Genomic DNA, 72,089 nt, shown 5'->3' on the forward strand with positions numbered 1-72,089 from the left:
GACACATTGGTAGGTGAAGGGGGAGGAATGCTAAGAGTCCTCTGTTTTTTTTCTGTTTTTTTCTGTTTTTTTGGGGGGCTTTGCCTGGTTGGGGGAGGTCTTGGTGGGCTCATACGGCGTGGCGTGGTGGCGGGTGACCTGTCAGGGTCCGGCTGCACTGTGTCAGAGTCCATAGTGCTCGTAGATCATGCAGCCATCCCAGAGTCCATAGTGCTCGTAGAGCGTGCAGCCATGCCAGAGTCCATAGTGCTCGTAGAGCGTGCAGCCATGCCAGAGTCCATAGCGCTTGTAGAGCGGAAGGCCATGCCAGGGTCCTGCTGCATCGTGGAGGTGGCGGTACGAAAGGCCATGCCAGGGTCCTGCTGCATCGTGGAGGTGGCGGTACAGAAGGCCATGCCAGGGTCCTGCTGCATCGTGGTGTCAGTGGAGGAGGTCCAAGCAGGAGCAGTGGATGTCATGGTGGTGGCGGTGGGATGTCCAACTGCACTCGACATGGTGGTGCTGCTGTAGTGGTGTCCGGCTGTGGAAGGAATTGAGGTGGCCGTGCAGTGGGATGCAGCAGAGGTCGGCATTGAGGACAATCGTGACAGTAAAGGCACAGGTGGATATGCCCCCACTGTCTGCTGGAAATACCGACTCTGCTGCATAGCCTGCATGTAAGCAGCATTGCAGGCTTGCATGACACTCAGCTGGAGATCAGGAGTAAGGTGTTCCGACATGCCTTGCTCAATTTGGTTAAAAAAATGATGAGCTGGCCTCTGGAGGTCAGCTTTCACTTGATCAAGGCTTTTGGTGACCTCCTGGATACGTGCATTCAAGAGGTTATGTGAAACATCCATTCGGTCACCTAAAGCCTTGATTGCTTCATGTAAAACCGAGCTCAAGTGCAAAAACTTGGGCATGAGTGACCTGTCCGAAGCCCTCTGCCGCTGCCGGGATGAGCCCCCAAAAAAGGGGGCAGTGGAAGAGGACTGCGAAAGGGGAAGACCTGATGGACCAGCTCCCTGGTCTCCAGTTAGTATGGAAGGCCCACTTGCTGCTGTGCTGCTGGATGGCTGGGACGGGTCCGTGGCTGTCGGATGAAGGACCGCTCCAGAACCTGGGCCGAGAGTCGTGCTGTATGTGCTGTGAAAAAAGGAAACAGAAAATTAATACCAAAAATTAACCAGACGCAAAATCCTGTGGAATTTAAAAATACAGATTATGTCAATACAATACAACCTAAAGCATGTGATAAATACTTACGTTCTCTGGGCAAGGACCGGTCTTAAAAATGACACAACGCAATGATATTTGTAGCGTCTGATCCTTGCTCCTGAACCACTGGGAACACGGCTTTCTTGACGCAGGTCCTTGTTGAAGCTGTCCTTCATCGAACGCCAACGTGTTTTGACTTTGCCCACTGGTAAAAAAAAAAACATTATGGTCAGAAAATGGACTTTTTGCCGTGCTCACACAACTGTGTGTGATGAGAGAAACTCCTGAGAGTTTATTTAATCACACACAGTCGAGTGAGCACGGCCAAGGTCTCTGCTGCTTCACACTGCAGTGCAATACTTACCAAATGCAGTTCGGACCCGTGTCGGGGCATTGTCCCAGCCATCCCACATCGCTTGGGCCACCTCATTCCATAACCGCCGGATCATGACGTTGTTCGAGTGCAGTTGATCCCGGATGTCCCACAATGGGACTCGCTCCTGGACCAGGGTGATAAGGAGGTCATTCTCTATCAGATCATCGTCCTGTTGTGAAACCTAAAAATTAAAGAAAGTCATTAAAGTTTGCTCAATTACATAAGGAAAAGAAAGAAAAAAGATGCCGAGAAATGGCATGAATAGGAAAGTCAACATACAAAAGGATTCCAGAACAAAAAAAGTTAAGAAATATGAGTGGAAAGAAAGGAAGATTCAAGAATATTACACTGAGGACAGTCAGCCTTGTATACGTACCCGCTGCCGTCTTCCCACCGGACCTTGACTCCGCTGCTCCTGCCCTGTCTCTGCCGCAGTAGAAGAGCTCTAAAAAAAAGGAAAAATCAAATTGTCACATGTGTCGATGTGACAGTGAATACTTACCAATCTGACGAGGCAAGGATTCACCTCACTGACATGCTCCACTTCCGACTGTCCTGGCCGAAACTCCTCACCAGACGAAGAATCCGAAGATGACATTCTGATGCATGTAGAAAGAAACAAATGGCAGAAATTAGGACATGTAGAGACAGAAAATAGAAAATAAAGGCATTGGCGAGGATATACTCACATTGTTCAGGGTCTTGTCCTCCAAGATGTGGCCTGTCCGTGTCTCTTCGGCTTCAGAGTCTTGTGAGAAGTCACCTGCAATTGTCCACACCCTCCCTTTTATCACCTTGATGGTGGGGGGTGGCTTATCAGTGTTAAATATTAATTATTCTTATTTTTATTCTGTACTGAGCACATGGTTTCTTGCTGACACTATCAAAAGCTATTTCTGCGTATGTAGCTCAGAGTATAAGTTAACTCCATATACAGAAGACATGTGATCAGTGTTGAACATATATAAACGTCTCTTAGGAGGGTGTGGGGGCTTTTTGTCACGTGGGACGGTCACCTCCCTTCCTTCACCATCATTCTCCATGGACATGGGACAAGACACGAGGAACAACAGCTGTTAGCTACTCCATGCCATGATGACCTTCAAACTCCACACAGACAGATGACTTTACCATTCAGGACTTTGGGAAAGATGAGTAACAAGAAAAGCGCTGATATCTACACATGGACACTCTGTTCGTAACTGTTTAATCTATTTTTATGTTTTCTGCAATTTGGTTTTTCTGTGGACTAGTCAATAAACCACTATACTTTCTTCAGAAAATCATGACATTTTTCTTTTAAGAATAACGCACCTGGTTAAGTCTTGATTAGATATTTTTGCGCAATAACGATTTTTAACATTTGGCCAAGCCAGCCAGTTTTGATTTTTTGTGCTATTTTTGCGTGAATTTCCTTCTTCTTGCACACGGGGGAAGACAGACGAGTTCCGCTAGATTGTGCAAGTATTCAGGAATTCCACTTCAAAACTTCAAGTCACAAAGAACTCATACAAGAACCTACGAATTACAGAGACTTTAACAGGTGTCAGACAGATTGACAGCAAGCACTGGTAGTGCTGAAGATAGATGTGCTGAAAATAGCCGTGCTGAAGTCCGGAGCCCAGCGTTGTAAAAGCAAAGGGATTACAAGCTGAGATTTCAAGGTAAGACAAATGGATTTGATTAATTCATATGCTAAATCAAGTCAGATAGAATTTGTTAGTTTGTACGGATCTAGCTTAGAAATATTTTGGTCTAATTTATTTGCAGAATGCAGAATAGCGAATTCAAATTTGAAATTAGATTCTAAGCTAGTGTCTAAGAAAAAAGAAAAAGAGCAACTGAAAAATATCTTACATATGGTTTATGTATTTAACGAGTTTGTGACAGAGAAGTCCAAAAAAGACAGTGTAGAAAGAATTTCTAAGGAAACTAATGATGTTCCCAAGATTGACTGTAATGGGAAGAGTGAGAAAGATGTGACACACGTATCTGTAATGACGATGACCACCCAAAGTGACATTGACTTTGTGACACAAGATGAAAAACAAGATGGAGGAAGTGTAGGAGTCATGACAATTGACAAAGATGATCTACGAGGGACAGATGTACAAGGGCCACTAAAAATAGAAGATGACTCAGAGTCCCAAAAACTCCAAACTAAATCTAGAAAAATCTTGCTAAAATTATGCAAAATCATTCCTGCATATGATGACAAAATCCATGTGTGCAGAAATTCAGAGATATTTGAGAGTTTTGCTGATAAGTTTGATTTGACTAATGTGCAGAGAAATAATTTGTTTAAAATTTGGCTTCCGGTAATCTTCTCCAGAAGACTCTCACTAAAAATGCAGACTGATGAGTTCCACGAAAAGATGACTGATGTAGAAAGATTAAGAATTTTGATTTTCTGTGGATTGAAAGAAAATTATCCAGATCTTGATATTCTTCTAAAATTGAAGATTGTCCGGGAAGAATGTACGTTTACTTTTATGGCCATTTTTGAAAGGATTTATAAATTGGTCTGTACGAATTTGAATCAACAATCCATGATAAATTGTTTTGTAAACAAGTTTAAATTCTTAAATCCTGTATCTCGTGTTATGGCGTCACAGAAAGACTCATTATACGAATGCGCAAAATCCCTTGATTTTTCTAGAAAACACGAGAATCTTGAAAGGAAAACAAATTTTACTAAGTTTTTGAAACCAGGCAGAATTCAATCTTATCAAAAGCCAAAATCAAAATCTTCAAACCTGATCCAAAATCAAATTTATGAAGTACGAAGAAAATTACATATTTGCTAGAAACCCTATGAAACGATTGAGGAATCTATCAAAGAAATTCCTTTGAAAGGGTTAAAATCTGAAGGCTCAGATCTGTCGGAAATTGACAGATGGAAGCAGGTGTGCAACAGCATAGGGAGCAAGCTGAACACTCCGTTTTCACAGCTCATAAGACTAAAGATGGCAGTTTTAGGTTTTCAACAAATTATCAACAGAGAGGTAAATTTTGGGATAGGGATTGGCTAAAAATGTAATTACTGGTATATTATATGATGAGTTATACAATGTATTATTTATTAATGTAATTATTCTATTTCAATATAATTCTGCAGTTACATATATTAATATAATATACAGTAAATACTGTAGCATATTTGTATAAGTAGAGATTATATTAACTGCATTTTTATATATATAGTGAAATAATTAAAATTTACTCCAGTAAAAAATATTTAGAATTACAATTAAATACATTTATTAAATATATACATATGTATAAGATATCTAAATTATTTTGTTTTTAAATAAATATGAAATTAACCTTTATCTTTCATTTTCCCTTAGAATTTTACTTTCAAAGCGAGGATTGAACAAAAAATACCTGTTTCATGAATTTATGTCTTATTCACACAGGAAGTTATATTAACTGCATGATTTTTATATATTTAACACTTAAAAATAAATAATATATCTAACAACCTAAAAATGTGTGTACTACATGTAAATTTTCTTTCTGTAATAATCTAAAACGTGTTTTTTTTTTCTCCCACTGCATGGTGTGACATATGTGAGTTAAAGATATCATATAGCCTTGTTTTTTAGTTTTAGGAATTTTCCTCAGCTTTACTTGCAAATGGATTCCTGTACCGAAATAGCGTTGGAACATTCAACTCGGGTTTCATGTAAATGGAGGAGTCCTTTCTATAGGTTAAAACATAGTGTTAGATAATATTTGGGGAATATTCAAAGGAATATTAGAATACTAAATTTAATAGATTACAATGCGCATTGATTGATAATTAGGATACAATATTTTGGGTTAATATACATGTTTTTTATTCTTTGTATGTGAAATGTATTGTGAACGTCTATGTGTGTCACAGTTTGAGTGACAGGTAACAGATGACAGAAGTGTATGGGCAGCTGCTAAGGGTGAATCCAATGTAAGAGTGAACAGAGCGTGGTATGTGGAATGTGTATGCACAGTTTGACTGAGGCCTCATGATTTATGGTATGTTTGAAAGAAAAAAAAAAAAAACACCTTGTGTTTAAAAAAATAATAATAGGATTCAGTTAAATTATTAGAATATTAAGATATATTTAAATATTATTATTCATCATATATTTCTTTAGTGATTATTAGTGAATAAGTACAATAACATTTTCCAAATTATAATTTTTTCATATTCAGTGTTTTTTTATGGTTACATAGATTAGTACACATCTTCAAACAAATATATGGCACAAGTTGATATGACAGTTATAAAAATAATGATTTTTCACTTGGGTTTTTACAAATTAATTTTTATAAAATAATATTTTTTGATATTAAGGGGGAAATGTGTTTTCGATCTTGATTACATCATCACATTTCATCAATACCTCTTCTTCACACATTTTAATAAAGAAGAAATATTAATAAGGTATTATTGGATATAATAACAATAAATATTATAAAAGTCATTTTTTTTTCTCTTATGAAGGGTATTATATGCAAAGTTGCATAATTTCAATATTTTGGTAATCCAAGGTTATGACAACATTTAGATGATGAAAATATTAAGGGAATGTGTTACTGAGACATAACCTCAGCATTTGTCATCAACATATAAAGGCCTTATTCTTATTTTTATTTTTTATTCTCATTTTTATTTTTCATTTTTCATCAACAAGTGAAGGCCTTATTTTAATTTTTCATTTTTAATTTTTTCTTCATTTTTATTTTTCATTTTTATTTTTCATCAAGGAAAAATCAATATTTAATAGAGTAATGTCTACAAGCATATTGCTTTATCAAATATAGTGATCATATGGTTTCATTATATAAGAAAACTTCAATTCTGAGTTAAAAACAACAATTCATTCTTTCACTCATTCATTCATTCATATATATATACTTATTTTGGTTCATGGCTATACATACTTACATATTATTGGTCTACTGAACATAAATTAATAAAGTTTTAATACTAAATATCAGCACTTGTTACATAAAAGACACACTGACATCTATGGGTTCAAAAAGAAATTACACCTATGACATAAAAATGTCCTATCACATGAAGAATATGGTTAATAATATACTATCATTTATTATTATTATTATTTTATTTTTCCAAATATAAACTCCATTTTAATATCATTTAATGATTATATGGATATTATTGATTGCCATGGTACGCTGTGATATTATAAGTTAGGGAAATTACCAGATTTGGTATAGAATAGGGAATGAAGACTTCAATCAAGATACTAAAGACGTTAATAAAGATTTTACATTTTTCTAAATTCAATTGATTCTTAAAAGTTACAAGAAGAAAAGCCGTTATCCAGAAGTTCCACAAGGTAACAATGCTCTGATTTCTGAGTAATAATAGACTGTGTCAAATACAATTCATGTCACCATTCACAACTACAGCATCCATCACTGACTATGAGTACAGTATCAAAGATGAACTGTGTTATTACGTTCTATCACGTTCCAGTGGTTTCCTGTCACCTATAAGACTTCCATGAAAGCTGGTGAACACTCAGGTAATTGTCAGGACGCTACAACCCTGACATGTGTCCTGTGCACTAAAGACTGGTTATGGTGCTATATTTGGCAAGGAAGAGTCAATGTAACCCTTGCTGTGCTGACCAAAGACGTCACACCTGTCCTAAGACCAGCGCGGATGATATGAGGATTCCAGATGATTTCCAAGGCGAGCCAATGTAAGTCCAGGTTTCTAAAGGTGACACTGCACAGATATTAAAGCGACATTTCATCTATGAACTTTGTTTTCTTATCAACATTTGAATTTATGGACTTTGATTAACACATGACACACAGTCTCTACATATCTACATGTTATCATCTATTTCAAAAGACTTTAGGGTACCGTCACACAGTGCAATTTTGATCGCTACGACGGCACGATTCGTGACGTTCGAGCGATATAGTTACGAGATCGCAATGTCTGACACGTTCCTGCGATCAGGGACCCCGCTGAGAATCGTACGTCGTAGCAGATCGTTTTAAACTTTCTTTCGTCGTCTAGTGTCCCGCTGTGGCGGCATGATTGCATGGTGTAACATATATCGTATACGATGTGCGCATAGTAACCAACGGCTTCTACATCGCACATACGTCATGAAATTATCGCTCCAGTGTCGTAGATTGCAAAGTGTGACAGCAGTCTACGACGCTGGAGCGATATTGTTACGACGCTGGAGCGTCACGGATCGTACCGTCGTAGCGATGAAAATTGCACTGTGTGACGGTACCCTTATATTAAAGATTGTTTAAAAGAACCAAGAAGACATCAATATGAAGACCAAGATGACATCAGACCTGAGATGCTTCAAGTAGATATAGGGAAGTATAATTATATTTTATATGAATATTAGTCACGGCTTACCATAACATGAATTTACATATCATTATATTATTGAGAACATATAACAATATTATTATTGATATTATTTATTACATTATTTTGCCAAAGAAGAAAGTAGATTTTATTAATATTTTAATTTGAGGGTTCCAATCAATGTCTGTCACCCTCAAAAGGGGGAATTGTTAAATATTAATTATTCTTATTTTTATTCTGTACTGAGCACATGGTTTCTTGCTGACACTATCAAAAGCTATTTCTGTGTATGTAGCTCAGAGTATAAGTTAACTCCATATACAGAAGACACGTGATCAGTGTTGAACATATATAAACGTCTCTTAGGAGGGTGTGGGGGCTTTTTGTCACGTGGGACGGTCACCTCCCTTCCTTCACCATCATTCTCCATGGACATGGGACAAGACACGAGGAACAACAGCTGTTAGCTACTCCATGCCATGATGACCTTCAAACTCCACACAGACAGATGACTTTACCATTCAGGACTTTGGGAAAGATGAGTAACAAGAAAAGCGCTGATATCTACACATGGACACTCTGTTCGTAACTGTTTAATCTATTTTTATGTTTTCTGCAATTTGGTTTTTCTGTGGACTAGTCAATAAACCACTATACTTTCTTCAGAAAATCATGACATTTTTCTTTTAAGAATAACGCACCTGGTTAAGTCTTGATTAGATATTTTTGCGCAATAACGATTTTTAACAATCAGTGTCTAGACATGGTTTTCTCAATTGAAACGCATGCGTTCAAAAACGCAACCAAACGCATGTGCTTTAAAACGCATGCGTTTACATAGACAGCAATGCGGTTTTTTTACGCAAACCTTGCGCAATCGAACGCATGTGTTTCCTGGCGGCAAATAAGACGCCTCTAGAAATTACTACATGTTGCATTTCCTCGCCAAGCCGCAAGCAATGAAACGACGCATGCGTCGTCAAACACGGCAAAACGCAAACAAAAAAAACGCATGCGTTTTTAATGTTAAATATAGGAAAACACGACGCATGCGTTTATATGCGGTACAAACGCTGCAGCAAAAAACGCAAATATGAAACCAGCCTAAGCGAGTGTCCCCCAATACACTCAGTAAGAGCAATCTTACACCTGCATTTATTAAAAAATATCATCAACATAGCTATTGTTAGCACAAACAGCACAATACGATATAATGGAAAATACCAAGAATTTCTGGCCATAAGGAGACAGGGTCCTCTCCCCTCTGTAGCAGTCTGTCATTGTAAATTTGGTTAATGTAAGGGACATCTATAACCCTGTATGTAACCCCTTTCTCTTGTCCAGCACCATGGAATTAATGGTGCTAGATAAATAAATGATATTAATGTTAACCCCTTCCCGACCCATGACGCCACGTAGGCGTCATGAAAGTCGGTGCCAATCCGACCCATGACGCCTATGTGGTGTCATAGAAAGATCGCGTCCCTGCAGATCGGGTGAAAGGGTTAACTCCCATTTCACCTGATCTGCAGGGACAGGGGGAGTGGTAGTTTAGCCCAGGGGGGGGGGTGGCTTCACCCCCCCCCGTGGCTACGATCGCTCTGATTGGCTGTTGAAAGTGAAACTGCCAATCAGAGCGATTTGTAATATTTCACCTATTAAAACTGGTGAAATATTACAATCCAGCCATGGCCGATGCTGCAATATCATCGGCCATGGCTGGAAACACTAATGTGCCCCCACCCCACCGATCGCCCCCCCCTGCCCTCCGATCTGTCCGGTACACGGCTCCGGCTCCCCTCCATCCTGTGCTCCGCTCCCCCCGTGCTCTTGTCCGCTCCCCCCATGCTCCAATCACCCCCCCGTGCTCCAATCACCCCCCCTGCACTCCGATCCACCCCCCCGTGCTCCATTCCACCCCCCCGTGCTCCGTTCCACCCCCCCGTGCTCCGTTCCACCCCCGTGCTCCGTTCCAACCCCCCCGCACTCCGATCCACCCCCCCATGCTCCGATCCCCCCCCCCCGTGCTCCCTCCCACCCCATCATACTTACCGATCCTGCCGGGGTCCGTCCGTCTTCTCCCTGGGCGCCGCCATCTTCCAAAATGGTGGGCGCATGCTCAGTGCGCCCGCCGAATCTGCCGGCCGGCAGATTCGTTCCAAAGTGCATTTTGTTCACTGAGATATAATCTATCACAGTGATCAAAATAAAAAAAATAATAAATGACCCCCCCTTTGTCACTCCCAAAGGTAGGGACAATAAAAAAATAAAGAATTTTTTTTTCCACTAATGTTAGAATAGGGTTAGGGTTAGGGCTAGGGTTAGGGTTAGGGCTAGGGTTAGGGTTAGGGCTAGGGTTAGGGCTAGGGTTAGGGTTAGGGCTAGGGTTAGGGTTTCGGTATGTGCACACGTATTCTGGTCCTCTGCGGATTTTTTCGCTGCGGATTTGATAAATCCGCAGTGCTAAACCGCTGCGGATTTACCGCTTTTTTCTGCGCATTTCACTGCGGTTTTACAACTGCGATTTTCTATTGGAGCAGTTGTAAAACCGCTGCGGAATCCGCACAAAGAAGTGACATGCTGCGGAATGTAAACCGCTGCGTTTCCGTGCAGTTTTTCTGCAGCATGTGTACAGCGATTTTTGTTTCCCATAGGTTTACATTGAACTGTAAACTCATGGGAAACTGCTGCGGATCCGCAGCGTTTTCCGCAGCGTGTGCACATACCTTTAGAATTAGGCTATGTGCACACGGTGCGGATTTGGCTGCAGATCCGCAGCAGATTGGCCGCTGCGGATTCGCAGCAGTGTTCCATCAGGTTTACAGTACCATGTAAACCTATGGAAAACCAAATTCGCTGTGTCCATGGTGCGGAAAATACCGCGCGGAAACGCTGCGTTGTATTTTCCGCAGCATGTCAATTCTTTGTGCGGATTCCGCAGTGTTTTACACCTGTTCCTCAATAGGATTCCGCAGGTGAAATCCGCACAAAAAACACTGGAAATCCGCGGAAAATCCACAGGTAAAACGCAGTGCCTTTTACCCATGGATTTTTCAAAAATGATGCTGAAAAATCTCACACGAATCCGCAACGTGGGCACATAGCCTTAGGGTTAGGGTTGGAATTAGGGTTGTGGTTAGGGTTGTGATTAGGGTTATGGCTACAGTTGGGATTAGGGTTAGGGGTGTGGGGGGGTTAGTGTTGGAGGTAGAATTGAGGGGTTACCACTGTTTAGGCACATCAGGGGTCTCCAAACGCAACATGGCGCCACCATTGATTCCAGCCAATCTTGTATTCAAAAAGTCAAATGGTGCTCCCTCAATTCCGAGCCCCGACGTGTGCCCAAACAGTAGTTTACCCCCACATATGGGGTATCACCGTACTCAGGAGAAACTGGACAACAAATATTGGGGTCAAATTTCTCCTGTTACCCTTGGGAAAATTAAAAAATTCTGGGCTAAATAATTATTTTTGAGGAAAGAAAACGTATTTATTATTTTCACGGCTCTGCATTATAAACTTCTGTGAAGCACTTGGGGGTTCAAAGTGCTCACCACACATCTAGATAAGTTCCTTTCGGGGTCTAGTTTCCAAAATGGGGTCACTTGTGGGGGGTTTCTACTGCTTAGCCACATCAGGGGCTCTGCAAACGCAACGTGACGCCCGCAGAGCATTCCATCAAAGTCTGCATTTCAAAACGTCACTACTTCACTTCCGAGCCCCAGCATGTGCCCAAACAGTGGTTTACCCCCACATATGGGGTATCAGCGTACTCAGGAGAAACTGTACAACAACTTTTGGGGTCAAATTTCTCCTGTTACCCTTGGGAAAATAAAAAATTGCAGGCTAAAAGATTATTTTTGAGAAAATAATTTTTTTTTTTTATTTTCATGGCTCTGCGTCATAAACTTCTGTGAAGCACTTGGGGGTTCAAAGTCCTCACCACACATCTAGATTAGTTCCTTTGGGGGTCTAGTTTCCAAAATGGGGTCACTTGTGGGGGATCTCCAATGTTTAGGCACACAGGGGCTCTCCAAACGTGACATGGTGTCCGCTAATGATTGGAGCTAATTTTCCATTTAAAAAGCCAAATGGCGTGCCTTCCCTTCCGAGCCCTGCCGTGCGCCCAAACAGTGGTTTACCCCCACATATGGGGTATCAGCATACTCAGGACAAACTGGACAACAACATTTGGGGTCCAATTTCTCCTATTACCCTTGGCAAAATAGGAAATTCCAGGCTAAAAATCATTTTTGAGGAAAGAAAAATTATTTTTTATTTTCATGGCTCTGCGTTATAAACTTCTGTGAAGCACCTGGGGGTTTAAAGTGCTCAATATGCATCTAGATAAGTTCCTTGGGGGGTCTAGTTTCCAAAATGGGGTCACTTGTGGGGGAGTTCTAATGTTTAGGCACACAGGGGCTCTACAAACGCGACATGGTGTCCGCTAACAATTGGAGCTAATTTTCCATTCAAAAAGTCAAATGGCACGCCTTCCCTTCCGAGCCCTGCCGTGTGCCCAAACCGTGGTTTACCCCCACATGTGAGGTATCGGCGTACTCGGGAGAAATTGCCCAACAAATTTTAGGATCCATTTTATCCTGTTGCCCATGTGAAAATGAAAAAATTGAGGCTAAAAGAATTTTTTTGTGAAAAAAAGTACTTTTTCATTTTTACGGATCAATTTGTGAAGCACCTGGGGGTTCAAAGTGCTCACTATGCATCTAGATAAGTTCCTTGGGGCATCTAGTTTCCAAAATGGGGTCACTTGTGGGGGAGCTCCAATTTTTAGGCACACGGGGGCTCTCCAAACGTGACATGGTGTCCGCTAAAGAGTGGAGCCAATTTTTCATTCAAAAAGTCAAATGGCGCTCCTTCCCTTCCAAGCCCTGCCGTGTGCCCAAACAGTGGTTTACCCCCACATATGAGGTATCAGCGTACTCAGGACAAATTGGACAACAACTTTCGTGGTTCAGTTTCTCCTTTTACCATTGGGAAAATAAAAAAATAGTTGCTAAAAGATAATTTTTGTGACTAAAAAGTTAAATGTTCATTTTTTCCTTCCATGTTGCTTCTGCTGCTGTGAAGTACCTGAAGGGTTAATAAACTTCTTCAATGTGGTTTTGAGTACTTTGAGGGGTGCATTTTTTAGAATGGTGTCACTTTTGGGTATTTTCAGCCATATAGACCCCTCAAACTGACTTCAAATGTGAGGTGGTCCCTAAAAAAAATGGTTTTGTAAATTTCGTTGTAAAAATGAGAAATCGCTGGTCAAATTTTAACCCTTGTAACTTCCTAGCAAAAAAAAATTTTGTTTCCAAAATTGTGCTGATGTAAAGTATACATGTGGGAAATGTTATTTATTAACTATTTTGTGTCACATAACTCTCTGGTTTAACAGAATAAAAATTCAAAATGTGAAAATTGCTAAATTTTCAAAATTTTCGCCAAATTTCCATTTTTATCACAAATAAACGCAGAATTTATTGACCTAAATTTACCACTAACATGAAGCCCAATATGTCACGAAAAAACAATCTCAGAAACGCTAGGATCCGTTGAAGCTTTCCTGAGTTATTACCTCATAAAGGGACACTGGTCAGAATTGCAAAAAACGGCAAGGTCTTTAAGGTCAAAATAGGCTGGGTCATGAAGGGGTTAATGAAAGTATCATAAGGCCCAAATTCATGTAGGTAATGCAGTGTGCAATATTAATTCATAGAGAAACATGAGTGTACTTACTTATCTGCCTCTGGCCCTCACGTGGCCGCTGCTCATATTCTGGGACAAGGATCCCACAGATGCTCCTCCATGTCACCTCTTTTCTGGCATCTGTCTGATCCCAGATTTCTGTCCTCTCTTGCACCAGGACCAGCAGCATTTTGACATTAATAACATTAGACATGATGCAGGAGACTCCGTGGAGGCGTGCGGCAGACTTCCGGGATGTCTCTCTGGCTTGTTCAGCTAATTAGCATGTCTGAGCTTCCTGATTGAGGGCTTGGCACATTTCCTGTCACCTGCTGAACTCTTGCGTATTTTGGTTGGTCCATGTGTAATCCATATTTTTTGCGCACCCATTGACGGATTTTTTTGCACAATACGCTGACAAACGCAGCATGCTGCGACGTTCTACAGCCGTAAAATACGGATGCATAATATACGCCAAATAGGAGCTGCCCCATAGAGATTCATTGGTCTGTGTGCGTTGTTTTTGCGCCTCGCATACATCCGTAAAACTCTCTACTGTGACGCCGGCCTAAATGTGAGGCGGTCCCTAAAAAAATGGTTTTGTAAATTTGTGGGTAAAAATAAGAAGTCGCTAGTCAACTACCGTATTTTTCTGACTATAAGATGCACTTATTTCCTCCAAATTTGGGAGGAAAGTGTGGGTGCGTCTTATGGTACGAATGTAGCATGTGGGGAGGGGGGCAGCAGTGAGTGGGATCGCACTGTTATCCCACTTCAGGATGTCCCCACTGCCAGATTCAGTGCTGTGGGAACCATGTGGTCCCGATGATTAAGTGCAGTGAATATTCATTAGCCACTCCCCGCCCACCTATCAGCTGAGGCGGGAGAGGCAAATGAATACTGCACTTAAGGAGGGACACACATGGCTTCCTCAGCGCTGATTCCTGCAGCAGCTAGGGAGATCCGTGTGTCCAAGGGAGAGGAGGCAGCAGCAGCAGGGTCCGGGGGAGAGGAGATCGCTGTACCTTCCTGGGCTGGAGCTGAGTGCTGTGCAGTGTGCACAAGGAGGACCTGTGATGATGTCAGAAGTGGGCGGGCTGGAGCATCACATGGCAGCACAGAGCCCTCCCTCTTCTTGACATCATCACAGGTCCTTCAGACTCCAACACTAGAATCTGCTGGCTTCCATTACCTGTGCTGTGGAAAGGCAACAAGAGGGAGGGCTCTGTGTGCAGTCATGGGAGGCTTTTACCTCACCACAGTGTGGCTGGTTGGTTGCCACAATTAAGAGGTTAGTCTTTCCAAAACACAATAAAGCACTCTGCCACTTCTTTAGTGAACTATAACTCCCAGCATGTCATAGGATCTGCAGGACATGCTGGGAGTTATAGTTCTCCCATTGGATTTTAAAGCAGCACTCCAGTGTTATTTTGCAGTGCTGGAGTGGTGCTTTAAATATAAGCCCTGTGCCCCCATTCTTATACTCACCCTCCAGCATCTTCATATAGTACTGTACAGACACCACACTGGTCCCGCAGCTTCCAACATAATAACATACTATTATATGTGGTGTTATTATATATAATAGTATGTTATTAAATATTTTACCACATTTTTTTGCTTCAAATATTTTTTTCCCTATCTTCCACCTCTAAAACCTGGGTGCGCCTTATAGTCCGGTGCGTCTTATAGTCCGAAAAATGCGGGTCTATGGTCATTATAACTTCCGAACAAAAAAAATCTGTTTAAAAAATTGTGCTGATGTAAAGTAGACATGTGGGAAATGTTACTTATTAACTATTTTGTGTGATATATCTCTGTGATTTAAGGGCATAAAAGTGAAAAATTTAATAATTTCAACATTTTCAAAATTTTCATCAAATTTTTTTTTACAAATAAACACAAGTCATATCAAAGAAATGTTACCACTGTAATGAAGAAGAATATGTCATGAGAAATATGTCAGCACACAGTAGTATTCGTCCAGTTACCTTTGTGAAAATAAAAACAAACTGGGGCTAATAATTCCCTCATGTGTGGAGGCGATAGCACAATCATATGCCGCCATATACTAGACATCCGGTAACCGGTAATAATTCCCTCATGTGTGGGGTCCATTTGTCTCCAGAGAAATCACACGTTACATTCCACACATAACATTGTGTAGAAAAGGCGGCGCGAGGTAATTGTGCCAGTAGTGAGGGCGAATAATGGCGGAAATGTCACTGACTGAGGAGAAGTCTCCATGTAGCGTCTTCACTGCGGATCGCGTGACCCCTGACTCCTCCCCCTGTGACCTCATCACAGGTCCTGTGCGCACAAAGCAGCCATATATGTGGAGTGCGGCTCTGCAGGTGGTGGTATGTGGAGATTCCCCATTACTGAGCGCGGGGACATTAACCCCTTCTGCACTGAGACTCTTTTGGGGTTGTTGTTGCCACTTTATAAGAATCATAACGTTGTTGTTCTGTTTCCTGTAATAGATACATACGAGCCAACTATGGAGGACAGGAAGTGAGGGAGCGGATTGTTCTCCTACTACAGGGCCCCTTTCTTGGCCCCCACACAGTGTAATGCTCCTTATGTAGTATGTATGATGCCCCCCACACAGTATAATGTTCCTACAGTACCTTCATCCCCCCACATAGTATAATGTTTCCACAATACCATCATCCCCCACACAGTATAATGTTCCTACAGTACCTCCATCCCCCCACACAGTATAATGTTCCCACAGTACCGCCATCCCTCCACAGTATAATGTTCCCACAGTACCGCCATCCCTCCACAGTATAATGTTCCCACAGTACCGCCATCCCCCCACACAGTGTAATGTTCCTACACTACCGCCATCCCCCACACTGTAATGTTTCCACAGTACCGCCATCCCCCCACAGTATAATGTTCCCACAGTACCGCCATCTCCCCAGAGTAATGGTCCCACAGTACCGCCGTCCCCCCACAGTGTATTGTTCCCACAGTACCGCCATCCACCCAGTGTAATGGTCCCACAGTACCGCCGTCCCCCCACAGTGTATTGTTTCCACAGTACCACCTTCCCACACACAGTATAATGTTCCCACAGTACCGCCATCCTCCCCACACAGTATAATGTTCCCACAGTACCGCCATCCCCCCACACAGTGTAATATTCCCACAGTACCACCATCCCCCCACAGTGTATTGTTCCCACAGTACTGCCCTCCCCCTACACACAGTGTAATGTTCCCACAGTGCCACAATCCTCCACACAGTCTAATGTTCCCACAGTACTGCCATCCCCCTCACAGTGTAATGCCCCCATTATGTCCCTGTATTGAGTGACCAGATACAACACACAAACACAAGGCAGAAGTAACCAATATCATTATTTATTTCCCTGATAATGGTGGAATTGTGATAACTATAGCAACAGTGAATAATATAAAACATGGTGATTACGAGGTGAAATATACAATATCATAAATACACTGTTCAAAAAATAAAGGGAACACTAAAATCCTACATCTTAGATATCTATGAATGAAATATTCCAGTTGTAAATCTTTATTCATTACATAGTGGAATGAGTTGAGAACAAAAAACCCCTAAAAATTATCAACATCAAAACTAATATCCCACGAAGGTCTCGAGTTGGAATGATGCTCAAAACCAAAGTGGAAAATGAAGTTGCAGGCAGATCCAACTTCAGTGGAAATGCCTCAAGACAAGTAAATGATGCTCAGTAATGTGTGTGGCCTCCACGTGCCTGTATGATCTCCTTACAACGCCTGGGCATGTTCCTGATGATGCTGCGGATGGTCTCCTGAGGGATCTCTTCCTAGACCTGGACTAAAGCATCCGCCAACTCCTGGACAGTATGTGGTGCAACGTTTCATTGGTGGATGGTGCGAGACTTGATGTCCCAGATATATATCGGATTCAGGTCGGCAGAACTGGCGGTCCAGTCCATAGCTTCAATGCCCTCATCTTGCAGGAACTGCTGACACACGAGGCCTGGCATTGTCCTGCATTAGGAGGAACCCTGGGCCAACTGCACCAGCATATGGTCTCACAAGGGATCTGAGGATCTAATCTCGGTACCTAATGGCAGTCAGGCTACCTCTGGCGAGCACATAGAGGTCTGTGCGGACCACTAAAGAAATGCCACCCCACACCATTACTGTCCCACTGCCAAACCGGTCATGCTGAAAGATGTTGCAGGCAGCAGATCGCTCTCCACGGCATCTCCAGACTCTGTCATGTCTGTCACATGTGCTCAGTGTGAACCTGCTTTCAACTGTGAAGAGCATAGATCACCATTGGTGAATTTGCCAATCCTGGTATTCTGTGGCAAATGCCAAGCGTCCTGCACAGTGTTGGGCTGTGAGCACAACCCCCATCTGTGGACGTCGGGTACTCAGACCATCCTCATGGAGTCAGTTTCTAACCATTTGTGCTGACACATGCACATTTGTGGCCTGCTGGAGGTCATTTTGCAGGGCTATGGCAGTGCTCCTCCTGTTCCTCCTTGCACAAAGCCTGAGGTAGTGGTCCTGCTGCTGGCTTGTTGCTCTCCTATGGCCCCCTCCACGTCTCCTGATGTACTGGCCTGTCTCATGGTAGCGCCTCCAGCCTCTGGACACTATGCTGACAGACGCAGCAATCCTTCTTGCCACAGCTCGCATTGATGTGCCATCCTGGATGAGCTGCACTACCTGAGCCACTTGTGTGGGTTGTAGAGTTAGTCTCATGCTACCACGAGTGTGAAAGCACAACCAACATTCAAAAGTGACCAAAACATCAGCAAGAAAGCATTGGTACTGAGATGTGGTCTCTGGTCCTCACCTGCAGAACCACTCCTTTATTGAGGGGGTCTTCAGGAATGCCAATAATTTCCATCTGTTGTCTATTCCATTTGCACAACATCATGTGAAATTGATTGTCAAACAGTGTTGCTTCCTAAGTGGACAGTTTGGTTTCCCAGAAGTTTTATTTACTTGGAGATAGATTCTGTTGTTTAAGTGTTCCCTTTATTTTTTCGAACAGTGTATAGATAGATAGATAGATACAAGAAATAGAAAAATAGAGCAGCACATGCAGCATGGAAAGAATCTGTGTGCAAAAGAGCTTCCACAGGGGCAGCACGGTGGTGCAGTGGTTAGTACAGCAGCCTTGCAGCGCTGGAGTCCTGGGTTCAAATCCCACCAAGGACAAGATCTGCAAAGAGTTTGTATGTTCTCCCCGTGTTTGCGTGGGTTTCCTCCGCGTACTCCGGTTTCCTCCCACATTTCAAAGACATACTGATAATGAATTTAGATTGTGAGCCCCAACGGGGACAGCGATGATAATGTGTGCAAAATGTAAAGCGCTATGGAATATTTTAGCGCTATATAAAAAAAAAAAGATTATTATTATTATAATATACCAAACTTTGCATGTAGTAGTCCAAACAAGGAAGAGCACATTACTGTCTGTGAATAAGGGGCTATTTTATTTAGCCCATGATGGTGACATTTCAGTTCAGTGTAGCTTGAAAAATGTTAGCTTTAAACATGCCAAGGTCAAAACCAAGAGATAACAAGGTAACCTAGGGGTAAGGTGGAGGGATAGTACAGCACGGTGGCTCAGTGGATAGCACTGCAGCCTTGCAGCTCTGGAGTCCTGGGTTCTAATCCCACCTTGGACACCTTCTGCAAGGAGTTTGTATGTTCTCACGTGTTTGCGTGGGTTTCCTCCGGGCACTCCAGTTTCCTCCCACATTCCAAAGACATACTGATAGGGAATTTAGATTGTGAGCCCCATCGGGGGGACAGTGATAATATGTGCAAAAACTGTAAAGCGCTGTGGAATATGTTAGCGCTATATAAAAATAAAGATTATTATTATTATTATAGTGAGAAAGGGAGCCAAAGGTCAGAAAGCCAACAGAACAAACAAGTAGAGTAAAACAAGCAAATGCGAACCGAGCACACACTCAAGGGGTCAGACACACAAGCTAAACAAAAGTATAGCTGACAGGGAATCCTAGTCTGGAGTGTGCATAAATACCCTTCCAGATCCAAAGAGAGGCCAGCAATATTAACCCTGAGAGAGCAGGACATGAACCGCGTCCTGTACCATGACACGTAGTAGAAGAGGAAGATGTCGCCCTCATCATGAAGTAGTTATTTCTCATGTCGCGTGTAATGAATATCTCCTGCAGTATTGCTAATGCCGATTCCAGGGTCGGTAAATGAGACGAGAATTAGCGTTATGGAAGATGAGTCTATGAGGAACATATTCAGCTGCCGACTCCGAGGAAGAAACTACTTGTTGTCTGTGGCCTAAATATATAGGATTTATTAGTAGATGTAAAGAAAGAAACTAAATACTGTAAAATAATAAATCTCCTCATATGTTTCCCTTATTATCTCCAGTAATTGTATTATTACAGGATTCTTATGTTGTTACATCGGCTCATCTTCTCATTCAGGTCTCTACAATATTGGATCCTCTCAGTGAAGATCTTCTACAAAAGAGAATTTTCCCGATTTACCCATCAAAGATGGATATGGACAGAGACAAGATGGCGGAGAGGATATTACACCTCACCCTAGAGATCCTCTTCCGGCTTACGAGAGGTGAGAGATTCTGATGACGTCACATTACATCATTCTTATCTATGGGAATAACAGATGGACAGAACTGGAGAGGTGAGGACTCTGGAAATGTCTGTAGTGAGATTTATTAATGTGTCTCTCCATTACCAGGATTACACAGTGGTGAAGAAGACCTCTAGTGATCGCTGTCAGGACCCTGTGTCTGAGGGATGGGGAAGACCCCTGAGCCCAATCACGGGGCCTCCACCTCACCCCCTGATCCATGAGGACATCAATGACCAGAAGATCCTAGAACTCATCTACAAGATGATTGAGCTACTGACTGGAGAGGTGACACTGCTGGGAATGCTGGGACATTATACAGTAACACTATGAAGGGATCGGGGGATGACTGTATCATTGTATGTGTCAGGTTCCTATAAGGTGTCAGGATGTCGCTGTCTATTTCTCCATGGAGTAGTGGGAGTATTTAGAAGGACACAGAGATCTGTACAAGAACGTCATAATGGAGGTTCCCCAGCCCCTCACATCTCCAGGTAATAGACAGGACTAAATACACACGGCCTATAATTATCTGTATGTAAAGAATGAATTCACTCCCTGTATGTGTTTCCTCCAGATCTATCCAGTAAGAGGACAACACCAGAGAGATGTCCCCGTCCTCTTCTTCCACAGGACTGTAACCAAGAAGATCCCAATGATCCTCAGGATCATCAGGTAGATGGAGAGGAGGTATGAGGAGATCTCCCCTATGATGTGTAGACGCCGGTGAAGGTCTTGTGCTCAGTCTTGTTTTATCCACCAGTATTATATGTTTTATACTTGTGTAATGAGAATGGTGGAGATGGCAGGATTAGAGCTGATCATAGATGGGACTTCTCCATCTGTCGGTGACTTTTACAATATTTGTTTCAGGGTGAAGATCTGACCCATATTAATACTACAGAGACATATGTGAGGGGGGATGAGCGGTGTGAAGAGGAGATTCCCACATATGACTACCCAGGTGAGTAGTGACCACTAAATGCAGAGAGGTCACAGATTCTTCTCATCACCGGCTGTGGCTGCTTTATCGGTGGTGTAGTCCGGCCGTATTCCCATGATCACCATTTTGCCTCTAGACCACAACATTCTCCTCCACCCAAAACTGTTCAAATAACTTTGGGCATTGAAAGCCCTTTTCTATAGAGCTTACAACCTGGTAGATCCACCAACCCCCTGGGTTTAGGAGACGCTGTTACCTGCCCAGATCTGTAAACTATAAAGCCAAATGACAGCGTACGTAGAATGTGCTGACAAGATAGAAAATCACTTGAAGAAAAATTTTCTGATGGTCCTGTAACAGAAAGTGGAGGGTAATGATGCGGTTGGCTTCCTAGAACCCTAAGATCTTATCAGAGGAATCTCCCTTCTCTCCCTTCTGTGCTGCTGAATGTGATCATATGGTCCCTACAAGACCAGGTCCAGTCTTTCTGGCCAAACTTCACTTTTATAAGCGACAACATTAAATGTGCAGTGAGGCCAAGTGTGAATTTCTGCACAATAACAGAGTTTCCCTTTATCCGGACTTTACAATTTGTATTAAAACTGACTAACTTCCAGGAGGATTGTGATAATCTAATAAACACATCACACCGGTGCCATGATATATCTCTGAGCTGTGCGTGGCTGATGGCTGTAATATACATTTATTCCCGCCTGCAGGAGATGTGTTGGCTCCAGCCCTGGTTTCATGGATTCACTCCACCTCATAAATTACATTGTTTTTGATCCTAAGAAATTCAGATTACTGCACAATCTCTCCTGAAATGGGGAGCAATATTATTTCCTCTAATCTTCTGGTCAGGATTCATAGTAGCTCCAATGGTCCACCATAAATGAATGCAACTCTGGTTTACTGTTGGAGTTCTCCCGTCATAGATACGTTGTTGTTGGGGATGTAATACAGAATAAAAAAATGTCTTTTTTCACCTGTTCATTCTGTATGATAGTTTGATTGTGGTGGGATCGGCCTGCCTCACTTATGAGTCTGTAACTCCCTGATAGTCTTAAAAAAAACCTCTCCATCTCCTCTTCCAAATGCCTAAAGGTACCGTCACACTGAACGATATCGCTAGCGATCCGTGACGTTGCAGAATCCTGGCTAGCGATATCGTTCAGTTTGACAGGCAGCAGCGATCAGGATCCTGCTGTGATGTCGTTGGTTGGAGCAGAAAGTCCAGAACTTTATTTCGTCGCTGGACTTCCTGCAGACATCGCTGAATCGGCGTGTGTGATTCAGCGATGTCTTCGCTGGTAACCAGGGTAAACATCGGGTTACTAAGCGCAGGGCCGCAATTAGTAACCCGATGTTTACCCTGGTTACCAGCGCAAAAGTAAAAAAGAACAAACACTACATACTTACCTTCTGCTGTCTGTCCCCGGCGCTCTGCTTCTCTGCACTGGCTGTCAGCGCCGGTCAGCCGTAAAGCAGAGCGGTGACGTCACTGTGCTCACAGTCAGTGCAGGAAAGCACAGCGCCGGGGACAGACAGCGGAAGGTAAGTATGTAGTGTTTGTTTTTTTTTACATTAGCACTGGTAACCAGGGTAAACATCGGGTTACTAAGTGCGGCCCTGCGTTTAGTAACCCGATGTTTACCCTGGTTACCAGGGGACTTCGGGATCGTTGGTCGCTGGAGAGCTGTCTGTGTGACAGCTCTCCAGCGACCAAACAGCGACGCTGCAGTGATCGACATCGTTGTCGGTATCACTGCAGCGTCGCTGAGTGTGAAGGTACCTTAAGATCCAAATTTAAAGGGAACCTGTCAGCAGGATTGTGCTCAGTAACCTACAGACACTGTCAGGTCGGTGCCGTTATGCTGATTACACTGATACCTGGTGATGAAATTAGTCTTGTGGTTGTTGTGTAATCTGTATTTGTAGTTTTATTATGAGGCTTAGAAAAAAAAATTACATCCATCAAAATGACACCAGCGGCGCCTGTCCAGTAGCATCTATCTCTTACTTATAGACTGCGCAGGTGCTGCTGTAAGAGGGTGGTGCTGTTATGGACAATAAGAAACACGCTGTCACTTTAAGAGGCTGCATCCCCTTGTCTGGTGTGATGGTATGTTCTGCTGTTCTCCCCTGCTCTTATGTTTGCTATGAACTGGTCGGGGCTGTGTGCAGGGGTGGAGCTGAAGCAGCGTGTGGAGGAAAAGTTTCTGAGGGAACTGAGAGAACTTTGTGCTGTTCTGTCTGCAAGGAAGAGTCGTTGGCTGCAAGAAAGATTACACAGCTTGAGACGAACTGCGTTTGCTAAATAGACTTTCCCGGTTACAGCAAAGGGTGGCTGTTCTGTGCTGGTTTGTGAAGCCACGAAGATACTGAGAAGGGGACTTAAGGTTTCCAGGAGCAAGGAGAAGACCACGCTTTGCAGAGCTGACAGAAATCCGTGCGCACCACCGTTTTGGACTTCGGGGGCCCCCTGGGACTGTACCTGTGTCCCCAACATCACCGTGAGTTTGTTCCTGTTTGGTGCACCTGTTAGGGCCTAGTGCAGGCTTCAGTAGTTAGAGCACGGTAGCCGTGTGGCCTGCGTAGTAAAGCCCAGGGAGGTTATATGCAGAGTAGCATCGATATATGTTTTATTGTGTAAAGTTGCTTGAGAGACAGATTCTGATTTTGTAATTGTTGAAGCACTGTGCTATTTTACAGACAAGATAACTCATGTGCATTATCTTTTTCTATTGTAAATCCCTGTTTGCACCTTCCTTGTCCCTTCCATTCCCTGTCTCCCAATAAATCTATCCTTTGTTGTTTGCACCTCTTCTTGTGTACAGTAGTCTTCCTGCACCGTGGTGGTCCCCCGGCCATCGCTTCAAGTGGCGCTGCGAGCAGGGTACTGTCACCAAGATGGAGGCAGCAGACAGCAATGGCGGGAATGCTAACATTAATGGGGATGCTGTGGGCATTGGTGGAACCCCTGCAAGGACACTCCCTATGGGCACCATATTTAGTGTGCTCCCAAAGTTTGACGGCAAGAATATGCCACTGTCCGACTGGGTGTCCCGGCTGCAATGCACCCTGAAGATTTATAACATCAGCCCAGACCTTGAAGCGGACATTGCTTTAACTGCCCTAGAGGGGGAAGCCCGCAGAAACGTCTGCCTACAACCAGAACTCACCCGCAGTACCCTGAAGGAGCTAGTGAAGTTCCTGGAAGAGATCTACGGTGAGACTGCTAGCGCGGGACATCTTTTCGCCAAATTTTTCTCTAGGCTGCAGCGGGAAGAAGAAGGAATTTCTCAGTATGCAACAGCACTGCAAGAAGTGTTCGAAGAGGTGCAGAGAAAGGAGGCAGATGGATTTGGCAGCATGGGCTCTAAAGATAGGATACTCTGGGAGCAATTCATTCTGGGACTACACAGCACATCCTTGAGGCGAGCACTGGGTCCGGGCAGATCCAGCCCTTACGTTTCGTCAAGTTCTGGCGGAAACAGTGGCCCGAAGTAAAGAAGAAAGCTATGCGTCTGGAGTGATGCGTGTCCAGGGCACCAATTCCAGAGGGGACGCAAACCATCAAGAGGTGCTGGTCCAGGTAGTGCAAGACTTGCAGCGGTCCCTTGTTAACGTGCAAGAGAAACTGATCCAGATGGAGCGAAGAGTGGGGTAACTACAAGAGACTGACCCACCATACTCATGCAACCATTCTTCAGCCCGATCGACAAGGGATCAGTGGGAACAAGCCCCCTCCCGTCAGGCATCGGCGGCACGAGGACAGGCTCGAAGTACCCCTCAGCGAGGAGGATGCATTCAATGCTGGGAGTGTGGAGGACGGGGGCACCTTGCCAGAGACTGTCGGAACTATACTCAAGGCCAGTGGAAGCCGCCGTTAAACTACCAACCCCCGCAGTAGTGCGGCACTCTGCGGGGGAGGCGAGAAGAGAGGCCGCTCCATATCATAACGAACACTTGATTGCTGGGAGCCCCATCCTACGTGCTGAACTTGAAGGAGTTCTGGTGGATTGCCTGGTAGATACTGGGTCACAAGTGACAACGATGCCAGAAGCGTACTTTAAGCAGCATTTCCAGAACCTGGCCAAGCCAGAAAAAGAGACATTGATTCGCTTGTTTGCTGCCAACCAACAACCGATTCCGGTCACAGGGGTCGTGTGGATGAATATTCGAATCTGTGGGCAAGAAGTTGGAAGAAAAGGGATCCTGCTAGTCCCTGAGCCTGTCAAGGAAGATGTGCCTGTAGTACTGGGAATGAATATCCTACGTGAACTCGATCAGATTATGTTTACCAAACGGGGACCTGGATATTGGAAGAAGGCTACTCCACATAAGCCTACTCAAGAAGCCCTTCAACGACTGACCCGCGTCTGTGGGACGCAGAAGAGTGTGCCATCTTATCAGACGGTAGGGGTCATCCGGGCTCCTGGTAAAGAACCTGTAATCCTACCTCCCGAGCGAGAAACTATAGTATACCTTCCAGTGGGGACTCACCACAACCTTGATGGGTTGGAAGTGGTTGTTCAGCCTGTGGTAGGCGGAGGAGTGGATCAAGAAGTCATGATAGCTCGTACGATAGCTGTGGTCCAGCGAGGACATGTCCCCATAAGAGCTTTGAATGTGAGCCCCAGGGAGGTCACCTTGCCACGAGGGACAGATCTGGCCCTGGTGTACCTACATAAGGGTGAAGTAGTGAGTCAGAAGGAGATGTCTTTATCACCGAAAGAAGGTGTGGGGTGGACCCTAGCAGTTGCTGTGGGAGACGAAGAGATACCATCCCCGGAGTTGAGTGGACGGTCATCCTTGAGCAAATGGAAGTGGATGTGAAGGCTATGGGCCCTGAGCGTGTGCAAGCAATAGAAACTATGCTGTGGGAAAATCAGGCCGCATTCGCCCGTCACGCCGAAGATTTCGGCTTTACTGAAGCCATCACGCATGAGATCCCGACGGGGGAAGCTCGTCCAATTCGAGAACGATACCGGCAGATCCCGCCCAAGATGTACCAAGAGGTGAAAACATTACTGAGGCAGATGCTGGATTCAGGAGTGGTGCAGAGTAGTCAGAGCCCTTGGGCAGCCCCGGTGGTGCTCGTCAAGAAAAATGATGGGACCATCCTGTTCTGTGTAATTACAGGAAACTCAATGCCTGCACTGTTCGAGACTCGTATCCGTTGCCCCGCATCGAGGAATCCTTGACAGCGTTGGGGAAAGCCAAGTACTTCTCCACCCTGGACCTAGCAAGCGGATACTGGCAAGTAGCCGTGGCAGAGAAAGACAGAGAGAAAACCGCCTTCATCCTCCCTATGGGACTGTTCGAGTTTAACCGGATGCCCTTCGGGCTCTCCAATGCTCCAGGCACCTTTCAACGGCTGATGGAAAAGTGTTTGGGAGATTTAAATTTCAAGGCTACCCTGATCTATCTGGATGACATCATTGTGTTTTCATCCTCATTCAAAGACCACCTTGCCCGGCTTGGACAGGTACTCGGAAGACTGCAGGCGCATAACCTGAAGTTGAAGCCAAAAAAATGCCACCTCTTCAAGAGAGAGATCGAGTACCTAGGCCACATAGTATCACAAGATAGAGTTCTACCCTCACCAGAAAAAGTGGCTGCTATCCAGAAATGGCCAGTTCCTCAAACAGTGAGAGAACTCCAGGCCTTCCTGGGACTCGCGGGGTACTACCGCCGGTTTGTTAAAGACTTTGCAAAGGTGGCATGTCCTCTCAATGAGTTGCTGAGGGGGACCGCTGGAGTGCCGAAGACCCAGCGCATCCCCTGGGCACCGGGACAACACGAGGCCTTCCAGGCTATAAAGAATGCCCTTACTTCGGCCTCGATTTTGGCCTACGCAGACTTCGATCAACCGTTCCTGTTGTACACCGATGGTAGCCTTCATGGACTCGGTGCAGTACTTTCTCAGATACATGATGGACATGACAGAGTTATCGGGTATGCTAGCAGCAGGTTCCTGCGAGACAGCGAAATAAACCCTCACAATTACAGCTCCTTCCGGTTAGAGCTCCTGGCCCTGGTGTGGGCCATGACAGAAAAGTTTGCAGGCCTCCTGACAGAAACCAAAATTCAAGTTCGAACAAAGAATAATCCCCTGGCCCACCTTAAGAATGCTAAACTGGGGGCCTTAGAACAACGGTGGATGTCTCGCCTGGCCAAGTTCGACTTTACCATCCGTTATCGCTCTGCTACTGAAAACGCAAATGCGGATGGGCTGTCAAGAGTGCCTGTGGAGACTCCAGTGGGGGATCTTGATGAGCAACTCGAAGAGGAGGAAACCCCAGACTTCAATAAGTTCAAGCCCCCAATGGTTGTGGCCCAGTCAAGAAGGGAGGCCTGCGCATTACCCCGGTCCCTGGGGAGAACCAATGAGGTATGGGGACACGTTCAGGATGAAGACGAAGGGCTGAGACAGATGAAGTGGTGGGTAATGCAAAAGTGAAAGCCTTGCAAACAAGAGAGAGATAATCTGGACTCTGAAATGAGGAGTGTGTTGCACCAGTGGGATAGACTGGAAGTGCGAGAGTCAGTACTATATCGTAAGAGGCAACAGCCAAAAGATATGGAAGTAAGGTGGCAAGTGGTCATCCCAGGAAGAATGGCTCAAGAAATAGCTAAAGAAGCCCACGAATTTGGAGCGCACTTCGGCCCCACAAAGACCTACCAATGGTTGCAGCGGTATGTGTATTGCCCCCGGTTGGAGCTTGTGGTGGAAGAGGTTTGCCGGCAGTGTTGAGTATGTGACCTCATTAAGAGTACTGAACAGAGGGCACCCATCCAGACCATACAAACTAAGGAACCGTTGGAAGTCTTGATGATCGACTATCTCCTCGTTGGACACTCGGCCCGGGGGCTGCAATACTGTTTGGTGATGAGACTCGCGGGGTACTACCGCCGGTTTGTTAAAGACTTTGCAAAGGTGGCAGGTCCTCTCAATGAGTTGCTGAGGGGGACCGCTGGAGTGCCGAAGACCCAGCGCATCCCCTGGGCACCGGGACAACACAAGGCCTTCCAGGCTATAAAGAATGCCCTTACTTCGGCCCCGATTTTGGCCTACGCAGACTTCGATCAACCGTTCCTGTTGTACACCGATGGTAGCCTTCATGGACATGGAAGAGGTTTGCCGGCAGTGTCGAGTATGTGACCTCATTAAGAGTACTGAACAGAGGGCACCCATCCAGACCATACAAACTAAGGAACCGTTGGAAGTCTTGATGATCGACTATCTCCTCGTTGGACACTCGGCCTGGGGGCTGCAATACTGTTTAGTGATGACCGATCACTTCTCTAAGTTCAGAGTAGTCACTCCGACTAGAGACCAGACTGCGGAATCGGCGGCGCGAGCCATCTGTCAAGACTTCATCCGGGTGTATAGGTGCCCAAAGCGCATCCACTCCGACCAAGGTGCATGTTTCCAAGGCAAGGTGATGGAAGAATTGTATCGCATGTGTGGCATCGAGCTGTCCCGGACCACCCCTTACCATCCTCAAGGCAATGGAGCTTGCGAACGCTTCAACAGAACCTTGCTTCAGATGCTGGGAACATTGGAGGAGGATAAGAAGGTGTGTTGGCCAGACTATCTGCCAGAATTGGTCTGGACCTACAACAATTGGGTCCACTCCACCACGGTTATACCCCCTATCTTCTGTTGTTTGGAAGAGCTGGACGAGAGATCATTGAGCTGAATTTGGAACAGCCAGAGGAGCTGATGGAGCAAAATGTCACCTCATGGGTGAAAGAGCATCGGCAACGTTTGCAAACGATACGGCGTTTGGCGGGTCAGCAACTGCAAGAAAAAGAACATACGGCCCGCAAACCGACTCAAGAGTTACCGCTCCAACCTGGAGACCGGGTATTGGTCAGAGAGAAACACCCTAAGGGAAAACTAAGTGAGAGATGGAAAGTACAGCCGTACAAGGTTATCGAGCGAGTGTATGCTAACGGCCCTGTCTACAAGGTACAGATTGAAGATGGGGCATCCGCCCCTAGAGTACTTCACAGAAATATGCTGCGGCCTTGCCGGTCTGAGGTCTGTTCTATGCCATTGTCGCCTGGAGGCACCACTCCACTTCCTGAATCTGTCATGCCTGATGACCAAATCGATGATGAGTGGTGGACCGTCCCTGACACAGTAGGGGGTCCTCAGCCGCCCAGAGACGGTAATCTCATGGATGTACCACTACCGCCATGCGAGGATGAGACCAGACAAGAGCGCACAATGTCATCTGTAACAAGTGTTCCTCTGGAAGATAGTCAAGCCTTGCCTGACAGCCAAGAGGTTCGGAGATCCCAGAGGTCTAATGCAGGGGTTCCACCAGTCCGATATGTATAAACAAAAGCACAACAAAGTATAACATAGCTAGAGATGATCTAAATATAATTGTCACCCCAAGCAAAAATGCAACTATGTTATAACTACAATTCAGAACCAATCGCTGAAAAATATAACAGAAAGGAGGTGGGTCACAAGGACCCAGAAGAAACGATCAATAAGTCCAAGTCATAAAAATAAACAACTTTATTAATATAACATATACAAACCAAATACAAATGTACAAATACATATAATATGAAGAACAGAGTAGATGAAAAGTGCCACCAGGTGTACTAGGACACCACCAAGACATAAAAACATATTAGGGGCGCAAGGAACCAGACACATCCATACCTATACCGGTATATGGGATCAGGGGTACAATAGCCTCATACATCACATGTTCAATATATAGGAAACCATCCTTAATCAAATGTGATGAGATGTGGATGACCCCCATATGATCAACCATACCCAATAACAGATAATATATATCACAAAGAGAACCAATGATCCACGGTGTCAGATCTATATCAAATGCATATGTATATCATTACCTCTAAATAGAGCACCGGGTAGGATGTGCACAGGGACCGTGCGCCCTCCCCAACGCACGTTTCGGCTATCACACCTTATTCCCCCTGAGGAAGGTGTGATAGCCGAAACGTGCGTTGGGGAGGGCGCACGGTCCCTGTGCACATCCTACCCGGTGCTCTATTTAGAGGTAATGATATACATATGCATTTGATATAGATCTGACACCGTGGATCATTGGTTCTCTTTGTGATATATATTATCTGTTATTGGGTATGGTTGATCATATGGGGGTCATCCACATCTCATCACATTTGATTAAGGATGGTTTCCTATATATTGAACATGTGATGTATGAGGCTATTGTACCCCTGATCCCATATACCGGTATAGGTATGGATGTGTCTGGTTCCTTGCGCCCCTAATATGTTTTTATGTCTTGGTGGTGTCCTAGTACACCTGGTGGCACTTTTCATCTACTCTGTTCTTCATATTATATGTATTTGTACATTTGTATTTGGTTTGTATATGTTATATTAATAAAGTTGTTTATTTTTATGACTTGGACTTATTGATCGTTTCTTCTGGGTCCTTGTGACCCACCTCCTTTCAGTCCGATATGTAGAACAGTGTGCTCTGTCTGTTTTTACACCTTTGTTGCCTCCTCCATTACACTTTTACCCTGATGCTGTGATGGCCGAGGACGACCATCATTAAGAAGGGAGGCATGTAAGAGGGTGGTGCTGTTATGGACAATAAGAAACACGCTGCATCCCCTTGTCTGGTTTGATGGTATGTTCTGCTGTTCTCCCCTGCTCTTATGTTTGCTATGAACTGGTCGGGGCTGTGTGCAGGGGTGGAGCTGAAGCAGCGTGTGGAGGAAAAGTTTCAGAGGGAACTGAGAGAACTTTGTGCTGTTCTGTCTGCAAGGAAGAGTCGTGGGCTGCATGAAAGATTACACAGCTTGAGATGAACTGCGTTTGTTAAATAGACTTTCCCGGTTACAGCAAAGGGTGGCTGTTCTGTGCTGGTTTGTGAAGCCACGAAGATACTGAGAAGGGGACTTTATGATTTCCAGGAGCAAGGAGAAGACCACGCTTTGCAGAGCTGACAGGAATCTGTGTGCACCACTGTTTTGGACTTCGTGGGCCCCTTGGAACTGTACCTGTGTCCCCAACATCACCGTGAGTTTGTTCCTGTTTGGTGCACCTGTTAGGGCCTAGTGCAGGCTTCAGTAGTTAGAGCACGGTAGCCCTTGTGGCCTGCGTAGTAAAGGCCAGGGAGGTTATATGCAGAGTAGCATCGATATATGTTTTATTGTGTAAAGTTGCTTGTGAGACAGATTCTGAGTTTGTAAATGTTGAAGCACTGTGCTATTTTACAGACAAGATAACTCATGTGCATTATCTTTTGCTATTGTAAACCCCTGTTTGCACCTTCCTTGTCCCTTCCATTCCCTGTCTCCCAATAAATCTATCCTTTGTTGTTTGCACCTCATCTTGTGTACAGTAGTCTTCCTGCACCGTGGTGGTCCCCTGGCCATCGCTTCACTGCCATCGCCGGTGACATTTTGCTGGATGTAATTTTTTTCTAATCCTCCCAATAGCCACAATATTATAGACATTATCAACAATAATATCAACACTATTATATGCATTATGTAAAAATGGGGGGCAGGACAGTGAGGGATCAGCGACCAGTCATAGGCCAATACAGATGAATATGTAATCAGATCACCGCAAAGCCCCGCCCACAGCCCCGCCCCAGAGCACGAGAATCTCATTAACTGAAAACTACAAATACAGATTAAACAACAACCACAGGACGGATTTCATTACCAGGTATCAGTGTAATCAGTAGTGTTGAGCGATACCTTCCGATATCGGAAAGTATCGGTATCGGTTTGGATCGGCCGATATTCAAAAAATATCGGATATCGCCGATACCGATACCCGATCCCAATGCAAGTCAATGGGACCAAAATATCGGAATTAAAATAAACCCTTTCTTTCCTTGTAGGTTCATTCTACATGAAGGAAAACAACTAAGAATAATGTAGGATGTATGGGGGAGGTGGCGGAGACATTAAAGGCAAGGAGGATTAGTCCAATCAAATAGAATAGCATGATTTTTTTTTTTTTTAAAGACGTTCGGATTGAAAAAGATATTGACTATGTAAATTTTTTTTATTTTGTCAGATATTGATGTTTCACTATTCCACGACCTTCCCCTTCTTTTTTTTCCTTTTCCCACACTTTCATCTTCATCATAATCAGCATCTTTGACATCAACTTCTTCACCTTATTCATCTTCTTCATCTTCTACCTATATTTTTTTTTTTATTACATTCTTCATATTCATTTTCTTCAACTATTATTATTCTTCCTATTCTACATATTCTTTTTATTCCACTGTTATTATTCTTCCTATTCTACTTCTTCATCATATTCTCATTTGTGACAGGCATTCCCGTAGTTGTTATCTATAAAAGTTGGAAGATTACACCTTCCGTTCTGCCAGTCACAAAAGTTACATTTGTCCGCGTTCAGTTTGGCCTGCAGCATCAGGCTTTATCCAGGGGCACCACGAGGAGGAACGGACTCACCCCCATACACTGCTTAGTCTTCTTCTGCATATAATTGAGATAATATCTTTTGCTCTGATATTAAGTCTTATGCTTAATGTTCTTCTGCTCTTTGTTCTGCAGCCTCTTGTTCTTCTGCTTCTCGGTCTTCCATGTTGTCGTCTCCAGGGTCGTCGTCTCCAGTGTCGTCATCTCCGCCGTCGTCGTCTCAGCCGTCGTCGTCTCCGCCGTCGTCGTCTCCGCCGTCGTCGTCGTCGTCATCGGGGTGGTCTTCCGGGTCGTCGTCATCGGGGTGGTCTTCCGGGTCGTCGACGTTAGGGTCTTCAACTTGGAAATGTAGCAGAAGGTACAAGAAGGCTGAGAAAATGCCAAGAACCAGCTGATGGAACTGGAACTCGGATGGCTACCCGAAGGTTCAAGAGCCTATGGAACTACCGAGGACCAGCTGACGTTACTGGAACCCGGTTACTAAGCAGGAGGTACCCGTGCTAAAAAGCACTACCAAGGACCGCCTGACGTTGGCGGAACTCGGATACCCAGAAGGAGGCACCTAAGCCAAAGGCTCTGCCCGGAACCAGCTGACGTTACTGGAACCAGGATGGGGAGCAGAAGGTACAAGAGCAAAAGACACTGCCGAGAACCAGCTGACGGTACTGGAACCCGGATGGGTAGCCGAAGGTCCAAGAGCCAATGGAACTACCGAGGACCAGCTGACGTTACTGGAACCCGGTTACTAAGCAGGAGGTACCCGTGCCTGAAAGCACTACCAAGGACCACCTGACGTTGGTGGAACTTGGATACCCAGAAGGAGGCACCTAAGCCAAAGGCTCTGCCCGGAACCAGCTGACGGTACTGGAACCAGGATGGGGAGCAGAAGGTACAAGAGCAAAAGACACTGCCGAGAACCAGCTGACGGTGCTGGAACCAGGTGGTGGACCCGAAGGCCCACAGGAGAGGAGAGAACAGCTAGGCCGCGAGGCAGCCGCAGTTACCGAACCCCAACAGTCCTACAGGGGGAGCTGGGCCTACTGGCACTACAGAACCAGCCTTGACTACCAGTTCACGCAGCCCACATAGGAAGCTCCTAAACTGGAGGCACCCTGGAGTTGGCTAACTCGACCGCACCACGACGGGGCAAGCATAGGCGTCTCAGTGAAGTTGACACAACCCGGAAACAGCTGACGGTGCTGAAACCAGGCTTGGCACGAGGGAGTACCTGTGACAAGAACACTGCCGAGAACCAGCTGGCGGTGCTGGAACCCGGATGCGTTGCCCCAGTGTGCAAGAGCCAATGGCACGACCGAGGACTAGCTGACGGTGCTGGAACCCGGTTACTAAGCTGTAGGTGCCCGCGCTTAAAAGCACTACCAAGGACCGCCTGGCGTTGGCGGAACTCGGATACCCAGGAGGAGGCACCTAAGCCAAAGGCTCGGCCCGGAACCAGCTGACGGTGCTGGAACCAGGTGGTGAACCCCAAGGCCCACAGGAGAGGAGAGAACAGCTAGGCCGCGAGGCAGCCGCAGTTACCGAACCACAACAGTCCTACAGGGGGAGCTGGGCCTACTGGCACTACAGAACCAGCCTTGACTACCAGTTCACGCAGCCCACATAGGAAGCTCCTAAACTGGAGGCACCCTGGAGTTGGCTAACCCGACCGCACCACGACGAGGCAAGCATAGGTGTCTCAGTGAGCTTGACACAACCCGGAAACAGCTGACGGTGCTGAAACCAGGTTTGGCACGAGGGAGTACCTGTGACAAAAATACTGCCGAGAACCAGCTGGCGGTGCTGGAACCCGGATGCGTTGCCCCAGTGTGCAAGAGCCAATGGCACGACCGAGGACTAGCTGACGGTGCTGGAACCCGGTTACTAAGCTGTAGGTGCCCGCGCTTAAAAGCACTACCAAGGACCGCCTGGCGTTGGCGGAACTCGGATACCCAGGAGGAGGCACCTAAGCCAAAGGCTCGGCCCAGAACCAGCTGACCGTGCTGGAACCAGGTGGTGGACCCCAAGGCCCACAGGAGAGGAGAGAACAGCTAGGCCGCGAGGCAGCCGCAGTTACCGAACCCCAACAGTCCTACAGGGGGAGCTGGGCCTACTGGCACTACAGAACCAGCCTTGACTACCAGTTCACGCAGCCCACATAGGAAGCTCCTAAACTGGAGGCACCCTGGAGTTGGCTAACCCGACCGCACCACGACGAGGCAAGCATAGGTGTCTCAGTGAGCTTGACACAACCCGGAAACAGCTGACGGTGCTGAAACCAGGTTTGGCACGAGGGAGTACCTGTGACAAAAACACTGCCGAGAACCAGCTGGCGGTGCTGGAACCCGGATGCGTTGCCCCAGTGTGCAAGAGCCAATGGCACGACCGAGGACTAGCTGACGGTGCTGGAACCCGGTTACTAAGCTGTAGGTGCCCGCGCTTAAAAGCACTACCAAGGACCGCCTGGCGTTGGCGGAACTCGGATACCCAGGAGGAGGCACCTAAGCCAAAGGCTCGGCCCGGAACCAGCTGACGGTGCTGGAACCAGGTGGTGGACCCCAAGGCCCACAGGAGAGGAGAGAACAGCTAGGCCGCGAGGCAGCCGCAGTTACCGAACCCCAACAGTCCTACAGGGGGAGCTGGGCCTACTGGCACTACAGAACCAGCCTTGACTACCAGTTCACGCAGCCCACATAGGAAGCTCCTAAACTGGAGGCACCCTGGAGTTGGCTAACCCGACCGCACCACGACGAGGCAAGCATAGGTGTCTCAGTGAGCTTGACACAACCCGGAAACAGCTGACGGTGCTGAAACCAGGTTTGGCACGAGGGAGTACCTGTGACAAAAACACTGCCGAGAACCAGCTGGCGGTGCTGGAACCCGGATGCGTTGCCCCAGTGTGCAAGAGCCAATGGCACGACCGAGGACTAGCTGACGGTGCTGGAACCCGGTTACTAAGCTGTAGGTGCCCGCGCTTAAAAGCACTACCAAGGACCGCCTGGCGTTGGCGGAACTCGGATACCCAGGAGGAGGCACCTAAGCCAAAGGCTCGGCCCGGAACCAGCTGACGGTGCTGGAACCAGGTGGTGGACCCCAAGGCCCACAGGAGAGGAGAGAACAGCTAGGCCGCGAGGCAGCCGCAGTTACCGAACCCCAACAGTCCTACAGGGGGAGCTGGGCCTACTGGCACTACAGAACCAGCCTTGACTACCAGTTCACGCAGCCCACATAGGAAGCTCCTAAACTGGAGGCACCCTGGAGTTGGCTAACCCGACCGCACCACGACGAGGCAAGCATAGGTGTCTCAGTGAGCTTGACACAACCCGGAAACAGCTGACGGTGCTGAAACCAGGTTTGGCACGAGGGAGTACCTGTGACAAAAACACTGCCGAGAACCAGCTGGCGGTGCTGGAACCCGGATGCGTTGCCCCAGTGTGCAAGAGCCAATGGCACGACCGAGGACTAGCTGACGGTGCTGGAACCCGGTTACTAAGCTGTAGGTGCCCGCGCTTAAAAGCACTACCAAGGACCGCCTGGCGTTGGCGGAACTCGGATACCCAGGAGGAGGCACCTAAGCCAAAGGCTCGGCCCGGAACCAGCTGACGGTGCTGGAACCAGGTGGTGGACCCCAAGGCCCACAGGAGAGGAGAGAACAGCTAGGCCGCGAGGCAGCCGCAGTTACCGAACCCCAACAGTCCTACAGGGGGAGCTGGGCCTACTGGCACTACAGAACCAGCCTTGACTACCAGTTCACGCAGCCCACATAGGAAGCTCCTAAACTGGAGGCACCCTGGAGTTGGCTAACTCGACCGCACCACGACGGGGCAAGCATAGGCGTCTCAGTGAAGTTGACACAACCCGGAAACAGCTGACGGTGCTGAAACCAGGCTTGGCACGAGGGAGTACCTGTGACAAGAACACTGCCGAGAACCAGCTGGCGGTGCTGGAACCCAGATGCGTTGCCTTGCCTATTAAAGATTGTCTTCCTAGAGCCCCAACTAGCGGTGTTGGAGCAAAGGGTAAGCAGGGGGAGATGAGTGTAGGCCGAAGCCTGCACTGGAGGCAGCTTTGTGTCTGCGTTGCGTTTGCAGGACACTTTGCCGGCTACACACTGGGGGAACAGCTGGCGTTGCTGAACCCCACTAACACAATGGCATGTGTTTTTCTCTGTGCAGCTAGCACTTGCGGGCAAAAACTAGCGATGTTAGAGCCCGTGTTGAAGCAGGAGGAGGAGGAGAGGAGCAGAGTGTAGGCCGAAGCCTAGTTGAACCAATTTCAAAGGAAACCTTTAACCCCCCCCTCAGGTGTTACAAAGTACAAGAGACACACCTTGTGCAGTATTAATGCTGCACAAGTGAAAGGTTGCTCTATTAATTTGTCTACTTGCACACGCTGAATGAAAGACATACACAATTTACCCCATTCTACAGTCAAACTGTAGTGGATGCGTGACTTGGTTTTTTGATGAGACGCAGCACAGGTGTCCAAAATAACGCCTTGGTGCTTGGCGCAGCTTCCTGAGCGTTGTTATTTGCTGTACAGGAGTCTGCGCTCTTGTGTTATCCCTTGGCAATGCCCTGTTAGCGCTGCCCATCTTATGACATCATTTCATGTTGGCCCGTGCGGTTAACGATGGCCATAAATCCCAGACCCCCAGTGTCTTTTCATAAAGCCACACTGCGGTGCTGGGATTCGTGGCCTTGAGCAGTAAATATTTTGGCCGCTCACACACGTCCTTACACCTGCTTCAGACTGGGCGGCCTCTGCTGATCCCTTCTCGCATGCCGCGGCCATGAGGCTGCACAGTCTGAAGAAGGCGGAAGGAGATGAGTTAAGACAGGCGAAGATATGCACTGCTCGTGCCCATCAATCACACCCTCGCAGTCAAAATAATTAAGACAACGAGGAGCATTTTATTCAGGCAGGGCGGACGAACAGGCGCAAGTAGCCAACCAATGATGTCAGAAGACGGGAAGCGCTACCAAGGGGGGTGCTGCGTATCATTAGAAAGGAAAGTCACACCTCAGGGACAGTGGAATGGTCTCAAAGAGACACATTTTGTACGTGTTGAGTTCCACGTGGGCAAGGAGAAAACATCAGCCACCTTGTACAAATGCAGCAGTACTGCTGTACAAGGTGGCTGTTATACATAGAAACACCTGGGGGTGGGGGCCAGGCTCCCTTCAATTTCAGTTCATGTGCCTGCGTGGCGTTTGCAGGTCACGTTGCAAGCTGCACAGCAGGGGAACAGCTGGCGGTGCTGAACCCCACTAACACATTGGCTGGTGTTTTTCTCTGTGCAGCTAGCATTTCCGGGCAAAAACTAGCGGTGTTTGAGCCCAAGGTCAGCAGGAGGAGGAGGAGAGGAGCAAAGTGTAGGCCGAAGCCTGCACTGGTGGCAGCTTTTGGTCGGTTGTGCCAGCGTGGCTTGTGCTGGACACGATGCCGGCTACACAGCGGGGGAACAGCTGGCGGTGCTGAACCCCACTAACACATTGGCTGGTGTTTTTCTCTGTGCAGCTAGCATTTCCGGGCAAAAACTAGCGTTGTTAGAGCCCAGGGTCAGCAGGAGGAGGAGAGGAGCAGAGTGTAGGCCGAAGCCTAGTTGAACCAATTTCAAAGGTTACCTTTAACCCCCCCTCAGGTGTTACAAAGTACAAGAGCCACTCCTTCTGCAGCATTAATGCTGCACAAGTAAAAGGTTGCTCTATTAATTTTTCTACTTGCACAAGCTGAATGCAACACGTAGACTATTTAGCCCATTATACTGTTAATCAGTAGTGGAGGCGTGACTTGTCTTTTTAAAGAAAAGCAGCACAGGTGTCGAAAACAACACCTTTTTGCATGGGCGCAGCTTCCTGAGCGTTGTTAGTTGCTGTACAGGAGTCTGCGCTCTTGTGATCCTTTGGCCATGCGCTGTGAGCGCTTCCTGTCTTATGACCTCATTTCATGTTGGCCGTTGCGGTTAGCGATGGACATGAATCCCAGACCCACAGTGTGTTTTTAAAAAATCACACTGCGGTGCTGGGATTCGTGCCCTGGTGCACTAAATATGTTTGCCGCTCACACATGTCCTTACACCTGCTTCAGACTGGGCGGCCTCATCTGATCCCTTATCGCCTGCCGCGGCCATGAGGACACCCAGTCTGAAGAAGGCGGAAGGAGATGAGTGAACACAGGCAAACATATCCACTGCACATGCCCATCAATCACACCCTCGCTGTCCAAAAAAATAAGACACCGTGGGGCGTTGTTTCGAGCAGGGGAGATGCACAGGCGCAGCCAGCTAACCAATGATGTCAAAAGACGGGCAGCGCTAACAAGGGTGGTGCTGCGTGTCATTACAAAGGAAAGTCACACCTCAGGAACATTGTAATGGTCTCTAATGAGACACATTTTGTACGTGTTGAGTTCCACGTGGGCAAGGAGAAAAAGTCAGCCACCTTGTACAAATGCAGCAGTACTGCTGTACAAGGTGGCTGTTATACATAGAAACACCTGTGGGTGGGGGGCAGGCTCCCTTCAATTTCAGTTCATGTGCCTGCGTGGCGTTTGCAGGTCACGTTGCAAGCTACACAGCAGGGGAACAGCTGGCGTTGCTGAACCCCACTGACACATTGACTGGTGTTTTTCTCTGTGCAGATTGCATGTCCGGGCAAAAACTAGCGGTGTTAGAGCCCAGGGTCAGCAGGAGGAGGAGGAGAGGAGCAAAGTGTAGGCCGAAGCCTGCACTGGTGGCAGCTTTTGGTTGGTTGTGCCAGCGTGGCTTGTGCTGGACACGATGCCGGCTACACAGCGGGGGAACAGCTGGCGGTGCTGAACCCCACTAACACATTGGCTGGTGTTTTTCTCTGTGCAGCTAGCATTTCCGGGCAAAAACTAGCGTTGTTAGAGCCCAGGGTCAGCAGGAGGAGGAGAGGAGCAGAGTGTAGGCCGAAGCCTAGTTGAACCAATTTCAAAGGTTACCTTTAACCCCCCCTCAGGTGTTACAAAGTACAAGAGCCACTCCTTCTGCAGCATTAATGCTGCACAAGTAAAAGGTTGCTCTATTAATTTTTCTACTTGCACAAGCTGAATGCAACACGTAGACTATTTAGCCCATTATACTGTTAATCAGTAGTGGAGGCGTGACTTGTCTTTTTAAAGAAAAGCAGCACAGGTGTCGAAAACAACACCTTTTTGCATGGGCGCAGCTTCCTGAGCGTTGTTAGTTGCTGTACAGGAGTCTGCGCTCTTGTGATCCTTTGGCCATGCGCTGTGAGCGCTTCCTGTCTTATGACCTCATTTCATGTTGGCCGTTGCGGTTAGCGATGGACATGAATCCCAGACCCACAGTGTGTTTTTAAAAAATCACACTGCGGTGCTGGGATTCGTGCCCTGGTGCACTAAATATGTTTGCCGCTCACACATGTCCTTACACCTGCTTCAGACTGGGCGGCCTCATCTGATCCCTTATCGCCTGCCGCGGCCATGAGGACACCCAGTCTGAAGAAGGCGGAAGGAGATGAGTGAACACAGGCAAACATATGCACTGCACATGCCCATCAATCACACCCTCGCTGTCCAAAAAAATAAGACACCGAGGGGCATTGTTTCGAGCAGGGGAGATGCACAGGCGCAGCCAGCTAACCAATGATGTCAAAAGACGGGCAGCGCTAACAAGGGTGGTGCTGCGTGTCATTACAAAGGAAAGTCACACCTCAGGGACATTGTAATGGTCTCTAATGAGACACATTTTGTACGTGTTGAGTTCCACGTGGGCAAGGAGAAAAAGTCAGCCACCTTGTACAAATGCAGCAGTACTGCTGTACAAGGTGGCTGTTATACATAGAAACACCTGTGGGTGGGGGGCAGGCTCCCTTCAATTTCAGTTCATGTGCCTGCGTGGCGTTTGCAGGTCACGTTGCAAGCTACACAGCAGGGGAACAGCTGGCGTTGCTGAACCCCACTGACACATTGACTGGTGTTTTTCTCTGTGCAGATTGCATGTCCGGGCAAAAACTAGCGGTGTTAGAGCCCAGGGTCAGCAGGAGGAGGAGGAGAGGAGCAAAGTGTAGGCCGAAGCCTGCACTGGTGGCAGCTTTTGGTCGGTTGTGCCAGCGTGGCTTGTGCTGGACACGATGCCGGCTACACAGCGGGGGAACAGCTGGCGGTGCTGAACCCCACTAACACATTGGCTGGTGTTTTTCTCTGTGCAGCTAGCAGTTCCGGGCAAAAACTAGCGGTGTTTGAGCCCAGGGTCAGCAGGAGGAGGAGGAGAGGAGCAAAGTGTAGGCCGAAGCCTGCACTGGTGGCAGCTTTTGGTCGGTTGTGCCAGCGTGGCTTGTGCTGGACACGATGCCGGCTACACAGCGGGGGAACAGCTGGCGGTGCTGAACCCCACTAACACATTGGCTGGTGTTTTTCTCTGTGCAGCTAGCATTTCCGGGCAAAAACTAGCGGTGTTTGAGCCCAGGGTCAGCAGGAGGAGTAGAGGAGCAGAGTGTAGGCCGAAGCCTAGTTGAACCAATTTCAAAGGTTACCTTTAACCCCCCCCTCAGGTGTTGCAAGGTACAAGAGCCACACCTTGAACAGCATTAATGATGCACAAGTCAAAGGTTGCTCTATTTAATTTTGCTCCTTGCACACGCTGAATTAAACACGTACACTATTTAGCCCATTATACTGTCAAACAGTAGTGGAGGCGTGACTTCTAGTCTTTTTAAGGTGACGCAGCACAGGTGTACAAATTTACACCTAGGTGCTGTGCGCAGATTCCTTACCGTTGTTATTTGCAGTACAGGAAACTGCGCTCTTGTGTTATCCCTTGGCAATACCCTGTTAGTGCAGGCCGTCTCATGACCTCATTTCATGTTGGCCGGTGCGGTTAACGATGGCCATAAATCCCAGACCCACAGTGGCTTTTCCTAAAGTCACACTGCGGTGCTGGGATTCGTGGCCTTGTGCAGTAAATATGTTCGCCGCTCACACATGTCCTTACACCTGCTTCAGACTGGGCGGCCTCAGCTGATCCCTTATCGCATGCCGCGGCCATGAGGCCGCACAGTCAGAAGAAGGCGGAAGGAGGGGAGTTAAAACAGGGGAACATATGCACTGCTCGTGCCCATCAATCACACCCTCGCAGTCAAAATATATGAGACAACGGGGGGCGTTGTGTCGGGCAGGGGGGACGCACAGGCACAGCCAGCCAACCAATGATGTCAGGAGACGGGCAGCGCTAACAATGGGGGTGCTGCGTGTCATTAAAAAGGAAAGTCACACCTCAGGGACATTGTAATGGTCTGTAATGAGACACATTTTGTACTTGTTGAGTTCCACGTGTGCAAGGAGAAAAAGTCAGCCACCTTGTACAAATGCAGCAGTACTGCTGTACAAGGTGGCTGTTATACATAGAAACACCTGGGGGGGTGGGGGGCAGGCTCCCTTCAATTTCAGTTCATGTGCCTACGTGGCGTTTGCAGGACACGTTGCCAGCTACACAGCAGGGGAACAGCTGGCGGTGCTGAACCCCACTAACACATTGGCTGTTTTTTTTATCTCTGTGCAGCTAGCATGTCCGGGCAGAAACTGGCGTTGTTTGAGCCCAGGGTCAGCAGGAGGAGGAGAGGAGCAAAGTGTAGGCCGAAGCCTGCACTGGTGGCAGCTTTTGGTCAGTTGTGCCAGCGTGGCTTGTGCTGGACATGATGCCGACTACACAGCAGAGGAACAGCTGGCGGTGCTGAACCCCACTAACACATTGGCTGGTGTTTTTCTCTGTGCAGCTAGCATGTCCGGGCAGAAACTGGCGTTGTTTGAGCCCAGGGTCAGCAGGAGGAGGAGAGGAGCAAAGTGTAGGCCGAAGCCTGCACTGGTGGCAGCTTTTGTTCTGTTGTGCCAGCGTGGCTTGTGCTGGACACGTTGCCGACTACACAGCAGGGGAACAGCTGGCGGTGCTGAACCCCACTGACACATCACCTAGTGTTTTTTCTGTGTAGACAACACTTCCAGGTGGCAACTGACAGTGTTGAAACCCAGGGAATCAAAGAGGAGCAGAGTGTAGGCCGAAGCCTGCAGTGGAGCAAGTTGAAAGGGAACCTTTAACCCCCCCCCCCAGGCATTTGTTGCTGAAAGAGCCATCTTGTACAGCAGTAATACTGCACATGGAAAATGGTTGTTCCGAAAATTATGCTCCTTGCAAACGCTGAAGTACACACTCATATAATGTGTCCCCTCACACCGTCAAACCATCCCGGAAGTGGGACTTTCCTTTGTAATGTGACACAGCACAGCCGTCATTCCAACCCCCTTGGTGCCGGGCGCCACCTCCTCAACGTTGTTTGGTTCTGTCACGGAGCCCGCGCTGTAATGTTATCCCTTGGCCATGCACAGTTAGCGGTGCCCGTCTTCTGACATCATGTAGGTGTCAGGCTGGCAGTGCCTGTGCGTCCAAGCTGCCCGAGATCCAACCTTGCAGTGTCATCTAATGTGGTCCCACTGCGGGCCAGGGATCCATGGGCATGCGCAGTGCATATCATCGCCTCTCACTCACCTCCTTCCTGCTTCTTCAGACTGTGCGGCGTCACGGCCGTGGCATGCTATTAGGGATCAGCTGACGCCGCCTAGTCTGAAGAAGCGTGAAGAAGGGGAGTGAGAGGCTAGTATATGCACTGCGCATGGCCATGGATACCAGGCCCACTGTGGGATCACATTAGACGACACTGCGAGGTGTGATTTCGGGCAGCGTGGACGCACAGGCGCAGCCAGGACGACAACAAATGATGTCAGAGGACGGGCAGCGCAAACTGTGCATGGCCAAGGGATAACATAACAGAGCAGGGTCCATGACGGAATCAAACAACGCTAAGGAGGCAGCGCACGGTGCCAAGGGGGTAGCAATGACGGCTGTGCTGCGTCACATTACAAAGGAAAGTCCCACCTCCGGGACGGTTGGACGGTGTGAGGGGACACATTACATGAGTGTGTAGTTCAGCGTTTGCAAGGAGCATAATTTCAAGAGCGACCTTTCCCTTGTGCAGTATTAGTGCTGCACATGGTGGCTCTTTCAGTAACAAACGCCTAGGGGGGGGGGGGACAGGTCCCCTTACATTTTAGTTGTGCCAGCGTGGCGGTCGCATGACACGTTGCCGGATACACAGCTGGGGATCAGCTGACGTTACTGAACCCCAATAACAGAGGAGCGACTGTTGACTGTGCACACAGCACTTCCAGGCACCAACTGGCGGTGTTAGAGCCCAGGGACAGCAGGAGGAGCAGATTGGAGGTATTGCCGCACACACAGCTGGGGATCAGCTGACGTTACTGAACCCCAATAACAGAGGAGCGACTGTTGACTGTGCACACAGCACTTCCAGGCACCAACTGGCGGTGTTAGAGCCCAGGGACAGCAGGAGGAGCAGATTGGAGGTATTGCCGCACACACAGCTGGGGATCAGCTGACGTTACTGAACCCCAATAACAGAGGAGCGACTGTTGACTGTGCACACAGCACTTCCAGGCACCAACTGGCGGTGTTAGAGCCCAGGGACAGCAGGAGGAGCAGAGGAACAGAGTGTAGGCCGAAGCCTGATTGGAGCAAGTTGAAAGGAAACCTTTAACCCCCCCCCAAGACGTTTGTAGCTGAAAGAGCCATGTTGTGCAGCACTAAGGATGCAAAAGGAAAAGGTTGCTCTTTTAATTATGCTCCTTGCAAACACCGAAGTAAACACTAAAAATGTGTCCCTTTATACCGTTAAACCGTTCCGGAGGTGCGAATTTCCTTCGTAATGGGACACAGCACAGCTGTCATTCCTATCCCCTTGATGCCGTGCGCTGCCTCCTCAGCGTTGTTTTAAGCTGTCACGGAGCCTGCGCTGTTCTGTTATCCCTTGGCCATGCCCAATTAGCGCTGCCTGTCTTCTGACATAATTTGGTGTCAGGCTGTCAGTGCCTGTGCGTCCACGCTGCTCCAGATCCCACCTCGCAGTCTCATCTAACGTAATCCCACTGCGGGCCTTGGAACCATGGGCATGCACAGTGCATAACCTCGACTCTCACTCCCCTCCTTCCCTCTTCTTCAGACTGTGCGGTGTCACGGCCGTGGCATGCTAGGGATCAGCTGACGGCGCACAGTCTAAAGAAGGCGGAGGGAAATGAGCGAGAGCCCGAGGGGAAGATATGCACTGCGCATGCCCATGGATCCCAGGCCCGCAGTGTGACTCAATCAGAAGACACTGCGAGGCGGGATCTCGGGCACCGCGGCCGCACAGGCGCAGCCAGCCTGACACCAAATTATGTCAGAAGACAGGCAGCGCAAATAGGGCATGCCCAAGGGATAACAGAACAGCGCAGGCTCCGTGACAGCTTAAAACAACGCTGAGGAGGCAGCGCATGGCACCAAGGGGGTAGGAATGACGGCTGTGCTGCGTCACATTACGAAGGAAAGTCCCAGCTCCGGGACGGTATAACGGTATCAGTGAACACATTTTATAAGTGTTAAGTTCTGCGTGTGCAAAGAGCTAAAAAAAAAGAGCTACCTTTTCCTTGTGCAGCATTACTGCTGCACAAGATGGCTCTTTCAGTAACAAACGACGGGGGGGGGGGGGGACAGGTTCCCTTACATTTAGGTTGTTGTGCCAGCGTGGTGGTCGCAGGACACATTGCCGGCTACACAGCTGGGGATCAGCTGACGTTACTGAAACCCAATAACACTGGGTCGTATGTTTTTACTGTGCAGCCTGCACTTCTGAGCCGCAACTGGCGGTGTTGGAGCCCAGGAATAGCAGTTCAGGTGGTAGAAAGATGAACACAGCAGGAGACCTGGATGACACCCAATTACTTAATCAGGCAGAGGAGTGGCAAATTCCTGCGAGATCCAGGCCTGGTTCATTTTCAGGAAAGTAAGCCGGTCAACGTTATCGGAGGATAGTCGCATGCGACGGTCTGTTAGTACACCACCTGCGGCACTAAAGACACGTTCCGATAAGACACTAGCCGCAGGGCAAGCCAGCACCTCCAATGCATACTGGCTTAGCTCTGGCCATGTATCCAGCTTAGAGACCCAAAACTTGAACGGGGAAGAGCCGTCTGGGAGTACAGTAAGAGGGCAAGCCATGTAGTCTGTCACCATCTGACGGAACCGTTGCCTCCTGCTGACTGGAGCCGCCGGTGATGGTGTAGACATTTGGGGCGGGCACACAAAAGTGTGCCAGAGTTGTGCCATACTGGGCTTGCCTTGGGCAGAGGCACTGCTTCTGCTCCCTCTTTGGGCAGAGCCTCCCCCACTGCCTCGACGCACTGAGCTGCTTTGTAAAGCACTAGCAGCACTCCTCTCAGTTGGACAGGAGAAGATGATGGAATTCACCAGTGTGTCGTGGTACTCCCGCAATTTACGCTCCCGGGTCAACGCAGGGATGAGGTTTTGGACGTTGTCCCGGTAGCGAGGATCGAGGAGGGTGAACACCCAATAATCAGGCATGTTGAGAATGTGGTCGATGCGGCGGTCGTTTCTCAGGCACTGCAGCATGAAATCCACCATGTGCTGCAGAGTGCCAACTGGCCCAGAAACGCTGTCCCCTGCTTGAGACATGATCTCTGCCCGCTCGTCATCACCCCACCCTCGCTGTACACACTGACCACTGGACAATTGTGTCGCTCCCTCCTCTGGACGGAGCTCTTCCTCCTCCATTGACTCCTCCTCATCCTCCTCACAAATTGGCCCCTGTGTACCCCTTTGTGAGGAACCACGTGGCGCTGACTCTCCAGAAGCTGATGGAAAAGGTGACTCCTCATCCTCCACCTCTTCCACCACATCATCCCTTAACCCTTGCAAAGTTTGCTGAAGCAGGCAGATAAGGGGGACAGTCATGCTGACTAGTGCATCATCTGCACTTGCCATCCGCGTGGAATAATCAAAAGGACGCAAAACCTGGCAGACGTCCTTCATAGTGGCCCACTCTGTGGTTGTGAAGTCTGATCGGCGCTGACTGCGACTTCTTTGCGCCTGATGCAGCTGGTACTCCATAACTGCTTGCTGCTGCTCACACAACCGCTCCAACATATGTAACGTGGAATTCCACCGGGTAGGTAGGTCACATATGATGCGGTGTTCCGGAAGGCGGAATCGGCGCTGCAGAGCAGCAATGCGGGATCTGGCCAAGCTGGAACGCCGCAAGTGAGCACACTCTAGGCGGACCTTGTGCAGCAGGGCATCAAGATCCGGATAGTCCCTCAGAAAACTCTGCACAACCAAATTGAGCACATGTGCCAGACATGGGATGTGAGTGAGGTTGCCAAGGGCCAAAGCTGCCACCAGATTTCGGCCATTGTCACACACTACCATGCCTGGCTGGAGATTCGCTGGCAGTAACCACACATCGCTCTCCTGCTTTATGGCATTCCAGAGCTCCTGCGCTGTGTGGCTTCGATGCCCCAATGAAACTAGTTTCAAGACGGCCTGCTGACGTTTGGCCACGGCTGTGCTCATGTCGGTCATAGGTAAACGTTCACGGGTCCATGTGGGGGTGGACTGTGACGGATCCTGCAGAGAGGAATCAGAGGAACTGGTGTAAGAGGAGGAGTCGATGCGTACAGACTGGATTCCTGCAATCCTTGGAGTGGGCAGGACACGTCCTGCGCCACTCGCACGATCTGTACCTGGCTCAACAACATTAACCCAATGGGCAGTGAGGGAAACATATCGCCCCTGTCCATGGTGACTGGTCCACGCATCGGTGGTGAGGTGGACCTTGCTACTGACGGCGTTCAGTAGCGCATGTTTTATGTTTGCCTCAACATGCCTGTGCAGGGCAGGGACAGCCTGCCTGCTGAAGTAAAAGCGGCTGGGCACCTTGTACTGTGGGACTGCCAATGCCATCAAGTCACGGAAGCTGTCAGTCTCCACCAGCCTGAACGAGAGCATTTCCAGGGACAACAGTTTGGCAATGCCTGCATTCAGAGCCTGTGCTCGGGGGTGGTTGGCCGAGAATGCCCGCCTTTTCTCCCATGCCTGTACTACCGATGGCTGTAGAGTAGACTGGGAGTGTGAGGATGACTGGGAAGGTGGTGCTGTGGGTGGAATTACACAAGGTCTCTGGGAGGAAGCCAAACCAGCTGTGCGTGAGCTGGAGGAAGAGGCAACACGAGCTGAAGAGGTGATAGCTGCCGCTGTTGGTTGGCCTACATCTTCAGTGTGTTTCTGTAACTCCACCGCGTGCCTGGTCCGCACATGTTTCCACATATTTGTGGTATTGAGGTTGCTGACATTTTTCCCTCTTTTTACTTTATGATGACACAGCTTGCATTTGACAAAACAAATGTCATCTGCAACTGTGTCAAAAAAGGACCAGGCACTGCAAGTCTTGGGAGCGCCCTTTTTGGCTTTGGAAAGAGACAGGCTCCTAACGGGTGCCAAAGTGGAGGCTACAGGCTCCGCAGTCTTCCCCCTCCCTCTCCCTCTTTGGCCCGTAAGAGGAAGCTCTTCCTCTGAGCTGCTCCCACCACCTTCCTGTTCCTCACGCCACGATGGGTCAAGGACCTCATCATCTCCACTACCCTCTGCCACCAACTGCTCCTCCTGGGTAGTCTCAGCAGCACAGTACGCACGAGAAAGCAGCACCTGAGTTTCATCATCAGATGCGTACTGCGCTGTGGTCACCGGAGGCACTGGCCCACCTGCCTCTTCAGAGTCAGAGAGAAAAAGGTGTTGGGCATCACTGCACACTGCCTCTTCTTCCATTTCTCCAATGCTGCTTGGCTGGCCCCCTGTTTCCAAGCCAAGAGATTCAGAGAACAGAAGTAGAGACGGCTCCTGTCCTGGGCTCTCTGACTGCCTGGCCAATTTGGCAGGTGGTGAAGAGACAGATGGCTGCTCTCCAGTGCTCTGTGCCTGAGAGGATGTGGCACTAACTGAAGTCGATGCCGAGGCGTTAGCTGCCATCCACCCGACAACGGCTTCAATTTGGTCTTCACGCAGCAGCGGTGCACGGCGCTCTCCGACAAAGCTGCGCATGAAGGACTGTTCCCTGCTGAAACTGAGTGACGACGAGTCACCGGCGCCCGCAGCAGGCACAGAATCACCACGTCCTCTCCCTGCTCCTCTCCCTGCTCCGCGCCCACGCCCACGTGCCTTACTCCCTGCCCTCTTCATCTTGGTTGACAGATAAAGATAAGCAGAAAAGTACTAAGGCCTTAGTGTGCTTATTCCTGTAATGCTCCTCCTAACAGGTGTAAGAAACACTAATGTTGTAAATTGTGGACTAAACTTTATTATTTTTCAAATGTGGCCTACACAAGTGTTAAGTTGTGTTTGGTGAACTTAACTTTTTTTTTGGTGCAGATCGGGCTACAGAGCTAGTTTAAATCACACGGAGACCGTGCAGACAGCCGTAAACGGCGCTGCAAGGCCAAAAAACCCTCCTCTAGGTTATCCTATATAGTGTTTTTCCACTATTTAGCTGGATACAAGTGGAAAGACACTAATAGGAATTTTTTTTTTTCAAATTTTAAACTGGCTGCACTATTTGAAAAAAAGGAAATTGTTTTTCAAGGTATGAGGCAGTAACGCACCCTGAGCTGAATCCAACCGGCTATGGCTGCACACAGACTACAGGGCGAGCTGCGCTCACACAGAGACTGTGCAGACAGCCGTAAACGGCGCTGCAAGGCCCCAAAAAAACCCTCTAGGTTATCCTATGTAGTGTTTTTCCACAATTGAGCTGGAGACTGGTGGAAAGACACTAATAGGAATTTTTTTTTTTTCAAATTTTAAACAGGCTGCACTATTTCAAAAAAAGGAAAATTTTTCTCAAGGTATGAGCCAGTAACGAACCCTGAGCTGAATCCAACCGGCTATGGCTGCACACAGACTACAGGGCGAGCTGGGCTCACACGGAGACCGTGCAGACAGCCGTAAACGGCGCTGCAAGGCCAAAAAACCCTCCTCTAGGTTATCCTATATAGTGTTTTTCCACTATTTAGCTGGATACGAGTGGAAAGACACTAATAGGAATTTTTTTTTTCAAATTTTAAACTGGCTGCACTATTTGAAAAAAAGGAAAATTTTTCTCAAGGTATGAGCCAGTAACGAACCCTGAGCTGAATCCAACCGGCTATGGCTGCACACAGACTACAGGGCGAGCTGGGCTCACACGGAGACCGGGCAGACAGCCGTAAACGGCGCTGCAAGGCCCAAAAACCCCCCTCTAGGTTATCTTATGTAGTGTTTTTCCACAATAGAGCTGGAGACTGGTGGAAAAACACTAATAGGAAATTTGAGAAAAAATGTGCAGCAGGCTGCACTAAGAGCAAAAAAGAACAACTGTGTGAGGCAGTGTGAACCCCCCCTGAGCTGAATACAACCGGGTATATGGCTGCACACAGACTACAGAGTGAGCTGCACACACACACACACACAGAGACCTTGCAGAACGCTGTTAAAACAGCGCTGCAAGGCAAGAGCAAGGTGAACAGTGAAGAACACACAGCGTTTTGCTAAATTAGCCTTTGGAAAGGAAAATAAAGCAATTAGCAAGCTCAACTGGCCCTCAGTTAGAACACAGCGTCCTGTCCCTAACTGAAATCACAGCAGAGTGAGCGCAAAATGGCGGCAGCGCTTTTTTATAGTGCAGAGTGACATCATTTCAGCAGCCAATCCCAGCCTTGCCAGTACTTACATGCCCACCATGCTAAACAGGATGTGCCCACACTTTTATTCATTCCTCATTGGCTGCTGCGTTCAATTTGAATTCTGGGAACTTCCGATTCCGGTATCCGATACGCGGGAAGTATCGGAATTCAGTATCGGAATTCCGATACCGCAAATATCGGCCGATACCCGATACTTGCGGTATCGGAATGCTCAACACTAGTAATCAGTATAACGGCACCGACCTGACAGTGTCTGTAGTTACTGAGCACAATCCTGCTGACAGGTTCCCTTTAAGACATCTCCGCTCTGCACTATTATACACGTTCTCTTTAAATGTGTAATATTTCTTCTTGAAACTCATCTGACAGAAAATATTGGAGCTTCCGATAGTTTAGATTGTGAAGTCACAGAGCCCCGTGCTCTAATTACCCCAGAGAGGTTTCACCACTAGCTGCTCATTTATTACTGACTAGATGGTGGCCCGATTCTAACACATCGGGTATTCTAGAATATGTATGTAGTTTATTTATGAAGATTTCAGAATAGTGCACAGGATTCGTCTGGCCGGGCGCGACCAATTAGCGAAGCGTGGTTGAAATCCCGCTCGAATTTGTGGCCGGACTGCGTCTGTTGCTGATTGTTCGCTGCCGGCCGGGGCCGACCAATTAGTGAAGCCAGTGCCAGCTCCAGGTTTTTGAGGGCCCTGGGCGAAAGAGTCTGACAGCCCACGTAGCATATAACACAGCCCACGTAGTATACAGCACAGCCCACGTAGTATATAGCACAGCCATGTAGTATATAGCACAGACACATAGTATATAGCACAGCCACGTAGTATATAATAGCACAGCCCACGCAGAATATACCGCCCCAATGTTGCTGATTGGTCGCGGGCGGCCGGGCGTGACCAATCAGCGAAGCATGGTTCAAATCGCTGATTAGTCGTGCCCAGCCGGCCGCGACCAATCAGCGATGCGGGAGACCCTCTGTTCCCAGTAATGCCTTTGCGGCAATAACCCGCTATGATGTAGCGGTCTCGCGATCTGGGGTCATTGCCGCAATGCATTCTTGGGACCGGAGCAACGCAAGGAGCGAGAAAGGCTGCCGTGGACGCCGGAAGGTGAGAATATAATGTTGTATTTTTTTATTATTATTTTAGCAATATATGTTTTTACTATTGATGCTGCATATGCAGCATCAATAGTAAAAAGTTGGTCACACTTACAGGGGTAATGGCAGCTGACTGGAGGGGATTAGGGAGGGGCCAATTCTCAGCCAGACTGTGCCTGTCTCTGATTGGTCGCGCTCAGCCAGCCACGATCAATCAGTAACACGCTATTTCCGTGACAGACAAACAGACGGTGCACTTGGCCCAAGTAAAGATGGTGACTACACAGGTGTGGCACACCAGTGCAAATAAATAATCTGCAGCAGTGTTCACACAGAGTATGCACAGCAACTGGATCATAACCTATTAGTAACACCCTGTGGCGGGCTGCCCAGTGCTAACTGTAATGCGTCCTGTGTGAACAGAGGCCACAACTTACAAAACCACAGGGCATTACTAATAGGCCATGATCCAGTTACTGTGCATACTCTGTGCGAACACTGCTGCAGATTATTTATTTGCACTGGTGTGCCAAGCGGCCAATCCCTGATTGTAGGCTGGCTGTCTCATTTTCTATTACCGCACTTGTGCAGTCGCCATCTTTACTTGGGCCCGCTGCACCATGATTTGAGGCCTAGACAGGTAAGCACCTTTGTCTGTTTTTCTGTGGTGTTTTTTCTAGAATAGTGGAGGTTTCTTCCTCCCTTTTTTTTCCTCCTGTTGTGGTTTATGCTTTGAGCTTTAATAGGGTGTGGTACTTTCCAATTGGCTGAAGTAGGGAGCAGATTACTCCAGCTGGACAGCAGGAACAGATCCCAGATGAGATTGGACGCACCATATGCAGAAGCCCTAATATGTCTAAATGATGGAAAACCAGAATAGTCGAAATCCCCATAAAGTCATTCCATTTTATAAATTAATTCACTCAGGGTTATAATGTATATGAGTGACTATTTTGACTCCACTTTTCAGAAATTAACACGCAGTGGATGTTGGAGAGTGAAAATTACACACTTGCCATTTTATTACCCAGCACATAATGCCCAGATTGTGCTCCAGGAGACAAACACCGTTAATTAAGTGGATTCTTCTCACTATAGTATTGTAAGATACAGGGATCCTAAATGTTGTTTGAGCACACTGCAAGACTCAGAAGTGAGAGCGGATTTTGCTGGACTGGTTTATAGAAACTTTGTTGCTTTTCAACAGCCTTTGAGCCACTAATAGTGTGGAAACCTCTGTTTTTTCCATTGACAGATGATGGACCTGAGTGGGGACTTGTTTTTGTGAGATGAGAATTGATATTATTTTCGCCTACATAGCAACAAGCAAGGAAAGTATATGCACACAAAACAGGGATCACTAAAAAATAAACAATTCTTTATTATAGAACACATACAATTTTAAAACACTTAAAATAGTCCACAACATGGACTGAAAAAAAACAAGATCCATAATAAAGAGTATAATACTCGTGGACCCGTTATCCTAATAAATTACAGTTAGAGTATCAAGCAATATCCCTGAAATAAAGGGCATCAATGCGTAACACTTATCAACCAGAGGAATATGCCCCATTTACCATATATAGATGCTGTCCGCACAATAGCTGCACCATGCCACAGCGAGAGCAAAGGAATCTATACAATGTCAGCACCAAAATGTGCATAATCACAGTGGCATGGTAAAATAAACATGGGAACATAATAAAGAAAACACAAGGAAATAGAAATGTGATACAAGTCCTACAGTCTCCCCTGTGTACAAATAATTCGGCTAAACTCGTCCATGGACCCACGCGTATCAACACCTGAAGTGTCTATGCACACTTTGGTGCTGACAGCATCTATATATGGTAAATGGGGCATATTCCTCTGGTTGATAAGTGTTACACATTGATGCCCTTTATTCCAGGGATATTGCTTGATACGCGGACTGTTATTTATTAGGCTAACGGGTTCTCGAGTATTATACTCCTTATTTTGGATCTTGATTTTTTCAGTCCATGTTGTGGACTATTTTAATTGTTTTTAAATTGTATGTGTTCTCTAATAAAGAATTGTTTATTTTTTAGTGATCCCTGTTTTGTGTGCATACACTTTCCTTGCTTGTTGCTATGTTTACTATTGATATGCATTAGGTGATCCCAATTTATTTTGAGGTGGTGCCTGCTCATACATATTTACTTTATTTTCGCCTACATAACATTGATTGGTTTCTTTTTATTCGATATTTGGGAGGCAGAATGAACAAACAGTTGAACACCACACACTACTGGTTCATCCAACAAGGTTTTCTATTAGACTGTGAACAGTCATTGTCTTGGTAAATAATTAGTTTTTTTTACATAACGTTCCATTTTTATGAACAGTTTAAGTAGAAATGTTCAATAATATAAAACTCAAACAATTTTTTTAACAAAATATCCTTATCTTAGCAGATGACTGTACAAGGAGATCAGAGGGACAGTTGACATCTTCAATTTTTAAATCTGATGATCTTGAGATCCTACAAGATACAACTGAAGTGATTGCTGTTACTCCAGATATACCATCATGCATTCACAGCAAAGATCTATCATATGATCCTATGAAACAGGTCCCATCTTCTGATTCATTACCGACTACTAAAGAAAATCAAAGTCACAAAAGAGGCATTAAAAAACAAACTGCTCCTAAAGCAAAAAAGTCATTTTCATGTTCAGAATGTGGGAAATGTTTTAAGCATAAATGTCATCTTGTTATTCACCAAAGAACCCACACAGGGGAGAAGCCTTTTTCCTGTTCAGAATGTGGGAAATATTTTAATCAGAAATCGGTTCTTGATATCCACCAGAGAGCTCAAACAGGGGAGAAGCCTTTTTCCTGTTCAGAATGTGGGAAATGTTTTAATCAGAAATCAGTTCTTGATATCCACCAGAGAAATAACACAGGGGAGAAGCCTTTTTCCTGTTCAGAATGTGGGAAATGTTTTAATCATAAATCAGCTCTTGATATCCACCAGAGCACTCACACAGGGGAGACACCTTTTTCCTGTTCAGAATGTGGGAAATGTTTTATATGGAAATCGTGTCTTGATAGCCACCAGAGGGCTCACACAGGGGAGAAGCCTTTTTCCTGTTCAGAATGTGGGAAATGTTTTATATGGAAAACGTCTCTTGATATCCACCAGAGGGCTCACACAGGGGAGAACTTGAGAAGCCTTTTTCATGTTCAGAATGTGGGAAATGTTTTAATCAGAAATCGGCTCTTAATATCCACCTGGGAGCTCACACAGGGGAGAAGCCTTTCTCCTGTTCAGAATGTGGGAAATGTTTTAACCGGAAAGCGAATCTTGATAGCCACCAGAGAACCCACACAGGGGAGAAGCCTTTTTCATGTTCAGAATGTGGGAAATGTTTTACACAGAAATCGGTTCTTAATATCCACCAGAGAGCTCACACAGGGGAGAAGCCTTTCTCCTGTTCAGAATGTGGGAAATGTTTTAACGGGAAAGCGAATCTTGATAGCCACCAGAGAACCCACACAGGGGAGAAGCTTTTTCATGTTCAGAATGTGGGAAATGTTTTAATTGGAAATCGGCTCTTAATATCCACCTGAGAGCTTACACAGGGGAGAAGCCTTTCTCCTGTTCAGAATGTGGAAAATGTTTTAGCCGGAAAGCGAATCTTGATAGCCACCAGAGAACTCACACAGGACAGAAGCCTTTTTCATTTTCTTAATGTGGGAAATATTTTATTTGGAAATCAACTGTTAATAAACATCACAGATGTCACATAGGGAAGATGCCTTTTTTATATTCAGAATGTTGATATTGTTTTAACCAAAATTGGATCTTATAAACGAGATACCAATTCACCGCGCTATGCTGAGATAATAGAGAGAGAAAAAAAATACTCACTCTGTGATTGTGTTAATATGGAGCATATATCAGGAAACTCATAAGAATTAAATCTTTCTGGTGGTCACTACCAATAAAAAATAGTATAGATCATATATGGAAATGGATAGAGTTACCAGTATTGCTGCTGGCTAAAAAATGTTCAGTACTTACTACTTGGTGCGAATGTCCATGAGAGACTTCTTGAACCTGGTACTGGGTTCTAGCGTCAAGGGGTTCTGCTAGTAGTGTGCTTTAATTGTGCATATTTAGTACTTCAGGGAATAACAATATGTTATATGATTAATGGCACCATTAATTAAAGCAGGATGGCACCATTGAAGCTCTAAAAAACTATAGGGAGAAAAATACTTTATCTAAAAAACTAATTAAAGCTGCCAAAAAGGAAACAGAGAAGCACATTGCTAAGGAGAGTAAAACTAATCCCAAACTGTTCTTCAACTATATCAATAGTAAAAGAATAAAAACTGAAAATGTAGGCCCCTTAAAAAATAGTGAGGAAAGAATGGTTGTAGATGACGAGGAAAAAGCTAATATATTAAACACCTTCTTCTCCACGGTATTCACGGTGGAAAATGAAATGCTAGGTGAAATCCCAAGAAACAATGAAAACCCTATATTAAGGGTCACCAATCTAACCCAAGAAGAGGTGCGAAACCGGCTAAATAAGATTAAAATAGATAAATCTCCGGGTCCGGATGGCATACACCCACGAGTACTAAGAGAACTAAGTAATGTAATAGATAAACCATTATTTCTTATTTTTAGTGACTCTATAGCGACAGGGTCTGTTCCGCAGGACTGGCGCATAGCAAATGTGGTGCCAATATTCAAAAAGGGCTCTAAAAGTGAACCTGGAAATTATAGGCCAGTAAGTCTAACCTCTATTGTTGGTAAAATATTTGAAGGGTTTCTGAGGGATGTTATTCTGGATTATCTCAATGAGAATAACTGTTTAACTCCATATCAGCATGGGTTTATGAGAAATCGCTCCTGTCAAACCAATCTAATCAGTTTTTATGAAGAGGTAAGCTATAGACTGGACCACGGTGAGTCATTGGACGTGGTATATCTCGATTTTTCCAAAGCGTTTGATACCGTGCCGCACAAGAGGTTGGTACACAAAATGAGAATGCTTGGTCTGGGGGAAAATGTGTGTAAATGGGTTAGTAACTGGCTTAGTGATAGAAAGCAGAGGGTGGTTATAAATGGTATAGTCTCTAACTGGGTCGCTGTGACCAGTGGGGTACCGCAGGGGTCAGTATTGGGACCTGTTCTCTTCAACATATTCATTAATGATCTGGTAGAAGGTTTACACAGTAAAATATTGATATTTGCAGATGATACAAAACTATGTAAAGCAGTTAATACAAGAGAAGATAGTATTCTGCTACAGATGGATCTGGATAAGTTGGAAACTTGGGCTGAAAGGTGGCAGATGAGGTTTAACAATGATAAATGTAAGGTTATACACATGGGAAGAGGGAATCAATATCACCATTACACACTGAACGGGAAACCACTGGGTAAATCTGACAGGGAGAAGGACTTGGGGATCCTAGTTAATGATAAACTTACCTGGAGCAGCCAGTGCCAGGCAGCAGCTGCCAAGGCAAACAGGATTATGGGGTGCATTAAAAGAGGTCTGGATACACATGATGAGAGCATTATACTGCCTCTGTACAAATCCCTAGTTAGACCGCACATGGAGTACTGTGTCCAGTTTTGGGCACCGGTGCTCAGGAAGGATATAATGGAACTAGAGAGAGTACAAAGGAGGGCAACAAAATTAATAAAGGGGATGGGAGAACTACAATACCCAGATAGATTAGCGAAATTAGGATTATTTAGTCTAGAAAAAAGACGACTGAGGGGCGATCTAATAACCATGTATAAGTATATAAGGGGACAATACAAATATCTCGCTGAGGATCTGTTTATACCAAGGAAGGTGACGGGCACAAGGGGGCATTCTTTGCGTCTGGAGGAGAGAAGGTTTTTCCACCAACATAGAAGAGGATTCTTTACTGTTAGGGCAGTGAGAATCTGGAATTGCTTGCCTGAGGAGGTGGTGATGGCGAACTCAGTCGAGGGGTTCAAGAGAGGCCTGGATGTCTTCCTGGAGCAGAACAATATTGTATCATACAATTATTAGGTTCTGCAGAAGGACGTAGATCTGGGTATTTATTATGATGGAATATAGGCTGAACTGGATGGACAAATGTCTTTTTTCGGCCTTACTAACTATGTTACTATGTTACTATGTTACTATGTAATGGATGTGTTCCCTATACCTAAATACGAGCCTCTGAGTATTTGAGACTTACTGCGATATAGGCAGAGGCAGCAATTGACACTTGAAGGTGAAGGCAGTCCAACCAGTGAGATACTGATAGAAAGCACTAGGTAAATGAGAGCGTTAATTAGAGGAAATTGCTCGTGCAACTGAGTGCTTGAATAACCTGTGCTTATATGTGTAAGATTAGTATGAGCCCATAAGACCTTACTGCGATATAAGATACGGGCAGAGGCAGCGTGTAATAATTGTAGGTGATGACAGCCCAACTAGTGGAAACACTGATAGCAAGCACTAAATAAATTATATAGGATAGCGGAGATTAGAGAAATACTCGCATAGAGTTAAATGCGTAGGATTGAGTCTATCGCGCACCCGTCCTGCTTCTACGTGACGTCACAGAAGTTTTTTTCCACGTCGCAACCCTTAGCGCTGCTTGCGGCCGGAGCACGCAAGGAGTCGGTGTGTCCTCAGGCCACACTGTCACTGCTAACAAGCACCACCACGCTTAGCAGCAGCACCCAGCCGCCACCCGCAAGGAATTAGGCTCTACAAGTAAGCGCATTATAATTGCAACTAGATGGTGGCCCGATTCTAACGCATCAGGTATTCTAGAATATGCATGTCCACGTAGTATATTGCCCAGCCCAGGTAGTATATTGCTCAGCCACGTAGTATATTGCATAGCCCATGTAGTATATTGCCCAGCCCAGGTAGTATATTGCCCAGCCATGTAGTATATTGCCCAGTGACGTAGTATATTGCCCAGCCACGTAGTATATTGCCCAGCCACGTAGTATATTGCCCAGCCATGTAGTATATTGCCCAGTCACGTAGTATATTACCCAGTCACGTAGTATATTGCCCAGTCACGTAGTATATTGCCCAGTCACATAGTATATTGCCCAGTCAGGTAGTATATTGCCCAATCACGTAGTATATTGCCCAGCCACGTAGTATATTGCCCAGCCACGTAGTATATTGCCCAGCCATGTAGTATATTGCCCAGTCACGTAGTATATTGCCCAGTCACGTAGTATATTGCCTAGCCACATAGTATATTGCCCAGCCACATAGTATATTGCCCAGTCAGGTAGTATATTGCCCAGTGACGTAGTATACTGCACAGAGCCATGTAGTATATTGCCCAGTCAGGTAGTATATTGCCCAGTGACGTAGTATATTAGCCAGCCACGTAGTATATTGCCCAGCCACGTAGTATATTGCCCAGTAACGTAGTATATTGCCCAGTAACGCAGTATACAGCACAGAGCCACGTAGTATATTGCCCAGTCACGTAGTATATTGCCCAGTGATGTAGTATATTGCCCGGCCACGTAGTATATTGCCCAGTTATGTAGTATATTGCACAGCGACATAGTATACAGCACAGAGCCACGTAGTATATTGCCCAGCCACGTAGTATATTGCCCAGCCACGTATGTCACAGGTTAAAAAATAAACATATACTCACCTTCCGAGGGCCCCTTGTAGTTCGGTCACATGACCGTGACGTCATGGCAGATCCTTCTCACGCAGGCGCGCAGGGCCTGTGATGACGTCGCGGTCACATGACCGTGACGTCATGGCAGGTCCTTCTCCTATACCATCCTTGGCACCGGAACCTGCCGGAGGTCACCGGAGTGTCGCGAAAGGTGAGTATATAATGATTTGTTATTTTTTTTAAATTATTTTTAACATTAGATGTTTTTACTATTGACGATGCATAGGCAGCACCAATAGTAAAAACTTGGTCACACAGGGTTAATAGCAGCGGTAACGGAGTGAGTTACCCAAGGCATAATGCCGTCCGTTACCGCTGGCATTAACCCTGTGTGAGTAGTGACTGTGGGGAGTATGGAGTGGGCGCTGACTGCAGGGGAGTAGGGAGGGACTAATCGGACTGTGGCCGCCGCTGATTGGTCGTGGCAGCCATGACAGGCAGCTGGTGAGACCAATCAGCGACTTGGAGTCCATGACAGACAGAGGCCGGGACCAATGAATATCTGTGACAGACAGAAAGACGGAAGTGACCCTTAGACAATTACTGTATATAGTAGATTCTATCTCTAGCATTTAACTCTATGCGAGTATTTCACTACTAGCAGAACCCCTTGACGCTAGAACCCAGTACCAGGTTCAAGAAGTCTCTCATGGACATTCGCACCAAGTAGTAAGTACTGAACAGTTTTTAGCCAGCAGTACTACTGGTAATTCTATCCATTTCCATATATGATCTATACTATTTTTTATTGGCAGTGACCACCAAAAGGATTTCATTCTTATGAGTTTCCTGATATATGCTCCATATTAACACAATCACAGTGAGTATTTTTTTTCTCTCTCTATTATCTCAGCATTGCGCGGTGAATTGGTTTCTCGTTTATTAGCCCCAAATTTTTTACAGGAACTGACACAGAGCCTGTCACTTTCACCAGCTGCATCTGAGACTTATCAACAATCTATTTCTGAGTGGTAAGCGCCAGTGTGCACTTCTTTATTCCAAAATTGGATCTTCTTAAAAGGCTTGTCTCTAGTTTTGAGCGATACCGTCTGATATTTCAAAGTATCAGTATCGGATGGTATCGGCCGATATCCGAAAAATATCGGATATCGCCGATACCGATATCCGATACCAATACAAGTCAATGGGACACAAATATCGGAAGGTATCCTCTATGGTTCCCAGGGTCTGAAGGAGAGGAAACTCTCCTTCAGGCCCTGGGATCCATATTCATGTGTAAAATAAAGAATAAAAATAAAAATTATTGATATACTTACCCTCGGATGCGCCCTGGTTGTCACCGCTGCAACCGCCATGATTCCCTTCCTAAGAATGAGCGCGTTAAGGACGTTCGATGACGTCGCGGCTTGTGATTGGTCGCGTGAGCGGTCACATGATGCTCACGCGACCAATCACAAGCCGCGATGTCATCGAAGGTCGTTAACGCGCTCATTCTTAGTAACGGAAGCATGGCGGTTGCAGTGGTGACAACCAGGGCGCGTCCGAGGGTAAGTATATCAATATTTTTTATTTTTATTCTTTATTTTACACATGAGTCTTAATCCCGATACCGATTCCCGATATCACAAAAATATCGGAACTCGGTATCGGAATTCCGATACCGCAAATATCGGCCGATACCCGATACTTGCGGTATCGGAATGCTCAACACTAGTTGTCTCTTGTCATTCCTCATGTTTGCTGACAAAAGGATAAAGCTAAACTTTATTAATTCCAAATGTAAAACTAAACCCATAATTCACCCCCTGAAGGTTAGTCAGAAGGTGACTAATAGAAAACACATATACCCCACATCTTAGTATACAGGGTGAGGTGACGTATAAACACTAAGGCTGGTGTCACACTAGCGATTTTAAAATCCGTCCGATTTTGATGCAGGAGAGTCAGACGAGTGTAATGCGTTTTTCTCTAGTCCCCTTCCACGACAGCATAGGATGTTGTTTCCACGCTCTAATGGGGGACAGGAAGCACAGAGAGGTTAAAAGACCCTCCCTCCATCCACTTGCCAGTGTCTGTACTGTCCCCTATGGGGCACGGAGAGGGTCTGGTATGCTGCGTGGCTGGCGACTGCAGTTACCTGGTATTTGTATTGCTGGGCAGTGGTAGTCGGGGCTCTGCTTCCCTCCTCCGTTCTGCTCCTGTCTCCCCTCGTGTGGATTCTGGGACCCTCCCCTGGCCCTCCTGTGCCCCCATGAGGGTGAAACGGGACAGGGACCCCCATTACAGAGACCTCCCTGAGCTCTCTGGTCTTCCTCTTGCACGCGCGCGCTGTTCTGTGACCCGGAAGTGATGTCATCAAAGGGCGCGTGTCACTTCTGGGTCTTTCGTTCCACCGCTGGAACGCATGTACTTCCAGGTTTCGGCCCTCTTCGGCCTCTGGACCTCCGAACGGCATACAGAGTACGTGAAAGTCAGCGGACGCCTGCTCTGGACCCAGGGAGGAAGAGGGAGAATGATTGTGGCACAGTGGGCAGGGTTTATTCTTATGTAAACCTGCCAGAAGACACTCAGGTAAGGCTAATCCCCTACACTATGGAGGGTGCTTCCGCCTCTGGCACTGCTTCTGCAGAACTCAGCGCTGCCCCAGTAAGTACTGGAAATGGGGGGGGGCGGTCCTAATCCGGTTCCTGTTTGCTTGTATTACTCTCCCCTCTCTTCCATAGGAAGACAGATCTACCCACAAAAACCCGACAAGGAAAATTCGTAAGTGTGCCCTCTGCTCTAATTAACTTCCATCCTGATGGGAAAAGAAGTTATGTCAGGAGTGTACGGACAGGGTGGTTAGGGCCGAACATCCCTCGCTCCTAGAAGAAATCTGTACCATAGTGAAGCAGAAGGTCCAGTCCTCCTTAGCTACCTTTGCACCCCCTCCTACTCCTTCTCCGGGACCATGTCTCCCTAAGAAAAGGAAGTTGCAGGTTGAGGACTTTGATTCAGATTCTGAGGGCTCTTACAGGCCTCGGGGAGATGGGAAGAATCTTCATCTCACAGCACAGAAGCTAGGAAATACTTCCCTATGGAGTACATGGAGGAATTAATAACTGCGGTCTGTAACACTATAAGCCTTGAGGAGGAACAGGTTCCCCAAACAGTATGAGATCAGATGTTTGGGGGCTTTTAAGCAGAGAAGCAAATAGGGTTCCCGGTTCATGAGAACATTGTAAACATGATCTCCCAAGAATGGAAGTTTCTGGAAAAACGTCTGAGCATCCCTTCGGAGTTAAAACATAGATTCCCTTTAGATGGTGATTCTGTATCCTGGGACGTTACTAAAGTAGACGTTCAAGTTGCGAGAGTAGCTAAGAAAACTGCTCTCTCCTTCGAGGACTCCTCTCAGCTAAAGGACCCTATGGATAGAAAAGTGGAGAGTCTCCTGAAAAAATCCTGGGACACCTCCTCCTCTTCTAATATAGCCTCTACATGCGTGGCTAGATCCCTCTGTAGATGGATGGACCTATTGGAGAATCACATAACAAGAGGGAACCACAAGCGGAATCAGTTCGTGTAGCTGCCAGATCCATGGTCCAGTCAAACTGCCAGGAGAGCCTTGTGGCTTAAAATGTGGAGCGGTGAAGTTACGTCAAAAATTAAGCTAAGCTCCACACCCTTTAAAGGAGAGTATGTCTTCGGGCCTGCTCTTGACGATATATTAGAAAAGGCGACAGACAAAAAGAAAACCCTTCTGGAGCAGAAACCTGCTAAGAAAATTTTTTTTCGTCCCTCTATGCCTCAGATCTCTCAAGCCGGAGGCAAGGGAAAGATGGGAAGATGGAGCTACGCTTAGGGGAAAGGCAGAAACACCCTTGTTGCCCAGCAGCAGAATCAGGATAAACAATTATTCCGATGCCGTGGGGGGAGGCTCAAGATTTTTTTCATCAGTGGCTGACGATTTCCAATTGCCAGTGGGTCCTCAATATCATCAAAGAAGGCCTCCTTATAGAGTTTGAGTCCTCCCCCGGGGTCTGATAGCCACCTCCCTACCGTCTCTAAGGGAGCTCAAGACCTCTTGATATCGGGTCTCCTGTGCCAGCAAAACAGCGGGGAGAATATCATTACTCCCGCCTCTTCATCATAAAGAAACCTTCAGGGGAAGCACGGATCATCACAAACCTGAAGGGTCTCAATCGGCATGTGTACTACAGAAGGTTCAGGATGGAGTCAGTGAAATCATCAATTCCGCTGATAGGACCCAACTTTCTGATGGCAACCATTGACCTGAAAGATGTTTACTTTCATGTCCCCATTCACCCATGACACATGAGATATTTAAGGTTTGCCATTCTTCAAAACCAGCAGGTGAAGCACTACCAGTACAATGTGCTCCATTTTGGCATCTCAGCACCAAGTGTATTCTCAAAAATTATGTCAGAGACAGTAGCCTACATCCGGGGGCAGGGCATCTGTATCGTATCATACTTAGACAATCTACTAATCATAGCTCAGTCTTCCCAGGTACTCAGAATTCATGTAAAGAATTCACTGGACATCCTGCAGTCCCTAGGATGGATCTCGAATCTAGAAAAATCAAAACTCCAACCTTCCACAACAAGAAGGTTCTTAGGAGTGATCCAAGAATCGGGGAAGCAGATGTCTTTCTTTCCCGGGGATCATCATCTAATCCATGTTCAGGAAACAAAGGTCTCCTTCCCTCCGAGCGACAATGTCAGTCCTGGGCTCCATGACTGCCTGTATCCAGTCCGTACCTTTGTCTCAGGCCCACTCCAGGACCTTGCAGGCTTATATTCTGGGGAACTGGAACAGACTCCCCTGCTCTCTAAAAAGGAAGGTCCACACGCCGGGCAGAGTGAAATCATCTCTGGCTTGGTGGCTAAATCCCAGAAATCTCCAAAAAGGTCTAGCCTGGTCTCAGTCTCCAATAATTATGGTAACAACCGATGCCAGCATGAGGGGGTGGGGATGTGTAGTACTACACACCCACTTTCAAGGGCTCTGGAGTTCGGAGACAAGCACCAGGTCATCCAATTTCAGAGAGCTGAAGGCAGTAGAGGAAACCCTTCTTGCTGCAAGCATTCTTGCTGCAAGCAACATGATCACAGGTAATTTTTTCTTTTTTTTTCTTTTGGAAGTGCATTGAACAGCAAGGTGGATTGCTGCTGAGGGGAAAAAATCTCTTTAAATCTTCAGCTTAGTGAGTGTGAACTGAGCGTAAGTGCGAACGGCGGTAAGTGTGTGACTTGTGATTCAGTGAAGAGGTATTTAGAAAACCCTTAACAAATACCTGTGTGAATTGGTTTGAGTTGCTGAATTGGGAATAGCTATATTCACAAGGGATTAATTTAGGGTGGGGGCTCATAATTAAGGGTTTATAAGGGGCAGCTGGTTGGAGTTCAAGTTCTTTTTTTCTTTTGGAAGTGCATTGAACAGCAAGGTGGATTGCTGCTGAGGGGGAAAAGAAATCTCTTTAAATCTTCAGCTTAGTGAGTGTGAACCAGCTGAGTATGACCTGAGCGTAAGTGTGAACGGCGGTAAGTGTGTGACTTGTGATTCAGTGACTTTGGATTCGAGGAGTTTCCAAGGGAGGAATTACTGAATTACTATCTGCATTTTATTAATACTTTGCTATTATTTTTTATTTAACTTTTCTGCCTGGTGCAATCCCCATTAGGAAATGTGCTCCACTATTGTTAATGCCATCCAGTGCATATCTTGCCACATCCATGCAATCCTAGAGCAGCCGATCAAGGGTGCATACTGCAGTGCGAGATGTGAGCACGTTGTGCATTTGGAAACCCAGATTCTGGATCTAAATGTGCAGCTGGCAACACTGAGATCCATAGACAATATGGAAAGGAGTGTTCTGCTCACTGAGCAGACGCTTAATGGGATAGATGAGGCGGGGGATGGTAGGATGGAGCTGCAGGATAGTCATTACGAGTTCATAGACACCTAACATGACTAGGTTATTTTTTATCTAAGTGGTGAAAAAAAATTCCAAACTTTGCAAAAAAAAAAAAAAAAGGGCCATGTTCCGATACCCGTAGCGTCTCCATTTTTCGTGATCTGGGGTCGGATGAGGGCTTATTTTTTGCGTGCTGAGCTGATGTTTTTAATTATACCATTTCTGTGCAGATACGTTCTTTTGATCGCCCGTTATTGCAGTTTAATGCAATGTCGCGGCGACCAAAAAAAGTAATTCTGGCATTTCGGATTTTTTTCTCGCTACGCCATTTAGCGATCAGGTTAATGCTTTTTTTAATTGATAGATCGGGCGATTCTGAACACGGCGATACCAAATATGTGTATGTTTGATTTTTTTTTATTGTTTTATTTAGGATGGGGCGAAAGGGGGGTGATTTAAACTTTTATATTTTTTATATTTTTTCATATTTTTAAAATGCAGGCCTGCATCAGTAACCATAGAGGTCTCAAGGACCTCTATGGTTACCTTCCTGATGCATCGCCGACCCCCGATCATGTGACGGGGGTCGGCGATGATGTCATATCCGGCCGCCCGGCCGGATGCGGTAGTTAAATGCCGCTGTCTGTGTTTGACAGCGGCATTTAACAGGTTAATAGCGGTGGGTGAATAGCGATTTCACCCGCCGCTATTGCGCGCACATGTCAACTGTACAAAACAGCTGACATGTCGCGACTTTGATGTGAGCTCACCGCCGGAGCCCACATCAAAGGGGGATTCACGGCATGCGCCGTACTAGTACGGCGCATGTCGTGAAGGGGTTAACTACATAAATAGTAAGAAACTAAAAAATGATAGTGATGGCCCCCTTAAAAATAGTCTGGGTGAAATGGGGGATGAGGATGAGGAAAAAGCCAATATGCTAAATGACTAGTATAATATGATCAGTGATAACAAAAATTCCCTATTAAGTGTCACCTGCTTAACCCAGCAGGAAGTGCGGCGGCGGCTAAAAATCACTAAAATTGACAAATCTCCAGGCCTGGATGGGATACACCCCCGAGTACTGCAGGAACTAAGTACAGTCATTGATAGACCATTATTTTTAATCTTTAACCCCTTTCTGCCATTGGACGTACTATTCCGTCCATGTGGGGTGGGCCTTAATTCCCAAGGACGGAATAGTACGTCCAGCGCCATCGGCCGCGCTCACGGGGGAGCGCGGCCGATCGCAGCCGGGTGTCAGCTGCTTATCGCAGCTGACATCCGGCACTATGTGCCAGGAGTGGTCACGGACCGCCCCCGGCACATTAACCCCCGGCACACCACGATCAAACATGATCGCGATGTGCCGGCGGTACAGGGAAGCATCGCGCAGGGAGGGGGCTCCCTGTGGGCTTCCCTGAGACCCCCGCAGCAACGCGATGTGATCGCGTTGCTGCGAGGGTCTCCTACCTTCCTCCCTGCAGCAAGGCCCGGATCCAATATGGCCACGGCATCCGGGTCCTGCAGGGAGGGAGGTGGCTTACCAAGTGCATGCTCAGAGCAGGCACTTGGTAACGCTGCAGCGCTGTTTGACAGATCGGTGATCTGACAGTGCTGTGCAAACTGTCAGATCACCAATCTGTATTGTCCCCCCCGGGACAAAGTAAAAAAACTAAAAAAAAAATTTCCAAGTGTGTAAAAAAAAAAAAAAAAATCCTAAATAATGAAAAAGTATATATATATATATTATTATTATTATTATTATTTATTGTTATAGCGCCATTTATTCCATGGCGCTTTACATGTGAGGAGGGGTATACATAATAAAAACAAGTACAATAATCTTAAACAATACAAGTCATAACTGGTACAGGAGGAATGAGGACCCTGCCCGCGAAGGCTCACAATCTACAAGGGATGGGTGAGAATACAGTATATTATTCCCATAAATACATTTCTTTATCTAAATTTAAAAAAAACAATAAAAGTACACATATTTAGATATTTAGTATCACCGCGTCCCTAACGACCCGACCTATAAAGCTGTCCCACTAGTTAACCCCTTCAGTAAACACCGTAAGGAAAAAAAAAAAAAGAGGCAAAAAACAACGCTTTATTATCATACCGCTGAACAAAAAGTGGAATAACACGCGATCAAAAAGACGGATATAAATAACCATGGTACCGCTGAAAGCGTCATCTTGTCCCGCAAAAAAAGAGCCGCCATACAGCAACATCAGCAAAAAAATAAAAAAGTTATAGTCCTCAGAATAAAGCGATGCAAAAATAATTATTTTTTCTATAAAATAGTTTTTATCGTATAAAAGCGCCAAAACATAAAAAAAGATATAAATGAGGTGTCGCTGTAATCGTACTGACCCAAAGAATAAAACTGCTTGATCAATTTTACCAAACATGGAACGGTATAAACGCCTCCGCCAAAAGGAATTCATGAATAGCTGGTTTTTGGTCATTCTGCCTCACAAAAATCGGAATAAAAAGCGATCAAAAAATGTCACATGCCCAAAAATGATACCAATAAAAACGTCAACTCGTCCCGCAAAAAACAAGACCTCACATGACTCTGTGGACTCAAATATGGAAAAATTATAGCTCTCAAAATGTGGTAATGCAAAAAATATTTTTTGCAATAAAAAGCGTCTTTCAGTGTGTGACGGCTGCCAATCATAAAAATCCGCTAAAAAACCCGCTATAAAAGTAAATCAAACCCCCCTTCATCACCCCCTTAGTTAGGGAAAAATTAAAAAATTAAAAAAATGTATTTATTTCCATTTTCCCATTAGGGCTAGGGTTAGGGCTTGGGTTAGGGCTAGGGTTAGGGTTAGGGCTAGGGTTAGGGTTAGGGCTAGGGTTAGGGCTAGGGTTAGGGCTAGGGTTAGGGCTAGGGTTAGGGTTAGGGCTAGGGTTAGGGCTAGGGCTAGGGTTAGGGTTAAGGCTACAGTTAGGGTTGGGGCTAAAGTTAGGGTTAGGGTTTGGATTACATTTGCGGTTGGGGTTAGGATTAGGGGTGTGTCTGGGTTAGAGGTGGGGTTAGGGTTACCGTTGGGATTAGGGTTAGGGGTGTGTTTGGATTAGGGTTTCAGTTATAATTGGGGGGTTTCCACTGTTTAGACACATCAGGGGCTCTCCAAACGCGACATGGCGTCCGATCTCAATTCCAGCCAATTCTGCGTTTAAAAGTAAAACAGTGCTCCTTCCCTTCCGAGCTCTCCCGTGTGCCCAAACAGGAGTTTACCCCAATATATGGGGTATCAGCGTACTCAGGACAAATTGGACAACAACTTTTGGGGCCCAATTTCTCCTGTTACCCTTGGGAAAATACAAAACTGGGGGCTAAAAAATAATTTTTGTGGGAAAAAAGAAATTTTTTATTTTCACGGCTCTGCGTTATAAACTGTAGTGAAACACTTGGGGGCTCAAAGTTCTCACAACACATCTAGATAAGTTCGTGGGGGGGTCTAGTTTCCAATATGGGGTCACTTGTGGGGGTTTCTACTGTTTAGGTATATTAGGGGCTCTGCAAACGCAATGTGACGCCTGCAAACCACTCCATCTAAGTCTGCATTCCAAATGGCGCTCCTTCCCTTCCGAGCCCTCCCATGCGCCCAAATGGTGGTTCCCCCCCACATATGGGGTATCAACGCACTCAGGACAAATTGGACAACAACTTTTGGGGTCCAATTTCTCCTTTTACCCTCGAGAAAATACAAAACTGGGGGCTAAAAAATAATTTTGAGGGGAATTTTTTTTTTTATTTTCACAACTCTGCGTTATAAACTGTAGTGAAATACTTGGGGGCTCAAAGTTCTCACAACACATCTAGATAAGTTCCTTGGGGGGGTCTAGTTTCCAATATGGGGTCACTTGTGGGGGGTTTCTACTGTTTAGGTACATTAGGGGCTCTGCAAACACAATGTGACGCCTGAAGACCATTCCATCTAAGTCTGTATTTCAAATGGCACTCCTTCCCTTCCGAGCCCTCCCATGCGCCCAAACGCTGGTTCCCCCCACATATAGGGTATCAGCGCACTCAGGACAAATTGCACAACAACTTTTGGGTTCCAATTTCTCCTGTTACCCTCAGGAAAATACAAAACTGGGGGCTAAAAAATAATTTTTGTGGGAAAAAATTTTGTTTTATTTTTACGGCTCTGCATTATAAACTTCTGTGAAGCTCTTGGTGGGTCAAAGTGCTCACCAGTGTCACCACACATCTAGATAAGTTCCTTAGGGGGTCTACTTTTCAAAATGGTGTCACTTGTGGGGGGTTTCAATGTTTAGGCACATCAGTGGCTCTCCAAACGCAACATGGCGTCTCAATTCCTGTCAATTTTGCATTGAAAAGTCAAATGGCGCTCCTTCCCTTCCGAGCTCTCCCATGCACCCAAACAGTGGTTTACCCCCATATATGGGGTATCAGAGTACTCAGGACAAATTGTGCAACAACTTTTTTGTTCCAATTTCTTCTCTTACCATTGGGAAAATAAAAAATTGGGGGCGAAAAGATAATTTTTGTGAAAAAAAAATGATTTTTTATTTTTACGGTTCTGCATTATAAACTTCTGTGAAGCACTTGGTGGGTCAAAGTGCTCACCACACCTCTAGATAAGTTCCTTAGGGGGTCTAGTTTCCAAAATGGTGTCACTTGTGTGGGGTTTCAATGCTTAGTCACATCAGTGGCTCTAAAAACGCAACATGGCGTCCCATCTCAATTCCAGTCAATTTTGCATTAAAAAGTCAAATGGCGCTCCTTCCCTTCCGAGCTCTGCCATGCGCCCAATCTGTGGTTAACCCCCACATATGGGGTATCGGCGTACTCAGGACAAATTGTACAACAAAGTTTGGGGTCCATTTTCTCCAGTAACCCTTGGTAAAATAAAACAAATTGGAGCTGAAATAATTTTTTTGTGAAAAAAGTTAAATGTTAATTTTTATTTAAACATTCCAAAAATTCCTGTGAAGCACCTGAAGGGTTAATAAACTTCTTGAATGTGGTTTTGAGAACCTTGAGGGGTGCAGTTTTTAGAATGGTGTCACACTTGGGTATTTTCTATCATATAGACCCCTCAAAATGACTTCAAATGAGATGTGGTCCCAAAACTAAAATGGTGTTGTAAAAATGAGAAATTGCTGGTCAAATTTAACCCTTATAACTCCCTAACAAAAAAAAAATTGGGTTCCAAAATTGTGCTGATGTAAAGTAGACATGTGGGAAATGTTACTTATTAAGTATTTTGTGTGACATATCTCTGTGATTTAATTGCATAAAAATTCAAAGTTGGAAAATTGCGAAATTTTCAAAATTTTCGCCAAATTTCCGTTTTTTTCACAAATAAACTCAGGTAATATCAAAGAAATTTTACCACTATCATGAAGTACAATATGTCACAAGAAAACAGTGTCAGAATCACCGGGATCCGTTGAAGCGTTCCAGAGTTATAACCTCATAAAGGGACAGTGGTCAGAATTGTAAAAATTGGCCCGGTCCATAACGTGCAAACCACCCTTGGGGGTAAAGGGGTTAAAGACTCCTTAATAACAGGGTCTGTACCACAGGACTGGCGTATAGCAAATGTGGTGCCAATATTCAAAAAGGGGACAAAAAACTGAACTCGGAAATTATAGGCCAGTAAGCTTCACCTCTACTGTGGTTAAAATCCTGGAGGGCATTCTAAGGGATGCTATACTGGAGTATCTGAAGAGGAAGAACCTCATGACCCAGTATCAGCACGGGTTTACTAGGGACCGTTCATGCCAGACTAATCTGATCAGCTTCTATGAAGAGGTAAGTTCCGGACTGGACCAAGGGAACCCAGTGGACGTAGTGTATATGGACTTTTCAAAAGCTTTTGAAACGGTGCCACACAAAATGTTGATACATAAAATGAGAATAATGGGGATAGGGGAAAATATTTAAAGTGGGTTAAGAGCTGGCTCAGGGATAGGAAACAAAGGGTGGTTATTAATGGAGCACACTCGGATTGGGTCGCGGTTAGCAGTGGGGTACCACAGGGGTCAGTATTGGGCCCTCTTCTTTTTAACATATTTATTAATGACCTTGTAGGGGGCATTCAGAGCAGAATTTCAATATTTGCAGATGACACTAAACTCTGCAGGGTAATCAATACAGAGGAGGACAATTTTATATTACAGGATGATTGATGTAAACTAGAAGCTTGGGCTGATAAATGGCAAATGAGCTTTAATGGGGATAGATGTAAGGTCATGCACTTCGGCAGAAGTAATAAGATTTATAACTATGCGCTTAATTCTAAAACTCTGGGCAAAACCGTCAATGAAAAAGACCTGGGTGTATGGATGGATGACAAACTCATATTCAGTGGCCAGTGTCAGGCAGCTGCTACAAAGGCAAATAAAATAATGGGATGCATTAAAAGAGGCATAGATGCTCATGAGGAGAATATCATTTTACCTCCATACTAGCCACTAGTGCGACCACACTTAGAATACTGTGCACAGTTCTGGTCTCCGGTGTATAAGAAAGATATAGCTGAACTAGAGCGGGTGCAGAGAAGAGCGACCAAGGTTATTAGAGGACTGGGGGGTCTGCAACACCAAGATTATTACACTTGGGGCTATTTAGTTTGGAAAAACCATGGCGAAGGCTAAGGGGTGTTCTTATTTTAATGTATAAATATATGAGGGGACAATACAAAGACCTTTCTGATGATCTTTTTAATCATAGACCTGAGACAGGGACAAGGGGGCATCCTCTATGTCTGGAGGAAAGAAGGTTTAAGCATAATAACAGATTCGGATTCTTTACTGAAAGAGCAGTGAGACTATGGAACTCTCTGCCGTATGATGTTGTAATGAGTGATTCATTACTAACATTTAAGAGGGGACTGGATGCCTTTCTTGAAAAGTATAAAGTTACAGGTTATATATACTAGAGTCCTTGATAGGGCGTTGATCCAGGGAACTAGTCTGATTGCCGTATGTGAAGTCAGGAAGGATTTTTTTCCCCAATGTGGAGCTTACTCTTTTCCACATGTTTTTTTTTTGCCTTCCTCTGCATCAACATGTTAGGGCATGTTAGTTTAGGCTATGGGTTGAACTAGATGGACTTAAAGTCTTCCTTCAACCTTAATAACTATGTTACT

The 72,089-nt window shown here is 46.3% G+C and overlaps 1 protein-coding gene across 1 annotated transcript; it reads left to right on the forward strand.

The window, feature by feature from the left end:
• Window positions 1–20,615: 20,615 nt before the first annotated feature.
• Window positions 20,616–55,130, forward strand: LOC138662807 (zinc finger protein 391-like). Its single transcript, XM_069748765.1, has 4 exons — window positions 20,616–20,739; window positions 20,823–20,920; window positions 21,119–21,209; window positions 53,798–55,130. Exons 1-4 carry the CDS (start codon window positions 20,709–20,711, stop codon window positions 54,928–54,930), a joined length of 1,353 nt encoding a protein of 450 aa, XP_069604866.1. The 5' UTR covers window positions 20,616–20,708; the 3' UTR covers window positions 54,931–55,130.
• Window positions 55,131–72,089: the final 16,959 nt, after the last annotated feature.

The sequence above is a fragment of the Ranitomeya imitator genome, chromosome 2 (assembly GCF_032444005.1).
Source record: "Ranitomeya imitator isolate aRanImi1 chromosome 2, aRanImi1.pri, whole genome shotgun sequence".
Lineage (NCBI taxonomy): Eukaryota > Metazoa > Chordata > Amphibia > Anura > Dendrobatidae > Ranitomeya > Ranitomeya imitator.

Excerpts from the sequence above, each read along its gene's own strand:
- LOC138662807 (XM_069748765.1), top strand. The coding sequence starts at position 20,709 with ATGGAGGTTCCCCAGCCCCTCACATCTCCAG. Across the intron at positions 20,740-20,822 it reads CCAGCCCCTCACATCTCCAG|ATCTATCCAGTAAGAGGACA; the intron begins GTAATAGACAGG and ends TGTTTCCTCCAG. Across the intron at positions 21,210-53,797 it reads TCCCACATATGACTACCCAG|CAGATGACTGTACAAGGAGA; the intron begins GTGAGTAGTGAC and ends TCCTTATCTTAG.